General features: G+C 38.7%; 1 protein-coding gene across 1 annotated transcript; it reads left to right on the top strand.

The window, feature by feature from the left end:
• Positions 1-26,049: 26,049 nt before the first annotated feature.
• Positions 26,050-69,896, top strand: GLRB (glycine receptor beta; the record flags this gene model as incomplete). The annotated part of the gene is made up of 9 exons (XM_084203820.1): positions 26,050-26,171; positions 37,522-37,628; positions 40,167-40,234; positions 46,733-46,962; positions 50,297-50,379; positions 53,208-53,348; positions 56,619-56,771; positions 58,980-59,272; positions 69,600-69,896. The coding sequence occupies 9 exons, from the start codon at positions 26,050-26,052 to the stop codon at positions 69,894-69,896; spliced, it is 1,494 nt and encodes a 497-aa protein (XP_084059946.1).
• Positions 69,897-72,089: the final 2,193 nt, after the last annotated feature.

The following is a 72,089-nucleotide window of genomic DNA, read 5'->3' as shown; positions in this document are numbered from 1 at the left end:
CCAGATTAGTATGCAGACAGAGAAGTAAATGTATGTTTTAATTCGGATTGCACTTGGGGTTACATCTTCATAGCATATGGTGCCAACTTTCTATGACTGGAAATAACCTCTGAAATTACAGATGGGCATAATATTGTTTTCAAATCTTTTTTTTTATACATTCTTTACACCTTGTTTCATATCCATCCCTAGATTAGAAATATATTTTTTAACCCTGGAAAGACTTAGGAAAGACATACTCTAATTGTGGCAGTGAAATGTGGCATAAATGCTGGACAAATAATGAAAGGTTTTTAGAGGTTTCTAGCCCACATTAGGTTGATGGTCTTTGACTAATTCAAGTAAGCTTCAAACAAACCCCCTTCTTCAAATTAAATGTAAACTTCAAACCTCCTTAGAATTGCCTAGAAAAATTATCATGGAAATTAATACAACATGAACTTCTATGTGATAGCATTGTTTGCATTGACCAATATCTAGGGAAAGGACTTTTAATTTTCTTTGCTCCAAATCAAACATAACTACATTGAAAGAATTGCATTCACAACAACTTGAAGTTAGCATGGAAGGTTAAAAATATCTTAAGACTTCCTTCCTTTTTCCACCCACAGCTATGAACCTGATTATAGTATCCTTAAATCCTGTCTGAATCTCTGCTTATTTTGCCAAAAGTACTTATTATGAGGCAATATTAAACACTCTTTATATCTAAGAAGCTGTTGAACACAATTATGCGCTGACCCCTTGGTGAAAGAATATGGTCATATACAAAATGTAAGTTGTTATCAAAACTTAAAAAACAATGCACTAATACAAAAAGAGGTGGCAGTAATTTTTTTTTTTCTTTCTTGAAAATTACTAGAAAATGCATTTTCTTTTCTCTGGAATGTGTCTGCATGATGTCTGCAAATGAATTGTGCTGGGAAAGAGAAACTTGGCTGGGATATGACAATCTTCAGATAGTTTACCTAACTTAAATTTATAAACTGTCTTGATGATGCTTTTGATTCTCTCTTAATCTAGTTTCATTTTTAATCTCTTTCCTATTTTACAGCTCCATCAGGTGAAGAGTCACTTTGCATCATAGAATAATTTAGACCACCCAGAATGAATGCTTCTGGGGACAGTTGCAGGCAGGTCCACCAACAGAAACAAACTCTCTGCTGACCACAACGGGTTTGGTATCAGATCTTAGCTCCAGTGGCCTGCTTTTAGTTGCTGAAAAAGAAGATTCTTTTCCAAAAAGAAATTAATGAAAAAGAAGGATGTTTGTGACTCAGCAGATATTACCATCCCTTGCAGAAATTCCTGGCTAAGGAAACCAAACTGTTCAGTCTTTGTCATGTCCTTGAACTGAAAGAAAAAAGGAGAGGGACATGTATCAGTATGAAGCCTTGCATTTCTAATACCAGGCCTGAGCTGAAAGTCTCTAAGCAGGAACAGGGTTTTTATATGAGAGAATGATTATGACTCCTCAACTTCCATACTGGCATTTCTTCTTCTCTATTTAAAACAATTTTATTCTTACTGCAGTGTTTTATTGTACGGTATTTCTAATTCAAATCCTCAAAGGGTCTTGAGTCTGCAACCAAGGACTGTAAAACTACAGAAAATGAATTCCCATACTAATTAAAACTTCTGCAGAGAATATTTTACCTTGTTATAGAATAAGGCTTGCTATTCAGTCTATCACTGTTAAAAGAAAGGTCTTTCCCTGATTCATTGCTTGCTATTCAAAAACAGGAACCTGTTCCTTTTGGAATTAACTGAATGTTTTGTCCTCCTTTGCTTCTTGTCTGTTCAGAGATCTCCCTTGAACAAATCTCCCCAAGGAAGAGGCCTGTGTGACAGCAACCTGAAACTGACCCCTGGAATGAAATGACATTTAAAATTAAATTATGTATTTGTTCACAGAAATGTTGACTGACTAAATGCCTTAGGACTGCCAAGGTTCTCCTGCGTTGCTAAAATGATTTTAGAAAAATTGTTGTTTGGTGACATTTGCTTGCTCCTGTTCATTCATGTCCAGTCTTGTCTACCTGGAAATCCCTCTGTGACCTCCTGCAGCCAGTGCTGCCCTTCTGACTTTGTCAGTTCCTTTATCTGTCAAGGGTGCCCTGGTTCAGAACAAACACACAAGGCAGTTATCATACCACAGGAAGGAGCACGGCTGCTGGTGACATGGCACCAGAGGAATCTTTGTGCTCCTTGGCAACAGTCACTGCCAGGCAGGAAAAGAATTTTTTCTTCCTTCATCTCACAAATCCCAGCTTTCAGGGCAGGAATTTCATTATACTTTTGATGGGTGGAAAAGCTATAGACAAATGCCTGTGGCAGGTAGACAGGAAGGTTGCTATAGGCTGTCAAAGCAGAAGAAACAAAAAAAACACCTTAAGGTTTCAAGAAAAACAAAAAAATTTCAAAGAGTGTTTTACAAAGCGGCACCTATTCTAGCTCACTCAGCACTGTCAGGGTTGATGACTCTGCAGCCATCCCTGCTGTCAGGAGAGAAATGAGAAGTCAGAAAGAGCCACTAGCTATGTCTGTTGTGAAACACCAGGAATAAATTGCTTTGTATTTTGACACCACAATGTCAAATATTGTTTAAATGAAAATTTAGAAAAAGTGAATGGAAGACTTGCACCTCTCAGGTAATCTAGCAATCTAATTAAAGTCTTCTAAGCATACCTATCAGTTTGTAACTGTTAAACCCAGTGGGAATCAGAACAGGACATGTACTTTAATAGAAATGCACACATCAGACTTCAGTTTGGTTTGAAAGCTGCTCGTAGGACTGCCTTACATTTATTTTAATTAATCTTTTGTGCCCTTACAAACATACTAACTTTTTTCTCATCAAAATAAGAGGCAGCAAACTTGAGTAGTGAAACAAAAAGGGAAAAAAAAACCCAAACACAAGAGCAATTGGGAACATTTGGCTGAAGTGAGTATTTCTGCACTTGCTCATATATGGCTTTGAGCAGGGAGCCAAGAGCAGGACTGATGCTTTTTCACATCAGCATTCTCACAGATAAGCCTCTGGAGCAGAAGGAAGTTCTGCATCATGCTCTCTCAGCTTTCCATGAAGCCCACTAGAGGCTCTTGTGCAATCCCTCCAAAAACCTCCTAAAATAGAAAAAGACAAAACAAAAGATACTTGTTCTTCATTAGACTTTCAGCACAGTATGATGGTGCATTTTCTATCCCATTCCTATACAGCATGGTGGAGAACTCTTCCATGACTGAAAGTCTGTAAGCCTCTGCTGAAAGAAAATGCTCCTGTAGATATTTTGGGTAACAAGCACTCCTAATGGCAAGTTTTATTTTATATACTTTTTCTTTTTTAAATTCAGATTTTAGTTGGTTGAGTTTATAGTCTTGAAATCTTGAAATCAGAACATGTGAGTTGCCAGTTTTCATTAAAAAATGGAAAAATTTCTAAAAGTAACTTGCATATTTTAACCTAAAAGTAATTTCTCTGTCTTGTTCCATATAGACACTGTACTCATAAGACCTAGGTCTGAAATTATAGATATAATTTTTATCACGTGCCTTAAAGCACATGAGATAGACTGTAGCCAGACCAGCTGTCCAAGTTTCTATGTAAACAAAAATATAACAGCAACCTTTTTAAGATGGGAGCCCAACTTTCTCATTTAATCCTTAACAGTCATCTGGACAATTCTTTGCCAATTTCTGTCTCCCCTTGAAATCTGAATCACTAACTATAACTAGGAGTGAGATGGGGATGTGTTTCCCACAGACTCACAGGACAGCCTGGTACTGACCTGTATGTGAAATGGTTCATGTAAGCAGTGCCACCAAAGTCACTACTGAGGACAGGAATATGCTAACAGCAGTAAATGCAGAGCAAAGGTGTTTTCACAAAATACCTTCCCTTTCTGATTTGAATACACTTACTAAAAATGCACTTCATGCTTTTACATAGAGAATCCCTGATACAAGTTTAAATACAACTGTAAATATATTACTCAGTTAGAGAAGGAATAACCATGACCCAAACTTTCATGAAGAAATAGCATTTTCAGTCTGAAGTTTTACTCCTACTTTATACCTTTGAGTTTCTCTGAAACCTCTACTTAAAGTTAAAAAAAAAGGAAATGCATTGCAACACCTTTTCTTCCAATACAGAAAAACAAATATTCAAAGAATATCTGAATATTCTTTCAAGTTGATAGTCTAAAGAGGTAGTTTCTAACAAGCTTTCTTGTCTGCTTATTTCCCTTTATTGCTCTAAGGTGGTAAACTTAGAGCAACATTTAGTAACATTTACAATTGTTTAGTCTGACTTCTAATTAAGTGATTCAGTCTTCAGGAAATTAATTAAAAACCAATGGGGTTTTTTGTTTTGTTTTGTTTGCTTTTTCCATAAAGCTTCTGAACAATCTTGTTGACCAGGAAATTTCTGAAGGGTTGGGTAAGGTTATGAAGTCAATAGCCTAAAGAGGAAACTGCAGCTGGCAGTTTTGGGTATATTGAGCAATTGCATTTTCAAGAAATCTTTGTTTGTTTTTAGCTTTTATGGTAACTATTCATGAGGCTTCATGTGGCTGGTGTTTCTTGTGTAAGGGAAAAACCTGCCTGAGAGATTTATTTTTGATGCTTTCTTCTTTTGTGACTGGAAAGTAAATAATAATTAGTTTTGTAAACACAACAATGCAGGAGTTCAATACTAAAAGGAGAGAAGTGCAGAGTACTCAGGTGCATGGATAATATATGCAATTTAAGAAAGTAGTTATGGGAATTTGGCAAGTACTTTTCATTTTTCTCACATCCTTCTCTTTTCATGATATTCCTTTGGGATTTGCTCATAAAGAACTCCAGGCAAAATTTCCTTAAAGCCCCTCAGGGACTTTCTCTGAATTTTGGTTGTTAAAACTGGAGAACAAGGGAATGAGAGCCTGGAGAGCAGCTCTGCAGAAAGGGAGCTGGGAGTCCTGGTTGATGGCAAATTGAACACGAGTCATGGTGCCCTGGCAGCCAGGAGGGCCAACCCTGTCCTGGGGGCACAGGCACAGCATGGCCAGCTGGGCAAAGGAGGGCATGGTCCTGCTCTGCACTGCATTGGGACAGCCCCACCTCAAGTTCTGGGGACAGTTCTGGGTGCCACAACATAAAAAAGGCTCCTAGCAAAGTGGCCACAGCACCTGGGAGACCACAGACAGAATTCAAGAAGCATTTGGACAATGCTCTCGGGTTTGTGGTGTGAGTCTTGGGGCCGTGCTGTCCAGAGGCAGGAGTTAACTTCAGTGATCCTTGTGGGTCCTTTTCCAACTCAGCATATTCTATGATACTGTGCTCAAGAGCAGTACTGAATACTAGGATGGACTGCTCTACAGACACTGCTATTCATCAAAGTTACAAGTCTAATGTAACAGAAATCTGAGATCATACTTTTATCTACCAGTTTAAATTAATAAAAATTCATAGATTATGGGAAGGACGATCTCTAAAATTCATGTGTGAGAAGTGACCTTGGTTTTCTTATTTAAAAAATAACTAATTCTAATAGAATTTAAGCATCAAATATTACTTTTTCTTTTTCTTTTTTTTTCTATTTTTTCTTTTTTTATTTTTTTGACTGTGATCTAAACTGGAGATCTAAAGATCATCTGGAAAATAGATATAAAAAGACACTTTGAATACCCATATCAACAGAAGCCATTTTTCAGAGTTCTTAAGCTTTTGAATACAGAAAAGAATCTAGTGATGTTAAATAAAAAAACCATATCATCAGGTATATGTCACAATGCAATCTTTAAAAAAAATCGAAAATATCTAGCCAAAAAGTTACCTCATATCTTAGAAAGCACTGGAATGCATTAGTATTTCCATATGGAAAAGTTCTGTCACTGGTGGGGCCTTGCATCATCCATCACTTTCTTTTTTTTTCCATTGAAAGCAAGAGGTAAGGAGGGTTAATTATGAGGAAAGAATAAGTGTAATGCTCCAAATAAGAAAGAGGTGGAGCATATGTTGATAAAATCTGTATTGTGTATTAAATGTGTGCAGCCAAACTCAGGCCTAGCAGCAAGCGAAATGTTTTAGCTTTGAGCAAAAGAAAGAGGTTAAAAATACAGTTAGTGAGTAAAAAAAAAATCAACCCAACAAAAAACCCACTACTAAAAAGTGTATTAAGTTAAATGCATTAAATTGTCACTGGAAGAATTAAACTAGCTGATTAAACACAACTCCTGTATGTGAGAAAATCCATCAGCCAACATGACAGGACACAAAATACTGCTTTCTGCCTAAGTAGGACTTATCTGTAATTGGGGTCTAGTTTCTCTTGAATTCCATTCAAGATAGAATATTTGGTAACTGGTGCAGGTAAACTCTCATTTTGGGAGTCAACGCCATATCACCATCATGACAACTGCCTGAGAATGTCTCCCTCAGCCTGCAGTCCTGTAGACAGGTATTCTGGAAAGTATTTCTAAACTGTGTTTCTGTCAAAGCTTTTTCTCATTTTCTTCCTGGAAAAGGTATATATTCTGTACTCCTTAAGGTTTATCTAACTAGTGATTAATACCCAAAGGGGAAAAACTAATCCTATAATTGATTGTATATTGATCAGACTGATGTTTGTGTTGCTTATTTATCATAGCCTTTGAAACAGAACTAAAAAAAGAATCCAGGAACTTTGTCAAACTTTGACCCTGTAAGTCTCTACCAAGCATTCCAGCAGAGCATCTTGCACAGTCACATTTTCCAAACTATTGAAATGTGGCTGTGTTTGTATCTTTGAAATGATGCACTTGTGTCCACTGGAGCCTGGAAGTTTGGAACTGAAGCTAAGCAGAAAAGGAGGACTGCACACTGGCCAAGGCAGTGCCAGGTGTCACCAGTGAAAGGCATTGAGAGCAGGCACGGATTTCTTTAACAATATCTGTTCTTCTAAAAGGAGCCTGAGGTTGTAAAAAGTTGTGTACTCTTTCTCGTTGCTCTACTAATAAGACTCCTATGGACATCAACCGGAATTATGTCTTGGCTTAAAAGCAAGGAACAGAGTAGTGGTGGAAGAATTAGAGGTTAATTTTATTTAATTCGTTCCTGCTTGAAAATGGGACCTTATAGTATTTTTTTTTTTGAGAACACTTTAACAGACAAATGAAGGTAAAATCTGTTGGTGGTCGTGTGTCCTTAAGGATGGAAAGAAGTATTTGCTTGTGCTCTTTGCCAAGTGAAAGGATTGCAAGATTGATCAGTGCCTACCAGCCTACCTGCCTTGGAGGTCTACTCTTCTCTGTTCATTTTCCACACAGCTGTGATTTCGACCATACTCTTCTTCTTCCTCTAGATGGTGGTTTCTTTAAACTCTTGACCATTGCTCTTTGTATAAGCTACACATTATGCAAGACAGAGGCAAAAACAATCTCTTTTTCTTCATGTATGGTAGAGACTTAACAAAACAGAGTACATAAGTGCCATTATTTTTCCTGTGAGGCATTAGAGGTTTTTATGGCAATCACACTACTTTTCAAAGAGAAACTCAGAGAATGAAGGAGGAGTTTTGAAATCACATCTTATCTGTCTGCTGCGAATGATTTAATCTCATAAAGTTTATAAAGCAGGGAAAGTTATTATTAAACTTTCCAGATCTAAAACATGAGAGCTAAACATTTCCTAACTATAAGAAGCGATTTTGGCAGAGAATAGAGGAGTAAGGAAATGTTACCAGGTGCTGCACTGTCCTGTCCTATTTTTTGAGGTAGCCATAGTGAGGTCATTGGCAACCATGTTCTCAACCACACAGGGTTTTCTGCCATTTCTTATGCGTGAGGAATTGTTTAGAAAACTTCCATTATTTGAAAACTAAGCAGACTGTCATTCTTGCTTTTAAAGCTCTTTGCTGTTTAAGCCATTGTCATAATCCACCTGTATGTCAAATTCAGGGATTGTGTTATGATATCTTTACATACATAGAGGTGCCAGAGACTGCGCAAAAATCTCTTTACTTTGCCAAAGCAAATAAATGAAGAAAGTCTCCAAGAACAGGAGGTGATTGGAACAGATGTGATAGCTTTACTTTACATTTGCCTGCCTCATACATAGGTGCCACTTAAGAAATACTGTTGGAGGGCTGTTATACTCAGCCAATAGTCAGCAATATTAAAGGCTTTTAGTATGTGGGCAGCCACACTTAAGTCATGTCAACCCTAACACTGCTGCAAATTATTCAAGATGCTGAAATTTGGATAATTTACAAATCCCATTCTGAGCCGAGGCATTCAGATCAAGTGTTACATCACTTGAAAAGGGAATTGAATTTTTATCCTTGTAATCTTGTGCTTCTACCTTCAACCCTAATAAAGTGGGATTTTTTTTTTCCTATTGCAAAACATAGAAGAGAAGAAAAGAAAAAAGAAGTTGCCAACTGGCTGATTTCCAGTTTGCATGGGTATAACTGAATACAAAATCAGTCCAGTATTTGGCTTTATTTAGAAACATGGGCCCTTTTCCAGATCCCATTAAGACTGATGAAAAATGCACTTCATTGATTTTGCTGACAGTGGATTGAGCCCATTAAGAAAAATGAGTTTGGTGTCAAGGATAGTGACAGTTTCTGTGTAAAACGGAAAGAATGTAATCATTTGTAGACCACAGGAACATATTTTCACATCTTTGATATAAATTCCAAACAAAATTTTTGAAATTTAATTCAAAATTAACCTAGTGCCTGTGCACAGCTAGGTTTTTCTTACTGAGAAACACTGCTGGAGGGGTTTAATGTGTCTCCTGATTATTTATCAAGAAGACAAATATTCATAAAAACTATCTTCCCAACATATAATTCAGTGTGGGTGCAGTAACTTTAAAGAGAAAACCATTAGCTGTGATGCACTTCATAGAACCATTTAGACTGGGAAGGATCTCTGAGGTTACTGAATCCAACCATTAACTCAGCACTCCCAAGTTCACCACTGAACATCCATGCATCTTTTCAATACCCTCCAGGGAACCATTCCCTGGGCAGCTTCACAACCTTTCCCGTGAAGAAAATTTCCTAATTTCCAATCTAAACCTCCCCTGGCACAACCTGAGGCTGTTTCTTCTTGTCCTGTTGTTAGTTATTTGAGAGAAGGGACCAACCCTTACCTGGCTACAGCCTCCTTTCAGGTGGCTGTAGAGGGGTGAGAAGGTCACCCCTAAACCTTCTCTCCTCTGGGCTAAACATCCCCAGCTCCCTCAGTTTCTCCTCATAAGACTTGTACTCCAGACACTTCACCAGCTCCATTGCCCTTCTCTAGATGTGCTCCAGCACCTCCAAGCCCTTCCTGTAGTGAGCAGCCCAAAACTGGATACAGGATTTAAAGTGTGGCCTTACCGGTGCCGAGGGGAGCAGTCACTTCCCTGGTCCTGCTGGCCACAGTGCTGCTGATCGAAGCCAGGTTGCCATTGGCCTTCTTGGCCACTCTGGGACCCCGAGTCCTTTTCCACTGGCCAGCTCTCCAGTCACTCTGCTCCCAGTCTGTAGCCCTGCACAGAGTTGTTGTGAAGCCAGAACTTGGCCTTGTTGAATCTCATAAATTGGCCTTGGTCCATGATCCAGCTTGTCCATATCCCTCTACATATCCTTCCCACCTTCCAGCAGGTGAACACTCCCACCCAACTTGGTGGTGTCATCTTTGAACTGACTGAGGGTGCTCCCAATCCCCTTGTCCAGGTCATCAATAAAGACATCACACAGGGCTGGCCCCAGTTCTGAGCCCTGGGGAGCACCACTGGTGACCAGCTTCCAGCTGGATGGAACTCCATTCACCACCACCCTCTGGACCTGGCCACCCAGCCAGTTATTTTACCCAGAGAACAGTGAACCCATCCAAGCTGCAAACAGACAGATTGTCCAGGAGAATGCAGTGGGAAACATCTAAGGCTTTACTGAATTCCAGGTAAACAACATTCAGGGCCTTTCTTTTATCTATCACTTTGCCAGAGAAGGAGATCCGGCTGGTCAAGCAAGACCTGCCTTTCATAAATCCATGCTGGCTGTATGCTAATAGGTTACTCATATTCCACAGTCTTGGGAGAATATCTGTTGATAAAGAGCTGGTATACTGACACTAAATGGCTAATGTGAAGCTAACTCGAAATGACTGTTTTGCTCTGGGGGAAGAATTGCTGCACATTTGTTATTTCGAGTACCAGAGGGGTTGAATATGCCTCACACTTACAACTGGAGTCTTGCAGGATGTGCCAGAGTGTGTGACTGCTGTGCTGGGAAATGGTTTCTCCCCTGGTGGAACCAAGGTTGAAGCCACTTATCAGAGTGCCCTTGGCTCACCTCACCTGCAACATTACCTCTTCATGCATGTGCAGTGCGTGCCTATGGTCAGATGTTTGCACATATATAATTTTTCTTAAAAACACATACCCAGTCCTAGGACCATACAGAAATACAAGACATCTGTACTTAAAATAGGCTTTTCACTTCAGCCACCAGACAGGAACCACATGTCTAAAGAATGTCTCCAATTTGCAGCAGCCTAACAGAGAAGCCCAAATCACAGCCTAGTTGATGCCCATGAATGGAGATCTATACTTTGTCAGAATCAAGGAAATGCCCAAGTTTCTTAAGGAGAGCAAGAATCTACGGACAGGTGTATTATGGGGAAGGTAAGATTTTAACTTTTTTTTCTCCAGCAACACAATGTTTTCATGACACACGGACAATTACAGTTTTGAAGACTTAATGCTCACAAAGGTGGTGAAAACAAGGTGAGTCTCGTGGAAGTCCTGAGGAGATTTTAGCAAAGAAAATGCTAATAGGAACTTCACTGCTAACTCATCTCAGAAAACAAACAAAAATCAGGTTTGGGGAGCCTCTCTTCCCACTCATGTGGATAGCCTCAGTTATTAACTCAAGGGAAAAAAGAAATGTATAGGGCTCCATTTATATTCCAGGGTCTTATCTAGGAACACTGATTTTTTTCCCCTTGCCCCTTTCCCCTTAGTTTCCATTTTTCCTTTTTTCTCCTTTTTTTTTTTTGGTCCTTTTATGTGCTCCCCTCTCCCTCCCCCCGCACCCCATAATTACTTTTTTGTTGGTTTGGTTTTTTTGGTGGTTTTTTTTTTTTTTCCCTTTGCTGTCTAAATCAGATCCCAGGCAGAGTTTGAGTTCATTCAGGAAATGACAAAACCTGACCTCACTTCTGAGCTGAAATCACTGCTGGGATATATGAGGATTGCAACTCTTTCCCATGGCAAAGTCAAACAGCTTAGCTTTGTGTGGCTTTCCCCTTTGACAGAGGAGGAAAGCAGTGCTCTCAGAGCTGGGAATCATCCCTTGCTAAACATCAGTGGCCAGCAGCACTGTCTCCCAGCAGATCAGGATGGGAGATCCCTGGGTGGACAGAGTTGGGTCTGCTTTGGATGTCCTTCCACACAATTGCCATGTGGTCAGAACAGGCCAAGTTGCGGGCCATGTTTGGTGTTTCATCAATCAAATTGCACATGCAACTCTTATTTGGACTGAATCATCAGCAAACATCAGTTCCTAATTTTACAAAAAAGATAAAACTTTTTAAATTAAGATATTTTTATGTGGCCCTTTCTGGCTAAGCTAATACAAGGTTTTGGTTATATTTCCTTACACTTTAATGTTTTCATTTGTTTATTTTCTATCACTTAATAACAAAACTGTTGCTCTGAACTTGTACTGTAAATATCTGACTGGCAACAAGGTTGTTTTGAAAGACAAGAAAAACAATTTAAAAATCCTTTCATCTACACCGACAAAGATATTCCATAACTAGAGCACAAAATCCTAGTTCACATGTACCAAAAGGGATTTTTTTTATTAACTGTGTCTGAGCAAGGGCTGCCCATACTTTTGAACAAGTTGTCAGGTCTCTTTTTTTGTTTGGTTTGTTCAAAAAGTTCACTGGAGCATTTCAGAGATAATGATAATGTGTTGCATAGAGTGATATCAGATATATATGGCTTTTTCCCTCTCAGTAAATCACAGTGAGCATCTCAAGATTTTGATGTTTTGCTGTGATCTGTATCTCTGCAAAGTTCCTAGGTAAGGTACTTATTAAAGGGAACTGTTCAGTAATTTTGAAATATTTAATAAAATAAGCAGCAGAGTTATGCATTGTTAAGTAGCCTTATATCCATTTTATGCAAAGGGTCCAGTAGTTGAAGTAGATTTAATAAAAGGAGGAAAAGGAAAGTCACTTCATTTTTGGAGTGACTAACATAGCTACTGATCTGAAAATCCAGAAAATTGGTACTAATCAGATTTTTAGTATTTTTGAAGTTAGCCACGTATTTAAAGACAGGAAACAAGACATTGCTGGAACTTTGAACCGGGTGCTGGTTCAATTCTATTCAACCATCACGAGAAGAGAGCAAAACAAGAATGTGAAATTCTAGAAAGGAAAAGGGCCTGCCATGTTTGTTTCATCAAATTGTATACACCTAAAAGATGATGTGCTGAGAAGCATGCAATATGGGCTTGTCAAAACACACCGTGGCAACCATTTGCTGGCAGCGCCCTAGCCTGCACTGGAAGTGAATAAAGCAGGAGTGAAAGCATTTGACTTTAGTCAGGTTGGGCTGTGTTGTGTATCTCAGCATAAACAACCAAGGAAATGTGGTGAATTTCGACCTTATCAGTGCTAAACCAGTGTCCTTATCATCACATCCTACCTCAGCAGAACACCACATTTGTTCCCTCTCTCCTAGGCAAGGTTTCTAATGCCCAGTGCTGTTTGGTCACCATTCAACTGGAGAGCTTCCTAGCTTGTGACTGCCAGCCTAAACATCTAATTTAAGCAGTGTAACATCTCCTTTATGCCAGTTGTCTAAAACACTTTTATCTAGAGGTCCTTAATTCCAATCAAGGTTTCCCTGATGAGCCCACCCAGGCAGTTTGGAATTGAGTCCCTGGTGCTGGCAATGGGTGAGAGAGCCCTGATATCTCCCACATGCTCTGTGTTAGTGTTCAGGCCCTCAGGCAAGACTCAGAGAGTGGGATTGGATAGGCTGACAGTAGTCATTAAGATTAGATTAGAGGGGGTGCTGAGAGGCTGGACTGGGAAACTCCATAATAGGAATTGAGAGGGGAATATAGCGACTGAAGCAGAGAGTAAAGCAAGGACAGCTTGTGTGGTAGACTAGGTCCAAGCAATCTGAGGTCAGACAGCTTGGGATGTGTGCCTGAGATCTGTAGATGGAAAGGCTGGAAACTGCTCTGGACAGCAAGCTGCTGTGTTTGCATCACACCATCCTGCCACATGCCACTGCAGCATGGCAAAACATTCAGAAGGAGGCTGAGCGGCAGCAAAATGTCTCTTGTAATCTATTTTTTCCTGAGTTTCATAGCTCAGGAGTGTGGCTACAACATTGATCATATTTATTCCTTGTGTGATTTTGAAACCATCTGCCTTGGATGCATTTTATTTATACTATCACTTTTCCACCAGAAATCATCACCCTCAGCATCTAGGCCATTAAGTAAACAGTAAAAAATGTCAATAATTAAGAGCCTTCAAATTGTCACTGACTGTAAGGAGCTTGATGAGATGAGCCACCACAAAAGAGGCCTCCCTGGATATCAGAGAATGTTGATGGGACTTATAAATGTTGCAAAACCCATCAGAGATACACTTCTGCTATTCTTGCTGCTACCAGCTATATACAGTGACTATAGTGGCTGTCCCTAAAGTCACTGTCCAGTTTGCTGACATCTTTACTGGTTCATTATGTTGGTACATGATACCACCACTCAGTCTCAGCTTTTGGTTCACATGCCAGTCATAAAGAGACTGACCAGGTCCTTTGTTAGTGTGGTCTCAGCAGAATCTGCAGCCTTTTGCTGGTCAGCTGCACTTCCAGCAGCAAGGGACTCTAATAAAATAGAAAACAGCTTCTGGAGGCTCCTCTCTAAGACCTGCTCAGGGCAGATTGAGAGTCACATTCTCCCAGTCACTGGACTGGAAAGTAGAATAGTTACTGTCTGGTCTGTCTTCACTGGAAGTCTGTATGTTTGGAACCAGATGCTGGCATGCTAACCTAAGATCTTTCTTCACAAACTTAATGGTCAGACCACAGGAGAAGCAGGGAAGGATCAGAATGAATATTGAAAACCACTTCTGCTTGTGAATCTGAGTTGGGTCTGGGTTATGAAACAAGAAAAATGGAGAAAAAATAGAAAAACTGGGGCAAATACTTGCGCACATGTACTGCAAATCAGAAGCAAGCAATGTCATAAAGACCCTGGTGTTTCTAGCTCTTATTTACACATTTTTTCCGCCCTATGGGAATTTGTTTCTTGGAGCCGAGACATAATGCTGGACTGGACAGTTGCAGCAGCCAGTCTTGGATTATTTCTCTGCAGTCTCACAGTTTCTCTGTGCACCCAGGCTTTCCCATATTCTTCTTTTCCTAACTTAGAGCAGCAGGGCAGCAGTGCCCCTTGCTCTAATTTACTAAGGTCTATGTACATGCAATATGGTATTAAGAAATCCCCTGAGTAGAAAACGGTTGGAGTTTGGAAAGATATTTGGGTGAAAAGTAACATCTGCTGGTCCTGTTCATATGCTTCCCTAGGCATCTGCCTGTGGTCTCTGGTGCAGACAAAATGTTGTTTTATGGGGTCCAGTGGCCTGAAGTAGCATAGCTGCTTTTATGAAGTCATTTAATAATCTTCATCAAATATTTAATGACTGCATGATCTTCATATGAACACTACTGAATTCTGGGCAGACAAACCCCAATTCTAATCATCTAAGTGTTCAAAATTGAATATTTCCATTGAGTTTGGCATTTAAAATCACTGCAGGATCTATGATTTTAACTATGTTCAAGAAAAGTGCTAACACAAAATACAGACCATTATTCAAAAAAAGCATTTCAACACACACTTAAAGATGTGAATGACTACAAAAAGGTAATGGCTCTGCTGACTGGCCTGATTTGATATTAAAGTGAACTTATATGAAGGCAGAAATATAACAATCAGATGTAATCTGAAAATGAGAATGTATTTTTCCTAGCATAAGAATTGTTCTCTCCACACTGATGTCAGATCCATTGGCATGGATCAGTCTCTCCCAATTCAAGACAGGAAGGATGTCTTAGACAAGAGAAAATTATGCTAAGGATGCATTCAGAGCTCAGTATGTTCTTTAATATTGAATGACCACCCATCCTCTAGCACCTAGTCTTACAGCTAGATATTATAAAAAAAATAGCAGCACAAGAACTTTCACCACAGTTTCTTGAAGTTTCAGTACTAGATTTATTTTTAATGTTACTGTAATGGATGTAATTTACCCTGTACATTTCATGCATAATGTGTAAAATACTTGTTTCCATAACAAGTTGTCATTTTAGGATGAATGGGCTTTCTACAGGGATTTCTGGGTAGCATATTTTTGGAGGTTTGTATTTTGTAAATTATTAGTTGCTGTTATAATTTCTGAGAAGCCATGTGGTGTAATAACTAGGCACCAAGTATATAATTATTATTACTCTGAAGTGTGTTTTTCAAACTAAAAGGACATGGACTTTCTTGCTTGGTTAATTGTATTCAAGCCTCTGAGAAGTATGCTCAGTCAAGAGGGTTCATACAACAGTTATCATTCCAACCCCTAATTTTCTTCAGCATTCCTATTCTTGAAAAATATCTCCTTAAATAGTGGGTCACATTCCTGCATTGGCGCCTCAGGCAGCTGTTCTTTTTGAGTTCATTCATTCTCCAAGACTTCCACTGCTGTATAGGTCATGATTCTGCTGCATTTCAGAGTCCTCATTTCACTCCTTACCCAAACAATCAGCATTCAGGCATTGCTAGTTCTCCTGGTTTTCTGAATTAAAAAAAAAGTAGCAGGGCTTTAATTTCAGGGCAAATTTAACAATGTTTTTTGGTATGTCCTAAGGCAGATCCTTTAACAGGCACAGATACTTCACAGTGGTGTGAAAACCTAGACGTTCTCACAATTATTATGATGGTGTCCCTATTCTGAATTGCTAAATCTGAATGAAGGGACAGATTTTAAAGATCAGACTGATATATACCTGCACAAATATAGAGTATATAAATTTTTTAGACTAAGAACCAAACTAAGACCTTAGAGTAAGATTCTGCTGAAATAGCTCTCTTAAAGGCAGAAAGGATCTGTTTTCTTTAGGTAAAAACTTTTGGGGCTCAAGTCCAGTTTGGAATTGGAGCCTGGGAAAGGTGCAATCCATTATAACACCATGCCAGTGTGCTAAAAGTGTTCCAAAGACTGCAACTGAGCATCTTGTGGGTTGTAAGAAATTTTCCCTGTGGGCCTTGGGCACCATATGTCTAGCAGGTATCTGACAGCTGTTCAGACTGAGTGCAAATCAAGAAGAATTTAAGTAAAGAGCAACTACTACAGTAAAGCACATCAGCAGTGTGATTTAGGTACAATACATGTGCTATGGTGGGCAAAAAGGAAATTTGAATGTGGTGTTGCCTGCTGTCCTCACTTTTGTCCTCAGGAACATCTAGATACCTTTCCAAAATAGTCAGCCAGGAGGAATACTGAATCATGCTTAAAACTCTTATTAGATGGAATTGCCTTGACTTGTCCAACAAGGCATCTGTCTCTTTATTATGTAAGTAGAGGAAATAAAGACAGGTACTTAATTCTGTATTAATTCACTTTGCATGCAATAAGTGCCTTTAGAAAGAGTCTACATGGCAGAAAATATAGGTGTTATTGAATGACATCTCAACAATCACTGCCTTCCTGATTCTTTTCAAGGTTAAGCTATATTCTTTATCAATTTTTATAGATATAGCTGTGGCACAGTTATTCATGAGACATGCACTTCATGCCCGTAGCTTGCTGATAACAACTACTAATCATGCATTAACTCTTCACAAGCCATTTACATCTACCATTTATGCATGAACAAACACTGCCTTTAAGAACTTAGAAACTGACAGGCTAATCCTTTTCACGCCTGACTCGTATCTCAATTCCTCAATGGCAGTACAATCCAGAAAAGAATCTGAAATGGCACTAAACATATTCAGTCAATTAATTACACCACTTTATTGAAACTTAGGGGTTAAATGAGAGCATATGAGTTAAATTTGGATACAGACGAATAGGTATCTTTTGATTTAATTGTAATTTTTTTCTCACAAAACTGGTGTGACAATATTTCTCAACTTTCTAAAATATTGCCTTATAGGAAAAAAATGAGCCTCTGTAATTTTTAAGAGACATTTAGTTGGGTTTTTTAACACTATTATAGGTATATGATTGTGTTCAAAACTTTTTTTAAGGTAACACCACTGTGACTGTTATAATGTCCAACACTCTGAGTGTTGTAATGTGCAACAAGAGTTTAAAGTCATTAAACATTAAATTTTAGGGGACGAGGTCAGGCAGGAAAAGGATAGGAAAGGGCAAGGGTAAAGAAGAATAGAGAAGACCCTATTGTTGAGTCACAAGGTTCAGAGTAGACCCTTGTGCTAAACTGAGCCTGACCTTTACTAACAGTTTATGCCTGAAAGCTCAACAGCCATTAATCTTAACAACGCTTAAATTTAGTAGCACTTAGTCCATAACTTAGGATTGACAACTTAGCAGAGGATTCGTATAGAATTTGCTATAGCACAACAGTAACTCCCTTACAGGCCTAACTTACTTGCAAACCTAAAGTACTTAAGAACCTAGGAGAGTAACATTCCTGCTAATTTGCTATAGCATTTTCACACTTGCTCAGACAGACATAAAGAGTCTGTACAATGTACCTGTGAAAAATTACTCTTGAGTTCAGTGAAGTGCTCACTTCAGATGCCTTTGCATCTGCTCAACAGGCACAGGGTTGAGCTTTGAGGAGTCGGGGTATCAGCCCAGAACCATTGTCACCATTCAGTGATCCTCTGAGCAGAGCAAACTCGAGAGTTCACAGGCTCTGAGAGATGTCCCAGGCAGAGGGAGGTTGCTGGTTGCCATTGCTGTGGTCTGGGAGAGCTCAGAGGGTCTCACTTTGGGCTGCTGTTTTTAGAACCACAAGAGAGGTGGCTGGGGGAGTGGTGTGTGCACCACTGCATGGGGCAAAAAATCATAAAGTCATACAAACATCTTGACAGTGGTTTGCACGTGGAGATATGTCAGTAAAGGCATAGCTACATAATAAATGTCAGCAATAAAAGGCATCCTTATGCAAGGAACATATGTTTTCAGCATCTTGTATGATCTCGACTTTCTGTAAATCCAGGACAGCAATTAGACATGTCTGCTTCCTGTATTCATAATATTCATATGTAGTATTCACAATATGAATATGCTTCCATATTCATATTATGAATATGGTCGTGTCTATTATGATCAATGTACACAATTGCTGTTTTGACAAGCTCTTTATCTATCAGCCTAACATAAAGCCTAACATATATATATATACAAATATATACACAGGTTTTAAGGGGCACAGAGTTCTAATAATCTTCTCATTTAATTTTAATAAATGAGATACTTCATTGTGTGTGCAGCTCTCTCAAAAGACTTAATTTTAGAGACTCCACCAAGGCATAATATTCTGAATTTTCCAGTCAGATTTGCCACATTGACCCTGTAAGGATCATCTGTCATCCTCAGTATCTGTAAAGGAGAGAGAGATGAGGGAACTGGAACATTAGGGAGGACAGACTATAATTTTCTTCATCTGATGGTTCATCTGTTTGCTATTTTTTTTTTGCTGATGGGTTTGCTACTTCAAATTTCTGTATTTCAAAATGAAAGGAAAATCATTAGTCTTCATTTCAAAGAAATAAAATCAGGTTACTTCCACAGTTCTGGTCATTTGTGCCAGATGGGAGAAACCTTGTATACCAAATACCTATTATGTCTGTATTTCCTACAAAGACCTGAGGATGTATACCCCATTACAACAGCAGAGAAGGAAAGAAAAAAAGTTTTCATCATCTTTTGGAAGTCAGTGTTTCTTAGGTGCTCTGTAAATCTCTAAATCTTCTGGATGATCATCATAGACAGCAAGATGTGACAGGTGATTAAAATAAACCATTTATAATTACAAAGTTTGGAGAACATTAAATCCTTTCTAAAACTTTGTTTTTCAATTGTGTGAATTAAATCAACTCAATTTATAAGATAAACAACTTTGGTGAGCATTGAAACTAATGAAATAAGATTTTCATTTGATTCGGATCTTCTGTCTGCCTGGATTTTTAACTGAATAGTCTGAAAACCAAGACATGGGTCCTTGTGTTATTAGAAATTTAAAAATATGTATTTGCTTTCCTGAAAAAGGCTTGACGTTAGAAGTTTGTTTTTCAGTCATAATTCATCTTCTAGTAAAGTAGATTCTTTATGAATTACATAGGTTTGTGGCTAAAGAACCTGTAATCACTTTTTCCTAGGTGTTTTTTCTGATTTCTGGTGACCACTCAAGCTAGTCTGCTTGCTCTCTTACTTTTCTTCCTTCTGCAGGAGCATTAGCTTGATTTGATTTTAATTCAGGTACCTTTACAGATACACAGGACTACTCTCTGAGTCCTCAGCCTTTTTTTGTTTTTTTAAGTTATTGTTATTATTTTAAATGAGTATAAATCACTTCAAAAAATCAGAAGTTTGAAACAGGCTGTTTGAAATATATACACATACAGTGTTATTGCATAAAATTCAATATCTTACTGAGACTAAAAAGAGCAATAAACGCAAAGAAATTCTATCTTCGACAGCAAAGTATCTTTTGTGCGATTAATCAGCAGAGCTGGACCTGCAGATGTCCATGTTCTACTACTGCAAACTTAAGAAACAGCTAATGTCTCTGGGCTGATCACTAGGAAAGGTTTTCTTGTATTTTGCATTTGGTTTACACAAGAATTTTCTAGTGAATATTGTCCAAGATCAGGAATTTATGGGAATTATTCCTGAATTCGACAATTTAACACGGTTAGATATTCCCAACTCTTGACAAGGCAGCAATTGCAAGCAGAGGAAAGATAGTTAAGTCTACCACTGCACTTTGAAATACAATGAATATTGAGACAGACATGTGCCTTCCCCTATACATTCATTTACCAGTAAAACTTGTGTTTTATTCAGTTCTTTCCAATAGGATCTCTGAAATACAAATCTATATGACCAAAACCAATCAGCAGAAGCTGGACCATTACTCATGATCAACTGGCTTGGGTGTATAACGCTTTCTCATGAGGCTGTTTTCTCCATTTCGTCCCGTTTGGGCATTGCAGCTTGGCTGGCACTGCAATAGGACATCTGAAAGATGTGTGGGCTGTCCTCCAGAGCCCTGCATGCATGACAGCTCTGGCTTCCTCTTGCAAGTGTGCAGAGAGGGGATGGAGTGATTATTCTGTCCCTGCTGGCCTGCCAAGGACGTGATGCCAGGCAGGAAAGCAGTTGTTTGTGACCTTGGGCTGCTTTTATAGGGTGAGAGGCAGAAGAAGAGGCCTTTTCTTACAGAATCTTCACTGCATTGCCCTGATCAGGGAGCTCCTGCCAATGCTTGTACCTGATGGATTGAGATGGATCCTGCTGCCCAAAGCAAGCCTTCTTCCTCACTCCCTTCTGACTTAGATTTGCCCCAGTCCTAGTTTTCCTGAGTATGTAGCAAGTGCTCTAAAATGACAGCATTAGGAGGAATGTAACTTAAGAAGAACTGAAATAGTAGTCAAACATCTGGGTCATGAGAAGTGATGTAGTGCCAGTTTGGGTAGAAATCTGCTTAAAAGGCAAATGAATAGAAGCAGCAAGGAGGGAGGGAGCAAGGGAAAAGTGAAATTAAATGTTTCTGGAGATAAATGGAAGCAGCTCTGTGTCCCCAGAACTGGGTAGTAAAAGAAATTATAAGAAAATGCAGGCAGCAATTAGGAAAAAATCCATGTGCCTGGGGGCAGTTGAAACCTGGCAGAGCAAGTTAGAGGGATGAGCACCCTGTGGGCCATGCTCTCCAAGCTTCTGAAAAGCATCCTGTGGGCTGGGAAGGGATGGAAGGGAAGAGATTGCCCTTAGCAGTGGGATGGAGGCTCCAGGACCTGCTCCATGGTGCCACCATGTCTAGCTGGCAATGGATGGGGGCCATGGTGGGGCGAGGGCAGCCAGGCCATGGCAATTGGCAGAGGCAGATCAGGCTCACAGCAAGTCAGGACAAAAAGCTGGTGCCCCTGCTGAGGCAAGTGGTTATCCAGCCAAAACTTTGGTGGTTGCCAAAAGTGGAAAACATTTACACAAAACTCTTTTGCTCAAGGAGACTAGAGAAACTAATTCTCTCCTTTTTCTTTTAAAAATTTATTTTCTCCATGAATTCCCCCACCAGGAAACAACATGCCTGGTTGGGGCTGACCTGCTTTTTATTCCCCTTTCTTCCTGGGAGAACTTATCGCAGGATGAACAGCCTCTGTGGGACTTGGTCAGGTTGGGTTGAAATAGGAACTGTTCTGGTTTGGACTGCAATACATATTTTTTTTTTCAATGTGGTTTCTTGGTACTAGAAAACAACCAACAGTGCAGCCCACCATGTGCTGGAGGAGTGATTCCTTTGCCGAAGTTCACATGGAATGTTGTGAACTGAGGGGTTTTTATGGCTTTGGGGTACTAACCACCACAGAACAGGTCCTGGGATCTTCCCTACCAGCAGGGCTGGGGCTCTGCACCTTCTGGAACATGCCAGCTTCTCCTGTGTGTCCCAGTGCATGGGGCTAAGCCCCAGCCAGGCTTGCTATAGTTGGAGGAAGAAGGTGAAGTTTCCGAACAGAAAATAGTTCTGAATTTAATCATCAGCCTTCTTCACTGCCATCTGCTTCTTGCTGCCATGTTCCCCTCTTCAGGTGTGTGGGTGAGGGATGGATATGGAACTGGGAGCCGGTGTGAGAGCTTGTGCTGTCTCAGTTCCACATGGACAGCTCTGCCCCAGAGCCAGCCCAGGCACATGGCTTAACTGCAGCTTGCCAGGCTGAGGAGATGGAGGTTGTGAAGGGAGAAAGATTGTAAATTGTCATTCCAGGTGAAAGCAGAACCAGGAATGAGCTGCCATTCTCCTTCATGTGCCTAGTGTTGTGGTAGGCACAGGGAAGCTGCCAAAGCAATTGCTCCTGTCCTCTAGGCACTCCCCAGTTGCAGGTGACTTATGACCTGGAAGTGGTGCTGAGCCTAGCACATGTGGAAAAGGACAGCAAAACTGAGATGGAGGGGAGGAGGTTTCCTTGGGGTGTGAGCTGGCAGGTGCCATGGGCTGGCAGAGGCTGGGGAGCTGGCACTGACCCCAGGGGCTGCTGCCCATGGCTGGTCCCTGCCTTGCCCCAGCATCAGGTGTTACAACATGAGCTGCTATAGAAAAATACTTTTGCTAAGCTCTTCCCAGGTAAAAGAAACTGTCTTTAAACAAAGTCATGGAAGAAAGTTTACTGGCAAGTGTGGCCTAGAGCCATATAGAGCCTTATTTGTCCCTTGAGGAAGGTTTTGCTTTGGAGAGGCAACACTTCCAGAGGAAAGGATGAACTGTGGCAACTGCTGAGACTTTCAGATTCCTGCTATTTTATTTGGTGGGTTTGTACCTAGAAAACAAAGACCTTGCCTGTGAGTTGAGCTGTGCTGGGACTTACAGACATTCTAATGTGGACACGGCAGCACATACAGCAACATCATGGGAGTCCAGGACAGAGTCTAACCTTCCCAGACTCAGCAGCTAAAAAAACCCCAAAAGTCAGGTGGAGTGCCCATTCTGATCCTCCTGGTACTGCTGTCTTTGTCTCCAGACAGCTGGAGCCAAACCTTAACATTTGTGGGCAGGGAGCTCATCGGAAACAGCTCAAAACCAGCTGCTTCTTTGCATCTCTCTGTGACAGCTCAGGAACATGAGGAGAGGGAATGAACAAAGAAGAACTGCTCCCTGCAGCAAAGCCAGCTTTCTTCCTCTCCAAGAGCAGCAGGAAGTTGCTGCCATTGGGAGAACCCTTTGTCTTTCCTGGGAACCCTGGATTGTAAATCATGATCAGGACATTGGCTTCCAAGGCTGGTTCCCTGCAGATGCACCTGCCATCTTTCCTCTCATCTGCCTCTTTGGCATGTGCACCTCCTGCCCTTTCTTCCTAGCACTCTGAAAACCATCACACCATGGTCACATCCCAGGGTAAAAGGTGTCTGGGGAAGCCCAAGCAAGCTGGGAGGGAGGGCAGTCTTCTAGGAGGAAAATGCTGGCAGTGATGGAGATGTGCTGCTGCATGCACAAAGTGTGCATACAAATGTCTAAATTCAAATGTCTGAAATTTTAAAAATCTCTCTTAAACAAGGCAGTCCTCCCAACAAGCTGATGGCAGCACATCTTGTCCTTTCCTTGCTAGCTTTCCATGTGTGTGGTGTGAAGGCTCTCACACAGGCTCATACTGTGACATGCCAAATTGGAGCACATGGCAACTCAGCCATATCCTACTGCATCCAGAGGCCAGACAGGAATGATTTCCACTCTTATGGCTATAGCTAAACAGGAGAACATCAGCAATGCTAGAGTCATCTCTCTGACTGCTTGTGGGGCAATAAAAGAGCAAAAGAGGTGGTCCTCATCCCAGGGAGCTGGGCTTATGCCCCAGCCCTACATCAGCCCGGACCTGGTTGTAGAATCTGTGCTGTTGCCAGCATAAGGTTGTGTGGACTGGAAAGTGGGCTGGCAAGTTCTCCCTGCCCACCCTGGTGTCCTGGGCTGCCTCCTGCCCCTTCCCCAAGCCTGGCAAGGGACTGCTGGAAGAAGAACAGATCCTCGCCTTTATACAACCTCTTTTCAGTTGTAGAGAGCAGTAAAGTCCTGTCTGAGCCTTTTTTTCTCTAGGCTAAACATGCCCACCTCTCAGCTGCTCTCCATAGGACTTACTATCCAGACCCTCCACCAGAGTCTGGTCTTTGGTCCAGAGTTCTCTGGACTCTCTACAGCACTTCAATGTTCTTTCTGTAGTGAAGGGCCCAAAACTGAACACAGGATTTGAGGTGCAGCCTCACCAGTGCTGAGTACAGAGGGACAATCACTGCTCTGGTCCTGCTGGCCACACCACTGCTGATCCAGGCCAGGATGCCACTGGCCTTCTTGGCCACCTGGGCACACGCTGGCTCATGTTCAGCTGCTGTTGATCAGCAGCCCCAGAGTCCTTTGGGCAGCTTTGCAGTCCCTGTCCCCCAGCCCGCAGCCCTGCAAGGGCAGGATGCTGCACTTGGCCTTGTTGAACCTCATACAGTTGGCCTCGGCCCATTGATCCACCATTCCACTAACCTGTGCAAGCCTGCACTCCCTCTTCCTCTCATCCTATTCAGCTCCCCTCCGCTAATATTCTCTTATTCCTGCCAACTCTGTTAGGTATCTCTCAACGCCACACACGAACGCATTCTCCTCCCGCCAGAGGCCAGAGGATGCTTCGCTCCGCCACCCCCTTCTCCACCTCCCACCGCCCCGCCGGTTCCCCGTGTCCAGCGGCGGCAGGGCCGGGGTCCCGGGTTGCCGGCCCCGCTGCCCCTCCCGGCGCGCAGTGCCCGAGTGTGGGCGGGCTCCGGGACGTGCTCGCTGGGGAGCGCCGCGGCGCCGCACATGCTCACTGGCCGCGGAGGCACCGCCGGAGGTAGGGGCTCGCTCCGCCGCCGGAGGAGCCGCGCTGTCGCTGCGGCCGGGCCGCGGCATGGCCCGCCCGCTCCCGGGCCGCCACCGCCGCTGAGCGCGGGGGGATCGCAGCGTCCGGCGGTGAGCGCGGGGCGCGGGCGGCGCGGCCGTGGCGGTGGGGCCGCGTGTGCGGGCGGGGCCCCTGTGGGGCGGGCGGGGGATCGAGGGTCCGGCCCGAGGGCCCCGTTCCGCCGGGCGGCACGGCCCAGCCCGTCAGCACCTCGGCCAGCGCCGGCGGGCGGCGGCGGGCGGCGCTGGGGCACGGCCCGGGGGTGCCGCCGGGGCCGCGAGGGGAGCCCCGCTCGTCTCGTCCTCCCGCTGCCCGCGGAGCGCCGGCAGCGCTGGGCAGCGCGGAGGGGAGGCCGCTCCCTTCCCGGGGCCGGGGCCGGTGCCAGGCCTCGGTCCGGGAGGCCAGGCGAGGGGCCGGTGGAGGCAGGGGCAGGTCCGCGACCTTTCCCAGGCGGGCCGGGGGGGTGGCGATGCTGCGGCTCCCGGGGAAAGGGCAGCCCAAGCATCCCGGTAAGTCCCGGAGGTGGGGGAAAAGAGGGAGAGGCACAGCTCTTTGAGAACAGTGCGGGGAAAAACCCAAATAAATAAAAGTGGAAAAAGCAGCAGGTTATGAGGCGTCTGCGAGATTTCTGTTGGGCCAAGGAAATGCATGAGAATTATCTGTATGATGGCAAAGAAATGGAAAATGCCTTGGGTGCCGCAGTGCTGTGGCCAGGGGCAGGTGGGGCTGCCTCTGGCCAGACACAGGCTCATCTCCTGGCCTTAGGGGTACGTGCTTTTGCCCCAGAGAAGTTTAAATATTACGTTGAGCACGATGCAATAAAGCATAGTATTGCGGGTTGTGTTTAGTCATCTTTGCAAGGCCCTGTCAGTGCTGGCTCTGCAGTGGAAATGTATCATGCAAAATTATTGTGTTTAAATTCTGTACATAAAATTGTATTTATAACCTCTTCTCATAACCAACGTTGAAATGATTGCTATTTTATCTGTGCAAGGTCACAGAGAGCTTGCAGTTCCTCGCCTTGCTACATGACTGGTTGACATTGTATTTAATGCAGTTGATACATTTCTGGTGAGGAACCCATTTCCAAGCCTCTGAATGTATTTGGTTAGGCAGTCTTTGAAAGACATCACATTTTTTGAACACACTGAAACAAACCTGCATTTAAATCTGTTCCTCACTGTCAGTTTCAACTTTGGGAAGCTGCTTGACTCTCTGGAAATTGCCTAAGTCAGTTTCATGTCAGGGATACATGTGAACAGACTTTCTTTCCCAGGACAATGAAGGACAACAAAAAACCCAACTCCCAGGTATGTATTTCCTTTTGCCATATCCAGCCCTACTTACATTAACTGCTTTCTTTTACAACAGACTGAAGATTTCTCTGAAGCGTAACCTTCAAGATGAAGTTCTTACTAGCGATTTTATGTTTCATCTCATTCTCCTTGTGGGTTGAAGAAGTCTATTCCAAAGAGAAGTCTTCAAAGAAAGGAAAAGGGAAAAAGAAGCAATATCTATGTCCATCGTATGTTCCTGCTTTCTTTTATGCTTTTGTATGATGGTGATCCTGCCCTGTTTTTAACAGTGGAAGCTATGTGGCAATTGAAGTAGAAGGTGGTGCTTTCTTCTGAAAGGATGGGGTCTGTGGTGGGAATGAGTTTGACCAGCATCGTAGCTAAGTTCTGTCATTGTGTTCCTTCTGCATCAAGTCTTCTGTTTAAGTACAAGGGAAAATCTCAGCCACAGTAATTGTTCCTTTTCTTGTGGGGGATTTCAACCCAGTGCCTTGCTGTTTATGGGTTCTCAATAGCAAGGTCCCATAGAGCTGTGCTGTCTAGCATCATGTTGCAGGTGTATTGGGGAGGGTTCAAAACTGTCATGATGAAATTCAGCTTCTGGTTAGCTAGTTCTGTAAGAGAAGGCTTGTCCTACACATATTCTTGTTGCATGTGGAATAGAACTAAGGTCTTCAGCATTTTTCATCAATCATGTATAATTCTATAACTTTTATGGAGGTGTCTTTATTGATTGTTGCTATAAAGTATGCCCTTATGGAATAGTCTCCCTATAAAAATACAGAAATTATAATCTGTGATTGCCCCGTTGAATGGAGGATGTGTTCTGGACACCTATGATTAATTGATGTTAAAAATGCTCCCTCTTTCTAAGGCCTACCACACTTTACGTTGTGATCCATAGGACAATATTTTATTTGTGAGTGCTATTTTTATAATTTTCTTGGCCAGCCTTACTCATTTTTTAGTGTTACATTGTAAATATCTGAGGAAAAGATTGATTGACTATGATAAGTTGCCAGTAAGCATAGAAAATTACTATGACTGAAATATTAAAATTATTTAGACAAAGTTAAAATGTATTTCTTCTTTGACCATAAAAGAAGAGTTACAGAATGTTAGACTAGTTATTTAACATTAATCAACTTTTTCCAAAGAAAAAGCAAAGTAAAAGTGGAATAATCAGAAAGAAGCATTGTTCAAGTAATACTTTTTAAAGTTTCCATTCTTTTCAAATATTGAGTGTTATGTTTATTTGTAACCTTAAATTTTAGAATGTTTCTACATATGGTGCATGTCTTCCTTCTCTTTTTTTAATATCAAACCTAAAAAATTATATTTGTCCTTAGATTTGAATCATGAAGATATGTCTTAAATGTGATCATGACTCACCTGAAATGACCCCAACCCATTCTTTCCATTTTAAAAGTTAAGTTGAGTTCTGGATGAGGCTTTTGGTCTGAGCTACTGTGACAGTTTTTAGCAGGGAGAAAAATGTCAATGTTCCCAGGACAGGCATCAGAACAGAAGCCCTTGGAAAGTGAGTTAGGCAGCTGGGAACTGAATCCAGGTCTTCCATGATCTTGTTTAAATAGCCAGCATTTCCCCCTGTTCTTGACTTAGTCTTAGCAGAATTCAAAACAGCAATGTAATTTTATCTTTGTGAGTAGATTTTTCTTGTTTGTTTTTATTTTAAGCCCTGTATTTCTTGGTACCATTAAATATGATGTCATTTGTCACCAATACAATTGAAAAAACATTGAATACATGCTGTCATTTCCAAAATTATACTTTTCCGGTTGAATCTGTCTGCAAAAATACTGGTGAATCCAGTACGTGTTGATCCATTGTGCAGTGCTGCTGGCAAGACTTGCCATAGCAATGAGTCCTGTTTGATCTTCTGAATAATGACCAAGTTGTCTATATCTTGCTTAGCTGAAGTTCACAGCTTGAGAGACAACCACTTGTAGTAGTGGGGTTGCAGTTTCTGTGGCTGGCATCTGGAAGACCTGTCATGTGAATGAGCAATGTAAATCAACTCTGTCTGGCAGAGAAATTGCCCAGTGCTCTCTTAACTCAGGCTACTGTTGGCAAACTTCCAATCATCAGTATTTTTAAGATGATCTTTCACAAAACTTCTTGATTTGGTGGCACTCTGTGTTGTAAAAGAGGTTGCCTACTAGTAGTAATTTTTTCTTTGTGAAAAAAGCAAACCATCTTTCTTCAGAATCTTACCAAAACACAATGTCAGTGGAGAGGGAATCAGGTGACACTATAAGGGTTGACAAAAACTACTCAAGGAAGTGTCTAAATGAAAAATTTCCTAGTAATCATGAAAGAAATATTTTAGAAGAATGCATTTTATTTTTTAACAAAAGAAAAAAATTGTATGATTTATAAAATTGAATAGTACAAATTCCTAATGTAAATGTACATTTATAAGTTAAACTCTTAATCCACCTTTAATTTGCATTGGTTACCGGTGCAATAAAATTTAAAGCTTAATTGTAACAAATTATTGCCTTTTATCTCCTTGCAGCATGTGAAAAGCTAAACTTTAATTTTTCAAGAGAACAAAACACTGCAATAGTAATTGTATACAGAGCAGTCTTCTCTTGCAAACTTTATAATCAAATTCAAATATATGCAAGTCATTATTTAGGAAAAACTTATATTGAATCTCATATTACTGCCTGAGTTTCTTAATTTGGTGTTAAGAAATGGATGGCTACAAGACTGGCTTGGGACTTTATCATTAATTTGTTTGGATAAAAATTAAGCATACTTGAACTTTTCCTTTTATGGCTCTCCAGAATACAAGCCTTTTGCCAAATGTGCCCCTCTGGCATGAAATTAACTACTCTTAGGATAAGATGAAAAAAAGCTGATTAGAAACCCCATAAAAAGTTCATTATTGTCTCATAAACAGATATTTGCTTCCTTAAATCAGGAAAATTCTATTTTGTATCTTAGAGCAAACCCTGGTGATTATTCATGATGCTGTACTTCTCCGTGCATTGTGTGATAGTGGCTTGATTTGCCATCTTATTTTCATTTATTCCTGAAACTGTTTTTCCCAGGTTTTTTTTGAAGGGTTTCTTGAAGCTGATGCTTAATCATTCGGTTTTTACTTTGATTTAATGCTTTCTCAGAACAGATGTAAGATTTCACATCCTACGTTTAGATAATTTTCCTTCTTACCTCAGGCTTTCCAAGTGAAACATAGAATAATTATACTTCTGTCTGATTCCTCAATCTTTGTTGATTAACAAAGAAATTGACATATTGGGCCTAAAATGTTGTAATAGAGAGTTTTGCACCATAAATCTGAGAAACTGGCTTTCACAGATGCGAAGTGCAATGAAATACAAAGCTTTAGTAACAAAACTTTTGCCTTTTGTTCCCATGGAAAGTCTTAAAAAAAAAATGGGCCCATCCCTTCAAGAAAAAAAAGTGTATTACTGTTTACAAAGCTTACTTTGAAATTTCACATACTTAATACAGATGATTTTTATACCACTGCAGATGGATTAAGTCAGTTGATCTCTTTCCTGCTGACAGACTGCCCATACTTGCATGACCTTTGTTACTTTGTTCTTATTAACTTCTTCATAATTCCTCATAATACCTTGCTTCTCTTAAACATGTGGGACAGTTAGCTGTGACTTAGAGGACTACTGAAGAATGTTTTTCCTTTTGTTACACCATAATAAATGCTTCAGTTATTTTATGGTGTTTGAGCTGCTGCTGCTATCCCCACAATCCTTAGCAGCCTGGAAGGTCTCTACTCAAAACTGTGCACAAGATCTCTAGACAAATAAAATCATAAGGAAAGGGAGGTTTGGTTATTACAGTGTTAGTGAAGGAATAGATAAATAATAGTGTCACATAGCAGCTAACAAAACCAGTAATGACTGTGGTCATCATCACAGCTATCCCTGTTAATTATAGTTTTAGGATGACTCAGCTGTTCACTTGCACAGCTTTCACTTCTGAAGATCTCTCAGTGTCCCTAATGCCATAGCAATGCTGAGAGCAAAACCTCAGTCGCTCAATCTCATCCTTTTGTCTGGATAGCAGGACTGTGCTTTGAAAACAGCATCCCTCTTCCCCTTTATGCATTTGTCCTCATGGAGATTTATATCCTTGTAGATGATTTACTAAATACTGTATAATATCTACAGAGATTTTTCTTATGCACAATGCAGGAGTACAAATCATATTTGGCTTGTATTGAATAAAGCATATCAGCTACTTCAGAAGCTGTGAAATGGCCCTCTAAGCCCTCCAGAAAACATGGCTTGTGCCATCTGCCAGGGCAGAAGCTTAGAAAGGTCACAGATGCGAAGGTTCAATAAACAGCTTCTTTTAAAAAACAACAACAAAAGACTGTGGAACTAGGGAAAAAAGGCATTGATGTGTTTAAAGCAGAGTTGTTGGAAACTCTGTCCTCAAATTTCTCTTGGTTAACTTTAAGCTTCTGACATGCTCTTCCTATTAAGACTAAAGTAAAAGTTCAAAATATATTTTATACCATGGGTCCTCTCCACTTTTCCATGAACTGTAACTTTTTTATCAAGTGTTTAGGTATATATCACCTCTCTATCTGTAGTAGGTGATCAACTCCAAAATGTAAATGGTGGGAAAGCAGCACCATGTCTCTCTTCATTCTCATCATCTAGAAGACACTGTTGATAGTCTGTGAACATTTTCATTTGTGGGTGTGGTGGAAGGGTTTATACACCTTGTGGGAGGAGGTGGAGTGAAGTTGAAAGGAAAGCCTGAATTTGGTTGTGGAAGAAGATACATCTGACAGTCATTCCAATGATAAGTACTTTGCAGAGCCCAGGTCTTGTTCCTATAAAAATTCTTCTGCCCTGTAGTAACTGCAGTTGGTCAATGCTTTTATTATTCTATGTCATGTAACTCTCATGGAAAGCTGTGATCCCAGACAGATAGGGCCACATTCCAGAAGGTTTGCAAATTTGTTTTGAAAATAGTTAAATGTAGTGGGCAGTAAAAGATAAAGCTGTACAAGCTAAACCTAAGCTGTCTTGTAAAGCAGGAATTAAGCATGATGGACTGGTTCTCGTGCAGTAACTTTCCCTCTCAGTGAGCAACATTTGCTCCTTTCTCAGCACCGGAGTGACAAGACACCAAAATTGTGTGGAAAAGTTACAGACTTTGAATTTCATATTGTAACTTCCAGACCGAGAAAAAACTTGATCTGTGGGTTGAATTGCACCATTTTTACCTAAGCCCAAGCAAAACCATAGGTCTAAATTCTGTTGTCAAGGCAAATTATATAGAATGTATCTCAGCTTACATTTTCTTCTTATATCTCCACTTATACCACCATGCAGGTGGTTAGATTTTACCAAGGTCCTTCTATTGTCTCCATACTTACAGCATTTGGAAAGAAAATATTGGGGTGTGGAACTGATGTAGATAAATTAATTCCAAAATGTTGCTTAAACGTTTAGGTGCTTATCCTGTTTTACATCTGTGTGCTATATCAAGACACCACAAGACACCCGTTATGCACAAGGATCACAGGTGGTGACTTTGGTGGGAAGCAGAGATGCCTAAGCTAGGAGCAAGCAAGCCAACTTCAGCAAAAAACCATTGCTGAGAGCAGTACTAATTCAGGCTAGGTGAAATACCATGCTAACCTGGTTCTGTTGGTTTGGGGGCTGTCAGCTCTGTGGCAGGCAGGTGAACCTGCTTGCTTTTCTCAAGTTTAGTGAATAATAAGGCACTTCAGATTCCCATGTTCCCACACTCCTTAAGGTGTCTAACCCTGGGAATGCTGAATAATGAAACCAAAGCTGGATTTAAGAGGTTTCTGCAAGACAAGGACTGAAGTAGTGACACTAACAGATATTGACACTAACTGCAGGAAGGTTGTCTGCATGTCCACATTAGGAGACTCTTCTTTTTGGTCTGTCTACAGCATGAGATGAAAGATGAGCTGTTTCACCCCCTCAACTCACAGTTCACAATTCAGGGTGCCTAATCTGGGTTTCTGTTTCAAAATTAGCTATGAAGGAAACTTTCTCTTTTTTTTCACTGCACTGCACTACCTCCAAATTTTGGTACTGAAGCTACATATCTCATTTTAGGTGTTTAGCCATCAACTGCATTCATGAAGGCATGTAAATGGTGACTCAGAGTTCCATAGTTTTAATATAATTAGTGATACCACTTTTCATTGGGGTAATTGTAATTAATCTTTTTAGGAATAGACATGTCACCTTGCACAGTTTGAAAATGTAGCTATTAAACATACTAGAGATTGGATCACTCCGAAGAGTTATATAGTATGTCATTGATATGTATTAACTTGTTTTTATGCTTAGAGTTACTGCACTCAAAAAATCAAATGCCTGCAAATCAGAACACTGATAGTTTATATCAGGAAAATTGTACTTAAAATACATGGTGGGATAATAGATATTATGTTTCTCATACTTATTTTTCCCTTTCTCATATGTACACAGCAATGATATATGACTAAAATGTCAGTTTCCATCATCAGTTTCCATCATGTATTTTTATCTGTCAGTAATTTAGAACTATGAAAATGCTTTCCTTCCTGTTTGTGTAAAATGTTGTTTATATTCTTTCCTCCTGTAGCACTGCATGTGGAAAGGACTCCTTGTAACTTCAGTGAGCTCTGAGAGAATAAATGTCATGATGACCTATAGAGATATAATGTCTTCTGACACATTTGCCTAACACAAATGTAAAGCTATATAAATTTCAAACAAAGTATAATGCATGTTTCCTTTTGTCATGTATATCTGCTCATCTAAAATTCTGGATTTTGGTTAGTGAACTATGAAAATAATTAGGCTGTTTCCATCAGCTTAAAATGTTGATCATGATCTTCAAAGGCAGTGATAAAATGTGTAGGGCTGCAGTGGAAGAGGAGATGAACACCTTACTGTATGTCCTGTGAAATATAATATGTAATGCAATTCTTTGATTCAGATGTAACCTCTGAAAGACCAGGCATTTCACGCAGGGATATTATAGCAAAAGACAAACTATACCTTGTTTTCTCTCTGCATTGTGAGGACACTGTTTGAAGAAGTGAAGATACTTCTGTGTATACAAGAATGCTGCTTGTTTTCCATTTTATTTTTTCAGAGACAGAAAAATCACTTTGGGTTTGGGTATTTTGTATGTTTATTATGTAGACTTTTTAAATTGTTACTTAGGTAAAATTTTTTTGGTAAAGTTCTAGCTTTACAATTACTTGCTTTTAAATTTTCTTCATTGCAACCGTGAGGCTTCTGTTGCCTTATCCTTTGTTATTCACTGTATCTTGCTTAGAACTCATGAATTACTGTGAAGAGTACTATATTCCTGTTTCTTAATGCTTTCCATCAGCTCCAGATGCATTCAACACAGGCTGAAACAAATGCATTAAAATTAAAATGCATGCTGGAACTTGTGGAAATCGAAGTAACCAGCTTTTTCCAAGTGGGAAAATTGGAGGCTGAATTAGAAAAAATGGTAAATAACTTCTCAGTTGGCGTGTTGTTATGTAGGACTCAGCCTTTAGCACACTGAAGTAAGATTCTACTAGAAAGGCAGATCTCAGCTCAAATCCTTTTTGTCCTATGCATTATACAAATATGCCTCTCATTAATTCATTCCATAATGCCTAATTAAGCAGGGGTGGTTGTGGCTGTAGGTAAATGTCTCACATTAATAGTTTCAACCTCTTTATCCAAGCACCTAACAGATCCCATTAACAGATCCCATTAACAGATCTCTCATTAGGTCTTTTTGCTCATCTGTGACTCCAAAAGTGTGGTTAACTTCTTAACTCACCCCAAGGAACACATCTGATGTATTGATTTGCAGGTGAAATGTAGGCATTTTGGTCAGCAAGGCCCTCAGAAGGAAATCCAGTTATTGTGGTGAAGTTGCCTTGTGTGCTGTTCAATGATGTTTGTTTAATGACAGCATGCTGTAAAAGAACCACAGTGAAAATATGGCTGATACTCAGCAGAGCTTTTTTTTCCCAGTAGCTATTTCAACGACTTAATTCAAAGTGACCTTTAAAAGTAGCAATTACTGAATCTCAGTGCTGTCCTCCTAACTCAAAACAGCCAATGTCACTGTATTTCACTTGGTTCTTAGATTAGCAAGGACAAATGCACTTATACACTTGTGTAAGTTTAAAACACAACCCAACGACTTGTGGAAGATGTGATTGTGGTGTTCTTTACCAGCAAGCTATGCTGTCATTGTTCTCCCCATCACTGTCTTCGCAGTGCAAGAAGTCTCCTTTGCCCAATTTTTGGATGGCTTTTGAACAAACAACCTGAACAGATATTTGTATTAATATACTTCTGCAGTGCAGCTCAGATCTCACAAAGCTACCACTTTATTTCTCTTACTCATAGAGACAAATAAACCTGTCAGCTGTATTTGGCTTTCTTTTGCTGTTTGTTGCTCATTCCTTTAATTTCCCAAACTTTTTTCTCTTTTCCTCATTGCTTTTTATGAGCATCTATATTTCATTTATATGCCTATGCTATCCTGTGTAGTTCAGATTACTGTTTTTCACTATTTAATGAACTTTTTTGTATAACCCATGACAAAAATAAAAAAAAGTATTTAAGTTTGTTCATTAGTTGTTGCTTGGATTTGTTTTCATATTGCATTATACTGGACATACATAATTTAGAAAGAAATCCTGTTGTCAGTATTAAGGAGATTGTTTTATAGATGTAGTTTTTGTAGACATCTGATGTAGATGTTTTAGATGTTAGTATGTGAGGCTTGCAAAGAAGCAGTGGCATAAACCTTTCTGTATCAGATAAAACGCAGCATAAAGAGTGTTTGCCTGCCTTTTTAATAGCTAAATGAACATTATTTTCTGAATTGCTCTTTTTAGAAAATGGAAAATAATCTTTATCTTTTGTATTCCTTTTGTCCAGCTAGTGGTAACAGCAAAAAATTCATACAAAGCTGGTTTATGATATTTCTGTAGCAACCTCTTCCTTGGTAAAGGTCATCAATGAAAACCAAACACATCTCAAAATTACAGAATTGGAATGGAATGGAATAGAATAGAATAGAATAGAATAGAATAGAATAGAATAGAATAGAATAGAATAGAATAGAATAGAATAGAACAGAACAGAACATTTCAGCTGGAAGGGACCTACAATGATCATCTATTCCAGCTGCCTGACCAAATGAGGAAATAAACTAATTCTTTTGCATAAGGATCCAATTCTAAGTAAAATATAAAAACTTATAAACTCAGCCCTGGGAGGATTGTTTGAAAGAGAATTTGTCAATTATTAGGAAAAGAGAGCACATATTCCTTTTTTAATTGCTCTAATATTAAATTAGCAGAGGCTTATTGTATACAAAACATGCAGATCTGTATGCATAACAGGAAGTTAACATATGTTGCTAAAAGTCAATGCTTCCTTGTTTTATTAGAAGTCTCTGGAGAAATTCTGCTGGAACAATTAGTTCACCTATGTGGTTGTTACAGATCACAGAGGTTATAGTGTATTTCCTGCAAGAGAGGGGCGGGGAATTATATACTGCAGCCACTTAATGCTGCTCCACAATTCTTTTCTCTTCCTGTATGTTATAGTTTAAGCTATCCTCCTGGATACATATTTCTTGGTAGGTACATCTCTGTGCAGTTTTTGGAATGAGTATGTATCCTGCTAATTACTGTTTAGTAGTCAAAATTTCAAGAAGGATTTAGTGCCATTTTATTGCCAATTTTTTTCCTCATTTATAACATCATGCAAATACAAGGAAAGCTAAGCTAAGCTGGCTAGCTAAGCAGATATGCAGCTTTAGGTTTCAGAAATATCCTGAATACAACAAAGAAAACAGAAATCTGATTTTTTTTTTCCTGAACAATAAAATGCTTAATGGGTATCAAGGAGACTATGATGTAATAAAATGCATTTATGTTTTCATAATGGTTGACATGTTTTTAATAATAGGGAACTCCTTCATAGTTTTATTTATAAATTTTTTAGTTGTTAAATGTTAACTGAGAAGATTAAATCTCTTTGGGAAGGCATAGTGAGTGCTACCAAGTCAGCAAATCTGATTCCCTTTGCCCTTATGTTTTGAGCTAAACCAGTTTTGGAAGGTAAGGTTATTAATAAAAGGCTGTTCAAGGGCTAGGCTCTGGTCTCATCTCCAGTTTTCGATCAAATGCCAATGTCATGCTATGCTGACATTTATTAATTAATTAATTTCTTAGTAATCAAAAAAGAAAATGCTGAACAGGAGCTACCATAATTAGACATTTTAAAATCAGGGGGTCTAATACATTAATGTGTTTTTTCATTGATTTTTTTTTTTTAACTGGTCAAAAGCCTTCTGTAGAGTTAATGTTTCCTTCAAAAAATGTTTGAATAAGGCAGAAATCCCAGAGGACATGAAGGAAACTGAAGGATGAGAAGAAAAAAAACTTAACCGAGCTGTTATACAGAATAACCTGTAGGTCTGTCAAACTGACATTGGTATAGGAGACAATAATGAAAAAAAGAAATTACAGGGTGAAGAAGGCAAGAGCAACTGATGCTGAATATGGAAAACATTAAGGAAATAAACTTGGTGCTTTTTTAAAATACATTTGTACATTAGTTTGCAAGAGGTGATAATGTTGATGCATATGAATTATACCTATGTAGGGTGCTTCTCTTATCTTTATATGGCATCCTGGTTACTGAATTATAATGACAGAAAGCAAAGTAATCATAAAAGGGACAGAAAAGTGATTATGAGACAGAATTCAAAACTGGAACAGTCACTGAACAGGTTCTGGAAACATACAAATTCATTTACATACCATTATGAGCCTGCTTGGTGTTTAAAGTACCTGGGGAGGGCACTGACGCACCCATATTGCTTTTTATTACACCCAATTTCATGTACTCTTGTAGCTACATTTACCTGTCACAGGTTCTTTTTGATTGCAGCAATGGTTTTCATTTAACACCCAGCACAATAATGGCAAGGTAATGAAGATGTTTAAATTCGCTCTGCAAAACCAGAGAGTCCAAGGCCTTGTTTTCTGTAGTAAAGCTTTTATTAGCACTTGACAAAGAGATTATGCAATCCTCCAGCTCTGGGTGGAATAGCTGGCATGTGAGAGCAGGAGACTGCCAAAAGCCTCTGCATGGTTTGGCACCTACAAAGTGGCTGTCAATTTACTAAGGTTCCTAATCTGACAGTCACTAAATATAGTTCAGGTGGCTGCTTTCTACTGATGAAGAAATCATGTCCCTCTGCATATTTTGGTTAGGAGGGAAGGGAGCAATTAGTGATTTGCTGTTTATTTGCTTCCAAGTTTACAGTTAAGAATATGTCAGAGAGCATTTGTGTTTATTACACAAGTAATAAATCTTGAAAAATACTGAAACTTCTCAAGCGAAGGAAGACTATACAGTTTGGCATCTGAAAACAATGAACATTTTTTGCTTGTGAAATGACATTTATGGCATTACTTTAAAATCACTTCAGTTTAAGCATGCAATTGTTTCTGTCTTAATTGTAACTCATTAACTTTTTTTGCAGGCAGCAATCAGCAGAAGACCTTGCAAGAGTACCTGCTAATTCTACCAGCAATATCTTGAACAGACTATTGCTCAGCTATGATCCCAGGATAAGGCCTAATTTCAAAGGTTTGTCAGATATTTCAGCCTTTTTTTTAATCTTTGGAGTTTAACTTTTACTCTTTTCACACAGAGAAAAAATCTGTAAATATAATACTCATAAGCTAAATTTCTGTTGTTGTTTTTTTTTTTTTTAATTGAAGTCTCCCTAGATGGTGTAAAACTGCAGAAGATATTTATCCTTTTGAGCTGAAAGATAATATGTTAGGATTTCATTATCATAATAGTATGTGGTGCTTTATTACTGTTGGTCTTATTTTATACAAGACTTTTTAAGTGTAGAAATAGAATTTATAGAATAAATTTTAAAAATATATTTTTAGCCCTACATTTTAGTTAGACTCTACTTTACAGCATTTTAAACCACCAGATTTCTCTATAGACATCCTTTAAGATGACTATAAAAAGTTGGGATCAGCAGTATCACTATTAGAAAACTATACAATTATTAAATCCTTTAGAGATATTTTAGTTATATCTTACACACTTCAGGAATCCATATAGGTAATGCACTGAAACACATTTTCTGCAATTAAAACATCTCCCTGGTAGTCAGATGGTGCAGGATTCTTCTGTGTAGAGTGTGTGAATCCTTACATGAGAAGAAAAAGTTGAAATACATATTCTCTGCAAAACCTCTAAGAATTCACACAAGTTAGGCTGTAAATTAGACTTTTCAGGAATTAGATTATTTACCTTCTGTAAATAATGTACTACTAAAAAGCTGTTGACAATTTTATTGCATATAGGCAATGCAGTTTACATAAAACAGCTCTTTCATTTTAAAACTCCTCATATAATTATATGAGCATTAAGAGATACTTTAACATAAATATCACTAGTATGAAAAATTTGGAAATCTTAAATGTTTATTGTGCTTTTGAAGAGGCTATTTTCAGTTCTATTTAACAGTTTTATAAACATATTAAACTCAGTTCTCAGTAAGTGTACTGCTTGTTTCTTATTCTCTGTAGAACCATATTTATATGTTTTCAGCACCAAGTCTTGTCACAAAGAATAAACGTCCAGCCTCTTCTCTACCTGTTCTTCAGCATAATCAGCTTGTAATCACTAAGCATGGTGCAGATTTCTTTATATTTTTGATAAGCCTTCTGGCATTCTGGTAAGAATCAAGACAGAAGGGAAAGGGAGGATATGTAATGTTAACTCAGAGTGAGGTGGAAGAAAAAAGAACATTTTCTGACAAGTGGTTTGCCCATGTTAAAATGTTCCTTACACATGAGAGATTTTCTTGGATGGCACATCCTATTCAAATCTGGAAGAGAGAGTACACTCTTGGCTACTAGTGGTGTGATCGGTGCTCTGTCACATGCATCATGCATTAAAAGAATATTGTGCTTATTGCATAACCAAAAGCATCACACTTTAATAGTCTGATTTTAAACCCAAACCAAACAAATTGGTTTAACTGAAGAAATGAAATTTTATCTTTATAAATTTCTGGTGACCAAGAGAATGAGTTTGAATTTATATATTAAATGTACATAAAAATATTTTATGCAGACAAATATGCTGTTGAAAGAAACATTTATTACTTAGCACTGTATTTGCTTAGTCTGTCAAAACAGTATTCATATATTCTTATATCTCTTTTGTTGCTGAAAGTAGGAAGAAACCCACTGAATATTTGTAACAGTAAATGATATACCTGCATCTAGTGGACATCCTGACACTCACACCATAGAGGTACTAAATAAAAGTAGTGGTCCATAATTAGTTCTCTCAATTATCAGGCCACTTCTCCTTGTTCTGTGATAACTCGCTGTTAACACCAGATTAAATGACTGCCAATCAATTCCCGCAGGGTGACAGAGGGCAGATGTAGCAGCTGTCATACCATCCCTCTTCAACTACAGGAATCCTGGCTGTGGAAAAGAGAAAAAAATCCAGGCCATCTTAATATCTTCACAGCTGCTGACTTCTAGAAATTTTTCTTGGCTAATTGGTAACCATTTCCAACTCTTTCACACCAAGGCTGTGTAGCTGTGAAAGATGCATGCAATAATTTTACCTGCCTGTATTCATATTTTACAGGCAGGTAAAGACTTATGTACTTTACTTGCACAAAGAGGTGTGCTCTTAAAGCATAAGGAAACATCTCATCATAAATCATAAGCAGGTAATTTTGGATGATAGTTGTCATTATGACCTTGACAGTTAAAAGTGTCTGCTGCTAGAAATATGAATTGCTTCTGTCCTCTACACTATGTGCAAAAGTAATACTGGCCTATTCATTCTGAGATAACAGAAAATCACAGAATTCAAGCACTATTAATTTAGATATATGGTCAGTGTAATTCTGTAAGATTATCTTTCTGGACTAAGGATTTTTATTTTTCCCTTTTTCTTATCACTAGGTTAAAAAGAGGTTTAGTGATTTCTATTGACTTTGATAACTGTATATATACTAACTTAAAATGATAAAGTTACATTGTGACATTGTGGAACCAGTATAAAAGAGCTATAAATGAAGGATAATGTACCTTTACTGGATTGTGTAGCTCACTAGAATTTTTTTTTTTTAAGGAATTCCAGTTGATGTTGCAGTTAACATCTTCATTAACAGCTTTGGGTCAATTCAAGAGACAACTATGGTAAGAGTGAAATTAAATTCATATAGTACAAATGGAGATTTTGTTACTAAATTAAACTTCAGACTGAGGATTATGAACTATAAAATAGAAATATTGTTTGTGGTTGCAGACACTGAGAATTAAGTTAATGAGGTTAGTGATTGTCTGACTGTGCTTTATGCCATAGACCTAAACCTATTAAGGTATTTCACTCTATATGTGTCCACAGATTATTATAGGTTTAGAATCTGATTTACATGAAAGGAAATCCATGGTTTCTAAGATGCAAGAGCTAGACTAATTTCCATAAATTATTAAGCTCATTGGAAGAACCCATTTGACAATATGAGTTGAAGATCTTCCTGAGAGTTATTACTTAGGCTGCTTGGTGTGTTATTCAAAAAACCCCAAACCACTAAGACTGTATAGGAGAGAAAAAGAACAGGCATGCATAAGGATGAAATGTAAGCATTCTTTATTTTATTTGCATCTGAAGATGTAAATAAATCATGATGGAATGCAAGGAGCAGTAGTAAAGGAATAGACTATCAATGACATGACCATAGCCTAACTGCTGTTTATTTACTGCATGGGAAAGATAAACTGGGGAGTGAAGCTTATAAAAACGTGTTTCCAGTTCAGCCAGAAAATTTCAACATGTCAATAACAGGATGAAATAATCCTCATTGCAATTTTGACTTCTTTTTTTTTTTTTGGGAAATAAAATCAATTTCAAAATATGAGTTGCTTCAGCAAAGCAGTTTCTGCTATTTTGGGACTTGCGGGGTTTTTTTTTTTGTCATGATGTCTCAAGTAAATACTATGAAAAATATTGCCAAAAAATACATTTAGTTATTGAAGATTTTCTGACCTGATCAGGTTTTCCTTTTGTGAAAAAAAAGCGGGTAGTACACCACGTTGTGCCAGTACATGGAAGCCTCAGCCAAGACATGCATTGAGTGGGAGTTCTGAGGCATTCCCTGATCTCTTTGGTGACCTGCTGCATCTAAGGCATTGAGACAGTTCCCAAAATCAAGTTGCTTTTTTTTGATGCTGTGACTGAGGTAGCATTCTGACACATAACGGCAGAGAAGCAATAAACCACAATACCACTAATAAGCAATAAAACACATTTTTGTTGTTGCTGGAAGTAAGTGCCCACTTAAAATTCAGAACCAGCTTACATGTCACCCTAATGGAATTTCAATAGGACTGCAGAGCCACTCCAAGTTGAACATAAATGGTGGCTGGAACAGTTTTGAGCAGCTTGGCCAGAAATTTCTGTTTCTTTAGCAAGCAGAGATTTATGTTTGATTGAGAATGATAGTAAGTCAACTAATGGCATTAGTGGGAAGTGACATTAAAGCAAAAAAATGTAAGTTTGCCCAAAGACCACAAGATTTATTTCTGAAAACTCAAATTTAAAGGGGGGCAGGGAGGAAGAGGAGGAAAGTAGGACTGAGATAAGTGTCTTAAGATATCCAGTATGGATGGGCCAGATGGTGCTTTCAAGTTTCTGAAATTAGTTGCATGCTTTAAAAAATTACTTTTAAAGAGGCCTTTTTACAATTCACCCAGATTCAGATAGTAACAAAACATGAATGTGAGAGATTTGCTTCCCCCAGGCCCTCCAAGAAAAAAAAAGAAGTATGCTCTCCACAGCCATGTGTGTATGCCTGTCTGTGCCTTCCTGACATGGTCGCTCACAAATTTACTAGGATGTGCTGTATGATAAGTCATGCTCTCCTCCGTAATTCAGAATATTAGACACCATCCTTACTTTACTTTATGCTTTTATTTAGATTTCTATTTCTAGCTGATCACCATGATAGCTAAGCATGTTTATGTCAAATTTGGGTTACTTCTGGATTGTCTTAATCTAATACAGGAAGCACTGGCAAAATTAACAGTCTGTTCTTCCATGTATTATTTAGAAAACTCTTCCTGCTGCAGTGGGCATTGGATATTCAGGAATCACTGCTCTCTTGAGGATAGGTTTGTACTTGTCTTCAAATGGTCTGGGTAATACACTGGACAGTAGAAATGGATCACTTAGACTAGGAAAAGACTTGTACTTCTGGAATCACAGGAAAAATATTTCCTGGAGGTGAGGCACCAAGTCTGTGAAGGATCAGAGGGGTCTCTTGTGTTCAGAAAGGAGACATTTGCAGGAGTACCAGATCTGCTGAAAAGGTTCCTTGGTGTTGGAGAAGAGAGTGTCTGGCTGCATCTCTACTATCTCTGGCGTTGGTGAGAATCATGAGGAGTATTGATTTATTGACTGTCTCTAAAATTACCAGAAGCTACTAAACTGGTTGGAGTGATATCAAAATTTCTGAAATAATATATTTCTAAGTTTTTCAGTCAATGAATTGTTATGATGATGCTTTGCTCTCTAGCCACTGCTGGCTGTAATAGTTGAACTCATAAATTTTTGCAAAATCTATGTCGGGGTAAAGCCATGCTAAAGCAATGATTCCTTCTTTTGTGTGATGGAAGTGTGGGGAAAAATAACAATGGGTACCAGATGACTGGAAGACAGGTTATGGTAGAAGGCCCAACAAACAAATGTGTAGAGTGACAGTGAGAGAAGGCCTTGCTTGCTGTCCTTCTGGTCCTGTGATAATTAGATTCTTAGCTGTGCGCTTGGCTCATCCTCAACAAAGAGTTGTGATTAGCTCCTTCTGAGGTAGAGTCCACTAAGATTTAAGAAAGGAGGGAATTTATTTGTAGAAAATCATTGAAGTTACTTTGTTTCAAAGCCAGAGAGTACCCATTTTGTGGGTCCTATGCCCAGAATCCTGTATCACTTTAATCAAGCCTTTGTGAAGAATCTGAAGAGCAAATGCTCGCTCTGTGTTTAGAAAGGATAGGTGTTCATGCTGTGTTTCCAATATTGAAGAGAACTGCAGTGCTTCCACATGCTTATCAAGCAAGTCTCCTGGAAAAAACGAAGCAAAAGCGCTAGTGAACTGCAGAGAGAATCAGAATTTGTACAGATAAAAAGAAGAGCTTACACCAAAGCTGCTACCTTCCAGTAAGCTCCCTTTATCTTGAATCCTGTAACTTGTTTCCTTCTCTATCATTAGACCACTTGTCAAGGATCCCATGTTAACTCTACTTCTGAGTTTGCATGCATTTTTTGAGACTGCAAAATTGTGGTATTATAGGGTGATTATGTCACATTTAGAAACTGTTTTAAACTGGATGACCAGTCAAGGATTCCTAGGGATAGAGAGTTTCTGGTATAAATACCCATAGGGCTATAATTTTTTTTTCTGTGATGATGATCTGACTTTCTGTCTACAGAATCTATGTTCAAGGTTTTTGCTTGAAGTGTGACCTTTCTTCCCTGACTCAAGCAACAAAACACCAGTTCTTCTTTCTCCTTTACTTAAAAATCTTACAGAAATGTCTTTTTAATATTCATGACTATAAAAAACATTCAGTTTCCTTATTTTAATCTTAAAAATTACATTTTTTACTTCATTAAAAGCAAACACTATTATGTTGCCTTTCTTTGTATGAGTGCATTTTGAGTAGTTAGTCTTTCATATCTTCTCTGTGCTCTGTTTTGCAGAGAGATGCATAGGCTATGCTTGCTTTCTGGCCTGAGGTGGTTTTCTGGCCACATGCACACTATTAAGTAGACTTCTGAAATATTTCCTAGAATGCCTCTCAACCTCCCTGAAAATGACTTGCCTGCTGTTGGAGTTACACACGAAAACAAAGCCCTGTAGAATACTTCTGTGTTTCCTTCTACCTGACAGGTCCTCCTAGCTCTGATGCTGATGAATGTCTCTTCCATCCTCTTCCCCTAGTTTCAGCCTTTTTAGTTGCTATTTGACTCTCCTTTACTATACAATGCCAATCACTCTGCAAATTCAAAAAAACATTTGTAAAATGTACACCAGGAAGACCATTTGCTCCATGCAGATTGCTTCTTCAGTCCCTATTCAACCTAATTCTAATACACTTATTGAATTTTAAAATTCATTGTGCAAATTTGTGAGGACTGGTTACAGACTTCTTTCAAGATAAATGTATACCAGATCATAGTCTTTACTGCTGCCAGATGCTGTAAGGGTGCATGCTCTTCTAAGAAGCAGCCCTTTTGCACATTGTTGTCTGGCTAGCCACAGTTATGTATTGTGACATCTCTTTGCTTCTTTTTAAATTCTCTGTATTGCCTCAAGTATGTGGTGGCCTTCCTCTCCAAAGTATCCCTGTCAAAGTCTCTACTTTGGGCCTGAGCCTCCCCACTTTAGATTAATGGGAGTTTTCTTTCTCTGTTAAATGGGAACAGATTGAAGTTCTTAAAATGTTAAGTCATCTGATTGTTTGGTGTTGTAAGTTCATTTGTAATAGACCGAGAAAGGAAATAAAATAGCATCCACCTGATCTTACTTCCAATTCTTATTTTGCCAGTGCATTCTGCTTTTCAGTGATGTAAGCATCTCCTTCTACTGAATGGGTAAGCTGAAGGCAAGTGTTGCACAGTGCTTATCATTTGCCTATGGCTTTGAGAAGGCATCTTATTTTGTTTGAAATTAGGGTAATGCACTTGTTTATGGGGAAACTGAATTCAGTGTAAGCAACAGTGTAATGCTTGTGAGCATGAATGTTATGCAGTATTTATCTCATATGGTTCAGAGTAATTTTTTTCACTGAGAGAAGAAGTGCATATGGAATGGGAACTTCAGCAAGAAGCAAGTAAAGGACATTTTCAATTATATACATATAATTGAAAAGATGCTTTCTGAGATATGACCTGAATTCCCTTCAATTATGAAGCTTCTCTATGAGAGCCTTCCAGTACAAATTCACTTCATATTAACCATTTTTTGCTTCATCTTTGGCAGGACGACATAGGGCTTTGTATAAATACGACTCAGACTATGTATATTTTTTCCAAAACCAACTACCAGCAAATAGCAAGTACTTAGTTTTGATGCTTTGCTTTTCCTTACAATGCACTAAGGAAAAATATATCACACAGTATAGTGTAATAAAGAAATACTTGGGCTAATGTGACTGGTGGACTGAACATGGGAAAGTGGGCACTACATTTAACTATACAGAGCAAATTAACAGAATAAATTATTCTGCATGAGGTCTTAGCCAAGTGGATTCCTTCTGGTTGAAGTTAGGATGACTGTCTCAACATGGCATCTGCTTTGGACTGTAAATGTAGTAAGTACAGCAGAAGATAATTCAGTTGTATCAACAAAAAAAAAGTTTAAGAGTCATTGACATGGAGAATAAAAAACTTTATAAAATTTGTTTGCATGCAGAATCCATTGACAAACCAAAAATATGTTGAGAATCTTCACTCCCATATTTCTAGCATTTTAGTATAATTGTAGAGCAGTAGCAGTGTTTTCACTGCTCTAAAAGACACAGCCCTTATCTCAGGAGGCTTTGTACCTAATAGACAATTAGGTACAATTTCCCACTATAGAAGCCAACTGTGAAGACTGGAGATAGAAATAATTTTACATACAGAATTTTCATTCATTTGTTTGGGTTTGTTTAACTTTTTTTCAATAATAACTTTATTCTTTCTCTGTATGTCATCTGCCTAGTTTACATATACATCAAAAAGAGGGTCTGGCTTAAATGTAAATGTAAAAAAAAAAGACTTAAGACATAAGGCTGAAAAATCCTAGCTGACATTCTAGGTCAGATTCTTCCGTTGGATGCACACAGCTTTCACTAAGCACAGAACACGTGCAGGGTATCATTTTGCCCTGAGACACATGCTACTCCAGTTCCCAAAAGGAAAATCAGGTTCTCATTGAGCATGGCTCTACTACTGTCCTTCCTTCTGCCAGATTCCTACTGATTTCAGAAGGAGATTTCCTCTGTAAAGCCTCGAGTTTTTCTCTTTGAGACTGATTCTGTTTCTCCTTTCATACCTGCTACTTCAGCACTTATGTTGCAAGCTGGCATCAGTTTTCCTGTTACCAGGATAGTCCCAGATCACTGATAGAAGGTCTGAGGCTGTATTCTGGGTGTGTAGTATAAAATCTATTACCTACCTGGTCTGTTTTCTGCTTTTATAGTGTGATATTTTGCCATCAGTGTGCTACAGCCAAGTGGAGAGTAAACTGGAATTGGCACTCACAGGATATCCTGGAAGATGTGATATCATGCCTGCTGCCTGCAGCCATTTAGTGTAGTCAAGCCATGGCCTCTCTCTGCCCTGCTGCATGCTATGCCTGGGTAACAGGAGCTTTTACTGAGGGAATGCAAAAATGACTCTGGAGTGGCAATTTGATCCTTTGTTTAAGGAAAGTTGCTGTATTCAAAACCATGAGTGAGATGTAATCCGTTTATAGTAAAGTCTGTTAAACATAATGCTTCGTAATGTAATTTGAATAGTGATTACTGTCTTTGTGATAGAAAAATCAGGGTATAATTTTTTTCTCTTCCAAGTCTGATGGAATTGTTTTATTTCTCTGTGTGGTTTTTGCTAGACTTTTGGCTAGTCTAATATTGGTTTATCCTTCTGATCAGGATTATAGAGTCAACATCTTTCTAAGACAGAAGTGGAATGACCCCAGACTCAAACTGCCCAATGACTGGAGAGGTTCAGATACACTGACAGTGGACCCAACTATGTTTAAGTGTCTTTGGAAGCCAGACTTATTCTTTGCAAATGAAAAAAATGCTAACTTCCATGATGTCACACAAGAAAATATCCTCCTTTTTATATTTCGGGATGGAGACGTCTTAGTCAGCATGAGGTATTTTATTTCTATGCTTCAACTGGTTTTTTTAAGTGATTTTATGTGAAATATATATTCTGTATTGGCCTTAGTAATGTAATACAATTTATTACTAACATTTAAATTTATATGAGACAGTTTCTAAACAATGCTGCAATAACTTCTGTGTAAAGAAATCAGATGATAGCACTGCAAGTGTGAGAAATTTGAAGTGTATATACTTGTTAAGCTAACACACTGAACTAACTAAATTTAAATCTTTTTGATAGTTTCTTAGGTTCCTAGAAGCATAATAGAGTGGATAACATACCTGAAATACCGCCTTCAATAAAACAGTATATGTTGTGCACTACTTGAATTTTTACAGCAACTAAAGTAAATGATGATTACTTGCTAAAGATATAGGGAAAGGCAGAAATTACAAAATTTGTAAATGTTTACAAATGTTTCGTTAAAGTACTGTGAAAAAATCCTCATTAAGTTCTATGCCTTACTGGATATAATTTTTTCAGAAGCCTCCAAATTTCTGTTCAATTGAATTGCAATTAACATATCCTTTTTTGGTGGTTTAACTTGGTTTATCAAAGGTATACATGATGACACAAAAACAGTTATCCACTTAAACCAGAAAATTAGTTGATTAAAAAGGAGGTCATAGTGAATTACAGATTTGGAGATTTTATAGTTTACAATCTGTAGAGATTAGGTGAAATTTTCTAACAGGAAGTGAATTTTCTTCTGTAACATATGTGTGCTGTAACATATTGCCTTGATAGAGACAAAATGATTATCTGAATATACTGCAACATTACCTTCAAGAGGGAACCACTTGAGAAGCTGGGTTCACATGAGCTATTTCTTCCTGGGGTAGAAATGGATAGAAAAAAGGAGAAATGATATGAAAGAGTTTGGGTTCTTTTTTTCCCATTTCAAAACAGGGTGAGAAAAATCAGTCTCAAGACTATTGCTGGCAGTGATCAGAAAAGAAAATACATTGGGCAATCAAAGCATTTCATTTGGATTGCTCTGAAGGTCTTGGTTTTGATTTCAGCTGCTTTTGTAGTTTTGAAGTGTGTAGAAATTAATATTTCAAAGTAGAAAATAACTTCCAGCTATGAAAGAAGTTTCCCTTTTGAAAGAGTAAATGTTAAATGAAACATTGAAATATTTTTCAAATATTTTTTCTGGGTTGCAGATATTTATAAATGAGCTCAATAGGAATGGTCAATGATTAGTGAATATTGAGTGAATACTAATGGAAGTGTTTCTGATGGAAAAACTATTGTCTGAAAATGTGCAAAAAAGAAAGCTAGGTTCAATAACATTAGAAATTATTGCCATCTTTTAAAAATACTCTTTATTTTAATAGCACACTATCTTCTTACATGATGTATGTTCAGGTAAGATGAATTATTTTAGGGACTGTGGTTTGATGACATTTTTAAAATATATAAATTCTATGTCTTGTGTTTCTAGTTTACAGAGGTATTATCATGTATAAATGAAGGACTCTCCAGTTATCAAAATACTTTATGGCAAAATGTGTATGAGACAAAGCTCTTGCAGAAATAGTTAAGAATTAGGACACTGAATACAGGAATAAACAGCTACTGCTCCCATCAGGAGAAGTAAAACAGTTGACTCCCCCCGCAAAAAAACCCCCACAATCTATTCTGTGTTCTGTGCTTTTTAACATAAATCATCTGAAAAACTGAATTTGCAAGTGCATTTGATGATACCAAAATAGGCAGAACAGTAAAGATAAGAGACAACAGTAAGAACCACAAATCAATCTAATGATTAGGCAACAAAGTATGGGATGAAATTCAATGTAAACAACTGGAAATAATGCATGAGGGAAAAAAAAAATTATTTTAACTTCACATAAAGCCTGATTGATCTAGAGTTGGTTATTTCCAGCCAAAAAAATTAGCTTTGAGTAGTAATGGATAGTTCTCTGAAATAGTCAGCTAATAGCTCAGTATTATTTGAGAAAGTGAATTGAATTCTTGGAAGTATTAGGGATTAAAGTTATGCCAGTGCATAAAAGTATGCTATACTTACATCTTGAATGCAATTCTGGTCTGCCCAGCTGTAGGAAGGGAGGCAGGGACAGTCAAAGGTGTGGAACAGCTGAGCAAAGCTGAACTTTTCACACTGGAAAAAGCAAAATAATTGAGGTGGTGCCATAGAGGTCTCTAAATCACAAATGGCACAGAGAGAATGGATGGACATTGATTTTTTGCCTTCTTTTACAGTGAAAGAACTATGAGACAGACTGAGGATAGTTAAAAAGGCATAATTAGAGTGTGTGCAGCTTAGCTATGTCATTCTTTACTGCAAGATGCTGGGCATATTAAACTTTATATGGTGTCAGGGTTTAACCCCAGCTGGAAACTAAGTACCATTCTCTCACTTCTTCCTGGCCTCATTGGGATGGGAAGGAGAAGCAGAAAAATAAAGGTCATAGAAGTTGTGGGTTGAGAACCCCTTAAAAATTGCAGGAAAGTAGAACGATATAGAAGTATTAATGCTAATACTAATTGTAATGAAAGAGACAGAGGGAAGGAGACATAAAACCAAGAGACACTAGTGATGCAAAATAGAATTGCTCACTGCCTGCTGACAGCTGCTCATCTCTTCCCTGCTGCCCCTCATCTTCTTGTGTACCTTCTCACTGGCAGAGTATGGAAAACCAAAATGTCCTTGATTTAGGGTAAGCACTACTCAGCAACCACCAAAAACATCAGTGTGTTATCCATGTTATACTGAATCCAGAGCACAGCGCTGTGCCAGCTACTAGGGAAAAAACATAACTGTCCCAGGTAAAACCAGGACACCTAGATTCCAGAAAGCAGCTGAAAGCAAAATAAGTTCTTGGAGACAAAAAAAATCTGTTGATGTCCCTCAAATGCTGAGGAATCCCTTCTGGTTTGGGAAGCCCTTGAGGTGCAACTTTTGGATGCTGCTGGATATCTGGCAAAATAACACTTCCAGATTGCTGTAGGGTCATATTCTTCTTTAGAAGTCTGTCACTGGCCAGTGCTGGAGACAGAACTCTGTTCTGTATGGACATTTGGTTTGGTTATTCTACGACCTATATGTATTTTGTCTTGTATTAGTAGTTCTTTAATTTGTGAGCTTCTATATGTTTAAACCCTCTATAAAATTTTATTGTCTTATTTTATACTAGAAAGATCTCCATTGCAAACTGCTAATTATAATTTCTAAACTTTGTTTCTGCTCTTTTAGAAGACGAAACTCAAAAACCTGTGATTTTTTCTTTCTCATATCCATCTGCTGCTTACCTGACACCTCACACAGTTTTTAAATACCATTTCTGTATTTTCAGATTGTCCATTACACTGTCATGCCCTTTGGACTTGACCTTGTTTCCTATGGATACGCAGCGCTGCAAGATGCAATTGGAAAGCTGTATGTAAATCCCTCTGTCCATAAAAACAGTTCTCTTCTAGGCATGCATGAGAATCAAACAAAAATTATTAATTCTGTTTACTTCATCTCAGCATTTTTAACAAATCATGAAATTGATACTCACTGGTTCCTACCAACGTACATTTCCCTATTTAAGATGTTTCTTACTGTTATGGCTCTGTGCACTCTTAGTTTTAGCTTTTGCTATCAACCAGAATGATATCTGAGGCCTTTTATAAGAGCATTTACAATAAACTGAGATACATGGAAACATATCATTTGGAAAAAAGAATGGTTTTGCCAGGTGGTTTTAACTTCCGCAACCTGTGCTGCTTTGTAGGTTTTGGGGGCCCAATTTATCCCCTTGCATTGATGATATATTGTATCATCATTGTACCTACATTGGTAATTGTTTGGAACTCCTTTGATACAGTACCAAAGGAAAAGTATTTGACGCCAAAGGAGTGAGATCATTTAGTATCAAACCTTTTGAAAGTGGTTTCAGGATGTGTTATGGATGCAGTCAGGCATCTATTCCTGGTCCCCAGGTGATTTAATCTTACCACAGGGCAGACAGGTCACATCTCTGAAGGGCTTCGTGCCATGCTGGAAGTTACAGACAAAATGTTTCTGAAATCCATCTTCCTTTCCGTGCCCCAAATACGTAGCTGTCTACTCAACTACAGCTTTTTCCAACAGTTTAATCCTTGGTCATCCCACTTTCATGCTAATTCTGTTTTCCTAAATGAGGATGAGCATGAAGCAGAGAGAAGGAAGGTGACCTGTTCCAGTCTGCTGCTGCTGGAACATATAAACTCATTCAGCTCTTACTCCAGCAGGTCTAGTGGGAAAGGTGAGGCTAGGGAAAAGAGTCACAAGTGGAGAAAAAATAAGGTTAACCAAAGCTGGGCAGGGTATCACAATATGGACAAGGCTAATACTAATAATACTAATACTAATACTAATAAATAGTAATAAATACTTCTTCTTCTTCTTCTTCTTCTTCTTCTTATTATTATTATTATTATTATTATTATTATTATTATTATTATTATTATTTAAAATTTTGGTTTTGATTGTCAACATTTATCTTTAGAGTTTTAGTATGTCCATAGTAATTTTGTTCGTCACTACTATGTATGTACATTAGCTGAAGTTATAGAAAACATTACAGAAAATGTTGGGTTTTCCATAATGTCCAATTATGGACATTATGGAAAACCCAAGTCAGTTTGGGGTTAACCTGGAATTACTAATACTAAGAGAAGTTCACTTAAAATTTCTCAGTCCAGCAAGTCCACTTACATTACAAGTGTTGAAAGGTGTAGTCATGCAAGGAGAAACTACTGGTTAAAAAAAACATGCTAAGATGATATACTCAAATGCAATGAATTTGCCTCTTGGAAAAGACTATGGACTAAGCTTTCTTCTACCTTTTAATTCAGTTATCAAAAGCAAGAAGGGTACCCATGACTTCCTATCTGTCCTTCCAGTTCTTTCCCTGCTAGCCATTGGTAGTTTTATTATTAGATTATTTTCAAATCAACATTTTGTTTTTGCTTGCTAAATTTTGAAATCAAAAAAGGTCATCAGTTGTTACTAAGATGTTCTCATATCCACAGTTATAATCCCCAGTTCTACATATTCTCTATAGACACAATTTTCCCTCTCCAGTAATTGTTATCATAAAGGATCTTGGTAGTTTTGTGACATGCTGTGTGTTGGAACGGGGTGAAAATGATTTTATGAATGAAACATTAAAACAATTTTTTTATAGTGTATTATATTATGAAGCTTTGAAACATTGTGATTTTTATTAAATTATTGTGAATAATAAAGACATCATTTATGAACAGTTTCACTTTCTTAATCACAGCTGGTTTTCAAAAATTAAAAAGAATGATTTAATGCCTCCAGAAAAAGAATGGCTCTTTAAACATTTTTCTCAGGCTTTGAACTGCAAAGTGATGCATTCCAACTCCATCTTTTTTATGTTTCCTCATCTGTGTTCCCATCTAACACACATTATCTCTGTTTGAATTAAGTTAATCTTTAATGAACAGAAGGTTGCAAAAAAATTGGCTTGTAAATCATGATTCTGATTATGCATATTTAATCAATATTGCTTTTTTCTTGAAAATTGTGAGTCTAACTTGCACTGCCTCTCACTTGGTGCTGGTGTATATATTATGATTTGGGCACTCAGAGGTTTGCTGAGGTCTGTCTGTCCTCAGTGGGTCAGGAAGGCACTGAGCTGATTTCTGTAGGACTGCACATCTGCTCTAGTTACTGGGCAAGTATTTCCTGAATAGCAGTGCTGCCATGAATCAGGGATTTTAGTCTGAGAAAATAAGCAGTGTGGTTGTTTTACACAAACACCAAGATTCATCACCGTAATTGAGTTGTTAAATTCTTTTGAAGTTACTCAGACTCATTAAAATTTGTCTTTTTCATATTTTGCTGAAGTAGAATATGAATGAGTATGGAGGCTTGAAAGCTGTGGAAAATACAGCCTTGCTTTCTTTGTTTGAAAGGTACACCCTGTAACAAATACCTCTTAGTCATCCTAATATTGCTGGTAATGTAATGTTTCACCCACTAAGTCCCAACTTCGGCCCACATGAAAATGCAGCTGTGGATTATTTAATTTTCTTTTTTTTTATTTGAACAGAAGATAAAAAGACTGAAAGATACACAATACATGTATGCTAGGTTTTCTTGCAGAGTTTAATGTGATTGAGCTGGATCTTTATTATTATTATTATTATTATTATTATTATTATTATTATTATTATTATTATTATCATTATTATTATTTTGTCTTGCAGTTGGTTACACAACTGATGACTTACGGTTTATCTGGCAGTCTGGAGATCCTGTACAGCTAGAGAAAATTGCTCTGCCTCAGTTTGATATTAAAAAGGAGGACATTGAATATGGTAACTGTACCAAGTATTACAAAGGCACAGGTAGGTAATGTAAGTTATTTCCTTGGTAAAAAACTCTAAGCTTCCTTCAATTACTGTTTATAGTTAATGGTTAATATTCCAGTCCACATCTTACATTTCCTGGGATAAAATAGATTACTTTTAACTAATGAGTGGTTCATATAATGGTAAGTTTAATATGTGATCATTGCAAACTAGTTCAAATACAGAAATATCCAAGTTGAAGAAGAGATTAAATGTTTGTCTGGGCTTTACTTACAGATATCATGATCTTATTAACACCATTTTATTTCTGTGGTTCTAATACCTCTTTAAGCTTGTACATGTTGAACTTTTCTGAAAGATTGCTTGTGCAGAATCATGCCAGTTGCAGCAAAGTAGGTAAATTTTGATTTTCTGGTTAGAATTTTGTTCCATAAGTGGATAGTACTAGAATGTAATTCCAAATGCTTCACTCTACAGATTCTTCCTTTCTCTAAATGCTCTGGAAATTCTGCCATTTTTGAAAGCTGCTTACAATCTTCAGCCCTCTATTTATTTATTTATTCCTATGATTATTTTTTTAATGTTGGCACAAATTTTTCCAATGGTTTCTGTACTCTGGCTTTTAATGATTTACCTTTTTCACCTTGATTGATTCCTGCCTACAATTATATGCAAACTACTCATGCTGTGACAACCACAAGACTTTCTACAAGAGCAGCTGTATTTTAGTCAGTGCTTTTACATTATGGGAATAAATCTTCCATTGAAACTCAATTGGGAAGTCTGTGGTGCTACAGCTTCTGAGGACCCTCTGCAAGTTTCTTGTTGGCTATTCAGCTGGAGTGGAGGCTCTGTTACTTGCAGTTGCTCCTGTGATAGATTCCAAGCCTAGGGAGGTCTCAAGGTACCTTAGCAGACCTCAGAGTTAAGAATTTAATTTGGAAAGATAATGAAAATAAATGTGTGCTTTGGTTTTTAACTGCAAAGTGAGTGAGATCTCATCCTAAGAACATAATTCATCCACTCTTCACAGGTCATTTATAATTCGTAAATAATAAGAAATTCTCTCTCTTCAGAAAAATTCTGATTTTTTGAAAGCATATCCAGCATCTAGCAGTGATGGCATTCAGGATATGTCAAAACCTTACTTAGCATTGAGAAAAATATTTTGTTCCTATTTAAAAAACAAAATTGCTGAAAAAAATAGTCCATAAAGTAGTGAAAAAGTAAAGGAATAGATTCTTTCATTTCCCAAATGAAATTCATAAAAATGGGAAAATTGTAAAATGTATATTCTATTGTGATTATTTTGAGGTATGCCCTAAATCTGAAGTCAAACATCTAAAAAACTTTAGAGAGTAACCCTATTTTAGGAACCCTAAGGTTTTAGGAACCCTAAAGAAAAATATATAAGAATTATGCACAAAGAAAATCACTGGTGTTCTCTCAAGTTTCAGCAACTTGTGACCACAAATGACATGGTGCAAAATATTCAGTAAAATATTCACATTCTGTGTGTGTGCTTTGAACACTAAAGAAAGAACATGAAAGAGCCATTTTGAAAAGTTTTCACAATTCTTTTACTGCAAATCCATTCTGTAAAGAACCTCCGTTTAATCTCATAACCAAAACCAGAATTAATATTTTAGTAATGTGAGTCGAATATTTAGTACGCTGAACTATTTTTAAAGGCTGTTTTTAATGCTCCATTTTTTTATTTACTTGAAAATTCTTAATCTGAAGGTATTTTTTAATAGTGGATTTCACACACAGAGCTAAATAATTTTGTCAGATAATCAAGAGAAGTTTTGTGTCAAGGAGCAGATTTTCAAAATTACGGCTTATGTAGGAGTTTCCTGAAAATTGCAAAACCCCTCAATCTTTACTGCCTATTTCTGTCAATGGATGTTTTATCACACCTACCTAAGTTGAAAGAGGGTCAGCAAATCTGGGCTGCTTTTGTAGCAATACTTTGAATATTTATATTTGCAAATTTCCTGTTATTCATCAATTTTATGACACATCAAATAGGTCCTTTTGAGCTGAATGGTGAGGGCAATAGATACCATACTCTGTCTGATGAAATATTATTCAAATGAAGGCATGCAGAATGCATTTTCTACATAACACAAACAAATAATGATTTTGAACGTCATCTCTCATTTGAAAACAAAACCTAAAAGTGTCTGGAATCCACTCATAAATTACAGAGGGAAAATTTTTCAGCCAAGTGATCACTGAAGATGATAGAATGAGCTATAAAATACAGTATAGTGTCTTCTACAAAAGGATGTTTGTCCTTAATGTTTTCTACTTTTGTTGTTGTGTTGTTTTTATACCTAAACAGCACTTTTACAATGTATCATTGTACAGCACTTAATTGATACAATATGGGAGGTAAATGGAGAACTTTTTGACATATTCTATCTTCTAAATAAGTATCTCACCACCTGGATCAATAAATACAGTCTGATTTGAATTTTGAAGATGTTGTAATATAACATAGGAATGTCTTTTTCTTGTGGTAGAATAGTTTTTGAAGTTTTCAGGTTTTTTTCCAACACTGTTGTGTTATTATTAACATAATAATTCCAGTTCTTCTAATTGAGTGAAAATATGGACAGAAATTATTTTCTGGTTATCAGACTTCTTGATACATTTGTTATCTCCAGCAAAACACCTAGTAACTGCAACTTTGTTTTGTGTTGAATTAATCTTAAACATCATCTGAAGTTTGTATGCTTTAGATGTTAATTTCAAAAGATTTGATGCATTGTTCCTTGTTTACAAAATCTGCAGCTTTTCTACAGTCTTTTTAAAAATGTCTTTACCAATTTTAGAACTCATTTGTACTAACTTTCAGTACTGAGGAGATCTCTGGTTAGTCACATTCATTCACCTCATTCCATTCTAAACCTGCTGGACTAATATTTCTTAATTCATCTTTTGCAGAAATTAATGCTAAGTAGGATTTTCAGCTGAGCTTAAGCTAGTAGGACTGCTAGACTCCATTGGTTTTGTCTGAACTGCATCTTGAAGCCAGCATCAAGCTGGGAGTCACTTCAGCCTCCTTCTGCTTTGAAAAGTGGAAGGGTTCCTTACAGAGCACAATGTACCATACCCTAACCAAACTTAGTGCTTAAGTAAATCTGTGTTTTGATTTTTTTTTCAAATTAAAGTCTTTACCTTTATAAGGAAAATCAAAGCATTGAACTTTTGCTTTTAAGCAGAAAAAGACCTGGAAGATGTGGATCAGAAGTTCACCTGCAAAGCACATTGAACATTAATGCATTTATTTCTTTAAAGGTTATTACACTTGTGTAGAAGTAATCTTCACTTTAAGAAGACAAGTTGGATTTTACATGATGGGTGTTTATGCTCCTACACTGCTAATTGTTGTTCTATCCTGGCTGTCATTTTGGATCAATCCTGATGCAAGTGCTGCAAGAGTCCCACTGGGTAACCTGCATTTTCACGTACTGTCACGATCCTCTGTAACACCATTGAGCCATTCTCAGTTGCTTTGGCTACATGACACTGGACCCTGAAAGCAACTTCACTTCCATTATCCACTCATCATTTTCACTGAACTCTGCTCATTCCAAGTCCTGTAAACTTCACCTTAGCATTAAGACTTCACTTGATTGTAGTTCCAGCATTTGGATGACAAGCACACTGTCTCCACTCCTCTCAGCCTGGACAAGTCTGATCCGTCTGTGCACGGGTGATGCTGCAAACACAGACAATATGCACTTACAGGAATTTCAACATTTGGATGAGTAAGAAAGCAGGATAATAAGTAAGGCTCTCAATAGCTACCTATTGGAGAAGTCTTTCCGAAGATTAATAGAAACGATATTTGGAAAAGAGCTAGCATTCCTGTTACCTGACTGGCTTTATTTCATTAGAGACTTGCTTCATGAGGGTACTTTAAATTCATTCAGTCATGCTGCTCAGCCCAGCATAGTAGGCAGTCCCTTCATTTATTATGAAATAGCAGGACACACTTAATAGTACCAATATTATCTTGACTAATAGGGTTGTACACAGGACTGCAGCTCTGGCATGGCCTGCCGAGTGGTGTGCAGAGCTGTTTGACGTGCATACACTGTTTGTATGTCAATGCTTCAGATACAGTAGATGGAAAGTAAGCCAGAGTGTACACTGAAGATTCAGTTCAGTATTTGCTGGATCATTCTGTTCTAACACATCTGGTCATTCTTTATTACACCATGGACAAAAAAAATTTCCAGCTTTGCAGTGGTACATTGATGCTACACATTTCTAAATAAAGCATTATAAAATTTTGTGGTTTAAAATCGCATGACTTTAAACATTTCTTTATGCTTCAGTGTTCTAAGAGCTAGTGAATTGTCCATTTGAGATTAATGCTAAATAAAGTACCATATCAATCTTAGTGAAATCCAAATGGGAACAGTAGCTAAAGAATGTGTTGTTCATGATCAAGTAGAAATGAATATTTTCATAGGCCAATACAGATAGTTTAATTTTAATTTACATTTTCACATCCTCAGTTACTTAAAATGGATCTGAAGGAAATAATCGCTCTGTGAATGCACTATAAAAAACACAGTTGAGACTCCTTTTGGCCAACATTTTTTATAGACAACAATTCTATTTCATTAGCCTCCCACTCATCAATAATCAAATAAATCAAATAAAGATTTTTATCATTACCATTCACAAAGCCTAAATGAGACATTCTGAACTTGGAAACTGAACGAAGTTTTCCCTACATGACAGCCATTTCTAAAGTTAGCTTTTTCCAAATGTAGCTGTTCATGCTACTATTTTCACAGGAGGTTGTCAGAAATCTTTCTTTGGCATCAGGCTTGTATTTGTCTCTTGTGATATGAATCCTGTGTTGATGGTGACATTTGGAAACCTTTTTAGAGGAAATGCTTGGTGAAATCCATGATGAGTGTGACCTAAGAGCCTTTGCACATGTGGGCTTTCTTCATGATAAGGGCTTCATGAAATGCCCTTTATCTAGAAAGCTTCTTCTTGATCCTGGAAGCTCAAATAGGGAATGACTGTGACCCTCAGTCACCTCCATGTTCTCATCTTCTCAGTGAATTGGGAACAAAGGCTTTTTGATTTGCTCATAAAGCTTTGCTCGACAGTAAAAACTTCCCTTTTACCTAAGGTCTGAATATCACACTTGTGAACAGCTCATTCAGAGAATTGCTCCTGCTATAGCACAATTTAGATTTCTGGGACAGTGCTATTCTAATTTAAAGGACTCAGTTTTTTGGTTTAAGTGTCATATATTTCTCTTCCACCTTCCCAGAATTAGATGCACATTGTAAGATAAGTCTTTGGAAAGCCCATTTCCCAACTGTGTGATGTGTGATGGGACGTGTAAACCATAACAATCAGTTTAGCCTCACTCTTTTGTTTCTCTGTTTATAAAATTAAGGTAATCATTATTAGTAATTCATCATTAACTGCACTATCCTACCTAAGTGTTTAACTTGTTCATTAGCTAAAGGCATGTGCACTTTGTACACCTGCTGCACCGACCACATTGTGAAGTCCCATTCACTGTTGCAAAACATCATTCACTATTGTCTGTTTCAGAAGAGCAAAGCCAGTGTCATTAAAGGGAAGTTTTCTGATTCAATACATTGTTTTCTCTTTTTGTAGGTATTTTCTCAGTGCTCAGCTTGGCATCTGAATGTACCACTCTTGCTGCTGAACTTCCCAAAGTGTCTTATGTGAAGGCCTTAGATGTCTGGCTGATTGTTTGCCTTCTCTTTGGGTTTGCATCCCTGGTGGAATATGCTGTGGTTCAGGTAATGCTAAACAATCCAAAGAGAATTGAAGCTGAAAAAGCAAAGATTGCCAAGGCAGAGCAAGCAGAAGGAAAGGGTGGAAATGCTGCCAAGAAGAACACTGTGAATGGCACAGGGACTCCCGTTCACATCAGCACTTTACAGGTAGGAGCTACAAAGCTTTGTATGCAAATTCAGCATTCTTCTCTATTAACCCAATTCCAGGAATATAAGGTTTGTAACAATTTTGAACACTGCTTAATCTTGGAAGGGGTCAAGACAGTAAAAACATGCTGGTAACTAATGGCCAGCAACCTGACCAATTGGTCCCTAGTGATTTGGGGTCAGAAGTTCCAAGTGAAAAATTTATCCTTTAATATCGCAGCAGCATAGTTGCTGCTTAGCTTCAGGTAAATAAACTGGCAAGCAGCTTTACAGTTGCTGTTTTTCTCATAATAAATAGCAGCTGTCAAACTGTAACTATTCAGAGGTCAGAACTCTCAGACAGTATTTGCTGAGAGCATACTCAAATAACACCCCGCTCATTGCTTTCCCTGGGATGGCCACAGCTGCACTGCATTGCATGCCTATGAAGCCAGGAATCCAGAAGTCAAGGCACTTGTAGACAAAAGACCTGTCTGTTTGTGTCAAACAGCTCCTGCATTTCTTTTGTTGCCAGATGGAGTTTATGTGTAAATCAGTCAGATTTCACTATATGGTTAAAGGTGACATGTACATCTTCACTCAGGCCAAAGTTTTCCATCATGATGCTAAATTCCTGATATTTTAGAAGTCCCTGTTTGTGCTCCAAGAGTTTTCAGACATCCCAGTCCAACTGCCTTCAGTCCTAAGTGATATTTACTTGACATTTATTCTGCAGAAGAAAACATGTTATTCTACAACATGTCTAATATGAATTTGGCTGGTCCTTTCCAATGACTCGGCAATTCTGTTGTATAAAATAAAGCTACTGGGCTAAATCCAGATGGTAATATTGGTACAGAGTGACTTCAATGTTTCTTTAAGGAAGTAGTAGTTTATGCAAGAATGGCTGATATCCTGTCTTAGTATCAAACTGGGATTGTCCCAGCTTGATTAACTAATTGCCCCCAGTCCAAAAGAGATGTAGGTAGCTGCACTGTTCTGCAATACCTGCATCTCAGTACACTTAACTACTATAATTCTCATCTGGTAGAAGAATCTTTGGGAAATGTTTTGGTAGGCAACTAGTCTCAGCTTAGAGTAACCCCATGACTGCTTTGACTTGTGTCATGAGTAATTCCCCAAGCCTAGGTAACATGAGAAAGAAAATAGTTCTGCTGTGGTTTTGCTTTCTCTGAACTGAATGGGAAAATTTTGTGTTCAGCAATCTGCAGGTCCCAAATTCTGCTGTTTCCTCTGACAGGATAGTTGCAAAAATCCAGCAAAGCAGCATATAGTATATTTTTCCTGTTTCCAGTACTTAAAAAGTGTCAAGTGTTCAGCTTGATAAATTACAAGTTTAACAAAAATTTACAGTTTTTCAGTAGTGTGAACAAAACCAATTGCTAAATTACTGATTCTCCTTGGTATGCATATCCTCTAAGGTACATGCCATTGTCATATCCAAGTGGAAAACAAAGTTAGCCATTATTACCTATGTTGTGCTTTCATATTTAATTTTTTTTCAAGAAGGCACTGGTATACAGTGTGTTTTAAGACTTAGAAGGGGAATTATTATCCACAGAAGTTCAGCAATGTTCCCCATGAGTGGTATCTAGCAGTAGGCTGAAGGTTTTTAGAATTCAGAATTCAGTCTGCCCTTCTCTTGTAGCATCTCCCCTCCATGATCTTGAAATGCCAGCCTCAGCTTCTCATGTTTGACCTGCACTTTTCAGGGTCTTCCCAGTCTTCCCAATTTGTTATGAGAGACCTTTAACATTCCACTAGCTACTGATGATCTTTATACAGAGATTTACAGAAAAAATTATTTTACAAGCCGTAGTGGAAACAGGTATTCCTTGCTGTAAAAGTTGGTCATGTGGCTGAGTAGCTCATGGCTAACGATCCAACTTGAACTAATCCACCTGCTTTGAAACACAACCTACCAGAGGAAATGTATCCTGGGCTGGTAATTTCTGGGAAGATGACCAGGCTGAGATAGAAAAAGGTCCCAGACCAATGAATCATCAGGACGTGGTAGGACAGTGATGCTAGATTTTATATATTTGAAAGCTATAAATCTGCCTAGCTGAAAACTCCCTCTCTGAACCTGCTACTGCGTAGGAGTACTTTGAAAGTTCTTGGCCCTGGAAAAGCGTGTACTAAAGTCCTAAATCAGAACAGGTGTAAATCTTTTGGTAGCTCTGACTTCTAATCCAAAAGTAGGCCTGCCTCACAAAATTTGGATTGCTCCCATACAGACCTAGTAATGATCAAGTAGAGAATGCATTTGTCATATGGAAAATATGCAAGGGAGAGAAACATTAAAGAAGCAGGTAATGGAAAAAAACTGTATGTTGAAAGGCATAAAGAATACAAAACAAAAAGAGGCCAGAGTGCTGTCCCAGAACTTCAGGAGCTGTTTCTCATCAGGGTCATGTAGGATTGTGTGGGAGGCAAGAGCAATACTTTGCTAAATGTCTGGAAAGACTTAGGTGACTTTAGGAGAAAAGGATGACTTATAACTGCACCCCTGTAATTAGTATATGTCCTACGGAAATGTTTAAGGATGTTCTTTTTCCACATAGGAAGTGATATTCAGGCAAAAGTGACTGAGAGTGTAGCTGGAAATGTCAGCACAGCTAAGCTTAAAACAGTGGATAGACCAGATGGGACTTGAAGGCAAAAGCAACAGAAAAGAAATGGAAGCAGAAAACTCCAAGTGGGGAAAAAACAGAGAGTATGAATAATTCCATTTATAAGTTTTCTCCTGTTTAAATTAAGCTCTTACATATTATGAAACATTAACTGAATAGTGCTGATACATATCTGTAAGTTGTTTAGAGGGGAATCAAATTTAAAAAGTGAAGTTACTTTATTTCACTTTAAAATGGCCCTGATCCTGATGCCAAGGCAGTCTGTGTTCCCTGAGCAGCAAGTTGTGCACTTCCTGCTTTTGCAGTGTTGCAGCAGCGATGTCCCTGCAGGAGATCAGGGGAAAGCGCCTGCATGTGGGGTACAGGCCCTTTGCTGGCTTGAGAAGATTCTTGGTGATAAGGAGGATCAGAAGGAAGCAAGTGGGGCGATCAGGCATCCCTGGTTCCAGTCTTTGTGGAACAACTTGTTTTCATGTACTTGCTCCATTTGTGAAAGTTAAAATGGATCTGGTTTGGAGCCTTGGTATATTTTATTTTAGTAAAAAACAACCGTGACAAAACCTCATGATAATCCCTAAAAATACAAGTAGCTATTGTTCCATTTTTATGGACTAAATGGATAAGCTTTTCAGTGTATCATAAATATTAAAAGCTTAATCTAATTCATAATTGCAGTTTAGGAGAAGAGATCCCCTATAGCAGAACCTGCAAGGGTCCATTGAAAGTTGTCATCAGAAAGCACTTTTGTCACTGTATCAATAGTCAGTGGTCATGATCAATAATGCCCAACAGTGAAGATGGCAGAGTGAAAGGAGTGCTCACAATTTGCCAGTCACCCAAAGATGGAGAAAGGCTTCCATGGATGTATAGCAACTTCAGCAGATCCTGGGAAATGGCTGATATAAAAGCTGCATGCTGCTAGCATACACCAACCCCTCAAGTCCAAGCTTTATGAGTCATGCTCCCTCCAACTAAACTCTTGAAATGTCAGTGCCATTTTAAACCCAGAGGTTTATCAATATGACTGTCTTATTAAAGTCAAGTGGTCTGTCTGTCAAGATCACCCTGAATCTGTAGGGAAAAGAAGAGAAAATAAGCACTTCTGATGTGTTTTTCTAGGAGAAGCAGTGGCTATGCACTTAGAGGCAAAAAGCCATGAGAAAATACAGCTTGGCTCCCTCAGCTCATAGAGGCTGCAAGTAGATGCTGTTCTAAGCAGAGGAGAAAATTATGCAATCTAGTGATAACTGCTTGCACTGGCTTTTTATTGGGAATCCTCAGCAGGAGTTTGCATGTGTTTCCTAGCAATGAAACATCATACAGTGAGAAAAACAAGCAAAAAGGGAAATGTTTTGAAGATGAATCATTTTTTTGTCTTTCTTTGCTGACGTGATTACAGTGAGAGATTGCACTGTTAACTATAACAACACCCCTCAATTTGAAAAGTCACATTTTCATCAAGCACATTTTTAGAAGCTGTCCCCCACAGATAATGTGCTAATGACTGGAGAGAACATTTGCTAAAAGAATGGTTCTGGCAGATGATGAATAGCACTATGCAAGTGGTGGTAATAGCTCTAATGCCAGTTATTTTTAAAAAGTGGTGCTATTGCTTGCTTTATCTTGTCAGAGCCACATCTAGGCTCTGAAACCAGAGATATGTTCATCTCTACTGAGTTGCAATGTACTTGACCACTGGTGGTGACCTGTGGTATCCTAGTCTTCCCAGGTTTTTTCCCCTCACATGGAACTCCAGACTCAATTTTTTTATTGTAGAACCACCAAAAACCCAGCTCACATTTTACCTTGTACACAAAACCACAGGCTGCAGCCTATTTTAATAGTTCCTGACAGCATTTCAGGTACAGAGTAGGTACTTTCTGCTCCAGTGACTCCTGTATTCATCCTTGGACATAATTCAAACACGAATGTAAAAAGGCCCCAGGCAGTCTGCTTTGAGCAGGGGGTTGGACTAGATGATCTCCAGAGGTCCCTGCCAACCTCAGCTGTGCTGTAATACTGTGATATTTTATGCATTAATATTTTTTGTCCTTTACTTTGCAAGGAATATTTGGAATGTGGTAGCATATTCCTGCTGAGCTGTGCCGGAAAATATACCTAGTATGAATACAGACAAATGCTGAACAATTATTGATGACCTGCATCTATCATTATGGCAAGAGCAAGAGAAGAGCACAAAACAAGTGCAAGAGAGATGAATAACAGATCTTGTTTAAAAACTCCTCCTTCATCTTGTGTGGAAGCCCCTTCCAGAGCTGGCAGCACTGGGGACAGATGTGCTTGCCAACAGGAGGCTGGGAGCACAGCAGCAGAGGTGGTTTTCTGGCAAGGAGGGTGTGCTGTGTTGGACTGGGAACACAGCATTCCAGAGGGGAAGCTCTTCAGCCTGAGGGACACGTGCTGGGCTTGAGAAGCTGCCAGTGCTATAGCATGTTTGAAGCCTTGCTAGGAGTTATGGACAATATGTTTCTGCTGTCAAAAATGATGGCTTTTGTATTGCACTTCATCCTGATGGATAAAGAGGACTTGATCACCGGATGAACAGTCAATTGAAAAGGATCTTTATTCTATTTGCGCAAAACAAATTGAATCAAGTCTGTTAAAGGTCAGATTTCACAAATTTGACTACTGTCCAATCTGGATGGAAGAATTTAAGCAAAAAGTGTAAATGGGGCTGGTGAGCTAATAATGTTCAAACCAGAAGTAAAGCTACACTAATTTAAGAAAAACCCCAAACTCTAAGTAACAGCACAATTGAAAACAAACTCCCCAAAGATTTAAAACTAACTCAGCTTCAAGCATTTCTCTTTTCTCCTCACTGGCAAATGGGAGGCAATAGCAATTAATATAAGCTGAACTCATTAAAACCATTCTGTAAGTGAGAAAAACAATATATGCTTAGCATAACTGAGGGCAATAGGAAGTTACTTTGCATATACAATACCTTGTAAGATGAGTAATGATGCTATACTATGTAGAGGTAGAGATGCTGTATCAAGAATTAACTGAAAAGAGAAAAGGATTGAACAAATACTCTGCTCTATGTCTGAGGAAAAGCCAAATATATTCAATGTGTGGATGAAATAGCTCTCATTCACATAGCTGCTGAGAATGTTAAACAGTAACTATTAAAGTTAGACATTTTACAATCAAGATTTCAGCTTTAGTTGCATCTAGAATTTTTTTACAGAGCTGGTCTGTGAGTGCTGTGGAACATTAATGCTGATTTTTTAATAAATCCTTTAAATCTCAGAGGGTTTCAAAGTACAGCAAGAAGCTAACTTTGTGCCAGTACTTTAAAAAGCTAAGTGGTATAACATGAATAATCATAAGCCTGACATCAATCAGTGGAGAATATTGCATAGCTTACAGGGCTCTGACTAATAATTATTGTTTGTAAGTATTAATTATCTTTAATATTACTCATAATTCAGCCCCATGTTAGCTAATAAATGGGTCAGTGAAATTAAAGTTGATCTCTCTGTTTATTGATTTAATCAAACTGAATATAACTTTTTGAAGCATTATCAATTAGGTTGACAGAGGTAATGATGTGAAGGTAAGAAACTCTTTAAGAACATTTTTCTTGGCTTCCCGTGTCAGGCTGGTTACATCATCTGAATTATGCAAAATCAAGGTTAGATTTGTTACCATCTCTGTGTACCAGCAGTTCATCAGACTAACTAGAGTCATGCCTCGTGTCTGAACATTGAAGCCAAATAAATTCAGATTAGAAATAAGGTACATATGTTTCTGAGGAACAAAGTCATGGAAAAAATTCTCCATCCTGGATGTTTTTAAAGGAAAATCTAGTGTAACTAGTTAGGGCAGTAAATGTGGAAAGTGAGGAGAAGCAGCAGAGGCAGAGTTGGGGAGCTGCTCCTCCCTGCAGTCTGCATGCAGAGGCAGCACTTATTCTTTCATCTCTTTTCCCAAAGTCTTTGTGAGATTTTCTTCTCACATTATTCCCCTAATTCTGCAACCAAAGCCATTCTGCAGAAGCACACGTGCTGCAGCTCTGGAGCAGCAGCAGGTGCTGAGCTTGGCAGCAAGCCCAGTCAGCCTGAATTATTTAAAAGGTGAGAAAGGATGTCACAAGGGGTCTTATGGATTCTAGGAGGCATTTTTAGGTAATTCTGAGCTGTTCACCAACAGACAGGTGTTCTGTGCATCCTACCAAACCTAGGCAAGATGGTCCAGTCCTGGAAGAAACAGGGAACTAGGTCTGTGTTTTGGGCAAAGCCCCAGGAGCTGTCACCTTCCCGTGGTCTCCTTGCCCGCCCCCTCCCCCCTTCCCCCCCAAATCGATGCCAGAGAGACAGGGAGTCACTGTCCAGCTCCCTGGGAATGCAGGGTGTCCCTACATTATCCCAGAAACCTTCTCTTCCCAAAGAGCTGCTCCCCATCCCCTGCTGGGGAAAAGCCATAAATCTGGTGGAAGCTTCCTGTGGGTTGGGTCTGGCCCACAGGTCATGATGCTGGGGCAGGATAAGGCAAGTGACATCAAATATTTTCTGTGTCAGGATGAAATCAAAAGGATATAACATTTAACCTTTTACTTTTCTTTACACATCTTCAGTGTAGTACTCTAAAATCAAGCCCTAGAATATTTTTTGTACAGAAAGGTTCCTGTAGCCTTTGGTAAGTTTTTTGTGCAGTAAATCTGGAAAGTGAGGAGGAGCAGAGGTATTATTAGGATTATTGTTATGCTTCCAGCACAAACCAGGGCAAAATGAATAAAAAGCAGATAATCATATGTACTTTATATTATCTAACATTGTTTAGGGAAAGCTGTAAGTCAACTGGAGTGAATTTAGATTAAAACAACAGAAACATTGGAAAGTTTAAGAGATATATGAGAAAAAAATTAAAAATATGTTTATGCAGCAGCTGAGTGCAGTAATTAGAAGAATGTCAGATTTGTAAAGCCAAGGAAAGAGATTAAATTATTTTCAAAAGTAACATATACTTATTAAAGAAAAATTTGGGCCAGGTTGCTCATACAAGGAAAATTGTGTCACCCTGATAAATCAGTGCTCCAGCTGACACTGAACTAACCAGAGCTCTGTGTGAACATACTGTGAACAGTTCTCTGCTTATAAGGCAGAGGTGACCTAGAATCCACTCTCAGTCCTGAATGGGAATGAGAACCGACTTGTAACAGCCTTTAGGGGAGCACTCTAGATACTGCAGTTGGAACAGGAGTATTCTGTGCTATAAATGAGAGAATTTAGGCTACAATTAGTGTCACTGAATGTTTACAATGTATTGCTGGTAGTATGAGGAATGGACTACAGGGTTTCAAATCCAAAAGGAGGCCTATAATTCCATACACAATTCTATTTCTTGTAGTGGCCTCACTAAATCTTGCTGGGTTTGACCATGGAAAAAATCTAATATTCCTATGACTCTTCAGTTAACATGCACCCCAGTCCTGCTAGCTCATTTTTCATTGCACAAGGGCCTGCTTTATATCTTCATTACCTATGTCATTGGATATGATCTGATTGGAAGGAATGTCTCAGATTGATGAATAATAGCATCCTATCACCCAGGGTCATATAATCATGTTTATCTCAGTCACCACCTTACTAGACAGTTTGCCCCTGCTACTCCAGTAATGAAAACTGTCGTAGGCTGTCAGGTCTTTGAGGGCTGGGAGACAGTAGCAAGAGATTTCTGTGTATAGTTTTGTCCTGCCGTAGGAAACACCTATCTTGTTTTTCTTTTTTATAACCTGGAGTCTTGATTTTGTGTTGGTTTAGGAATGGTATTCTTCATTTTAGTATTCCCACTAAAACCATGCACTGCTCCACCTCCTTGCTCCAAGTGGAGGCGCGAAAGGTAAAGATCATGGTTTGAGATAAGAAAAAGTTACTGAAAATGGTAATGAGATAAGAAAACAAGCAGTTAACAGCAATAATATTAGCAAAAAAAGATGTAAGAAAAGAAATTATTCACACAGAAAAATTCTCTAGAAATAGACAATACTGGATGGCTCCCTCTGCAGGTTTTGTTGGCCAGAAGTCTTTGTGCCAGAAGAGAATCCCTTTTCCCAACCCTGGCAATGACATGAGGTGATATAGAATAACCTCTGTGCCCTGGCCATGCCTCCTCCTGGCTACTGCAAAAATTAACCCTCTCCTGGATGGAACCAGGACAAACCTGCACCTCTGTTCAATGCATCAATTTCAAAATGTACTACTTTCATGAGAAATGGAACTCTGGAAAATTTGGGAAGGTGTATCCACTTTTTTTCAGAAGGAATAGTGCCGTGCTTCTTTTCCACCTTGCATAGAATCAGCTTTGTCAATAATGGGAGTAAAAGCCCCAGTCAAAGTTTAAGTCACTTCCTGACTGCCTCAGTTCTTTCCACGCAGGATAAGTTGTCACTGTCATAGAAGAAGCTAATAATAGTCTTCAAAAATTTTTTTATTCATCCATAAACCTGGTATTGTATTTTATGACACTATTATTATTATTTTAGTAGTTACAAAATATTACCATGCAAATATCCCAGACTATCAGCCAAAAACTGCAGAAAACCAGAGGTGGAGAGAGCTGAGGGTAAAATACCTGAGGGCATTGTGGAGGAGAGACAAGCTAAAGGGTAAAAGGGACAGGCAGCTTTTGGAATAACAGTTTTAATGGACCAGTGGCTCCAGGAAGCCTTATTGAAACTTACATTTGTGTCAGTTGTCCCTGGGTATAGTCTGAAAACTAGCAGTTTTTCAACCAATGCTAAGGTTATATATGTGAATAAATTTATAGTCTGTACTCTTCCTTCTTTTTTTTTTCTCTCTGCTTTCCTGAGTAGTCCAACTGAAGTGAAAGTCTGGGAGAGGTTTACCCAAGTCACAAAGCACAGTGCCTTGCAAGTAGTCTCGAAATCACTTCAAGTTCCCTGAACAGTGTGGGGTTGGTTCTCCTAGAGATGTATTGAATCTGAAATAAAAACTTTATAAAATCCAAGGAAGGGAATATAGGAACCTTTTTTCCGTACTGAAGAAAAGTATTGCTTGATCCCCAAAAGCACTGGAAGAGCTATAGGAAACACAGGAATTCTGTAGTTGGATTTAGATTTCCCAGTTAACACTTCTTCAGTGCTGAGAACAGTGTTACATCTGTCTTTAGAGAGGCACTAAACTCCACAGGTACAATGCAAGATGGTCACCCTAGGATGAGGTATAGGATCCTGACCTGATAACTCTTTAGAACCAGAACAAACTGAAATTAATTGCATCAAATACTGAATTTTAGGGCTAATTCTGACTATGGATTTCAGAGCATAGAAAAATGCAAGTAAAGAATAATATCAGGTCTGCAGGTTCATCAGCACAGAATCAATATCCAAAAATACTCCCACAAAAATATTCTCTCCCCTTCTATCATCTTAAAATGAAGGAGTCTAACTATAGCAGATTGCAGAGCATGATGCACCTTGTGCATGAAAAATTAGACAATTATGAATGTTTGGATTAGTTGATATGATTGACTGATCATCCTTAAGTACTTTATAACATAACCATCCCACAAATTAGTCTGATGTAATGTATCCCTATCAACAAGTAATTTTCTGTATGTTTGTTTGCAGTGTTCTTTAGCAGCTGCATGAAGTTTGCTAATGAGTTGCGGCGAGTCGATCATGATTCCCCTCACTCTTTATTTCATAGGTTGGTGAGACCAGATGCAAAAAAGTTTGCACTTCGAAATCTGATCTGAGATCCAATGATTTCAGCATCGTTGGAAGCTTGCCAAGGGATTTTGAATTATCAAATTATGACTGTTATGGGAAGCCCATTGAAGTCAACAATGGGCTCGGGAAATCTCAAGCCAAGAACAACAAGAAGCCTCCTCCTCCCAAGCCAGTCATTCCATCAGCAGCAAAGAGAATCGATCTTTATGCAAGAGCACTGTTTCCCTTTTGCTTCTTGTTCTTCAACGTCATATACTGGTCCATATATTTATGATAAATCTTTTATTTATTTTTTCATATGTGTAAAATATAGCCCATTTCATTACCCCTTCCCAGTCATGAAGGCCACTGTGTGAAATTATTTGCATTTGCAAAGCAATATGTTGCATCTTGATGCCGTGCGATTGTACTGAACATATGGCATCTGAAATTTGAATGAAAGCATGACACTGCAATGTCTGTGCTCTGACCAACTTTGTATATAAATGTACAGCATACATCCTGCTTTAGGAATATATATGAAGGACAATGCCTACTACATTATAAAGCTGAATAACGCTCTTCGGTTATTAGTAACATACAGAAATTTAAAGTGATTCTGACAATGAAACTGATGTGCACGTTGAGTATTATTAAAATCAATATTCTAGTATATGTAGTATTTAACAGCTTTTCTCCTGGTTTCCAGAGGAAAAAAAAACACCCACCAAACATCTTGTTTGTGTATAATTTCAGCTGGCACTGTTGAAGAAAAAGCTAAGGTGTAATTATTATTATTATTTAGGCTTTGTGAGTGAAGGCAGCATCAATTAAGCAGATCTTGTCTATGTGGAGAAATAAAGATCAGAGAACTACTAATTTTGTAAAATCAGCTCATTTAGGAAAAAAACCCCAACAACTGTGTCCATGAAGCAGGCACAGTTAAGTGTGTTAGAATATGCTGGCCATAAAACATTGGGGCAAATTTTAACTGCTGTTTCTTTAGGCACAAACTAGATACCGTATATAAAAAACAAACGGGCCACTTTCTAGACTAAAGGTACCAGAAGTTTTGGAGAGACATCACAAGATGCAGTTCAGTATCAGGTTTGTTATACATTTTTACATTAGTTTGTCCTCTGGCTCAGCTTCTGTAGCATCTGGCAAGCCTGCAGTATGTAAGTCACAATTTTTTTTGTTGTTGTATTGGACACGTCTTACTGGATTTGTTTTGGTTATCCCCTTGAAAGCCTTCATTTTAAACAAACCAGTTGTCAAGACAAAATCTCATTTTCACCAATGATGTTACCTTTTCTTGTTTGTGTGCTAGCTAGCACGTAGCCCCCAGTAGGAGTGAAAATGTGTCCTGAGGTCTAAGGGGCTGAGACTCTCACGAGCCCTCGTGTGCCTTTGTGTTAATTAATGGCTGCCCTCACCAACTCATTGATCTGGCGGCTACATTTTGGAGAATAAGGTCCTATGCATGAAATAGTTCTGATAGGAAACAGCTTTCTGTTTTCCAGAGGAAATTCTATGGCATGGAGACTACCTTAACGTGAGCTCCTTGGTGTGCATAGGGCAGGGGCTGAGCTCTCCTGTGGATGCCAGGGTACATCCCTTCATGAGGGCGAGTCATGAGAAGAAATGTGGCCAAAAGCAAGCTGCATGCAGGTAGGCATGTGAGTAGAGTGTGTTTGCTGAGAACAGGGACTTGGCCTCAGCCCATGAGAGTGTGCCATACATGTCTCTGCTGGGGAGATGGGGCACCACAGCTAGTTACAGTATGAAAATAAGACGATTCATAAAAGGAAATCTGGACTGTTGGCCCCTCATAGGCTAGGAAGAGACAGGTTTAAATACATGAAACCTTCCATAGTGTGGAAACAAACAATCCCACTTGTTGTGCTACATTTCTGTCATGTCCAGGATGTGCCCAGCTAATGCAGGCCACAAGGGGATCACTTAGGTGTTGGATCACTTAGGTGTTGCCCACAAGATGAATGTTGTCCACATACAGCGATCCTGCACAACCAAAAGTTCAAAAGTGGGAATGTAAGAAGAGGAATGGCATGCCACACTGGCTCCACTGGACATCTGGTGAACCTGCACTCCCAGAGCTTTTTGAAGCCACTGCCACATTGTGATCGGCAGGCTGGCTGCAGCGACTCGTGTTGGGGTTGAAGAGATCTGCTCTTCACAGTATGGTCACACACACTCCACCTGCTTCCTGGCCCCTGTCTCATGGGGGTCTCAGGTTTTGGGGTTTTTTCTGAGCCTTCCAAAGAAATGGAAGGCTAATCCCAGATGTTATGGAGTTGTGTGGAATGGGGGATGAGGGAAATGATATCTTCAAGGTCTAGTTCAAAGTTTTAATATTTCTGTCAGTTGAAGGTAATTGCAGAATTCTCAGAGACTCTAAAAAGCAATAAGGATAAATGAAAGAGAGGAAGGATGGGAGGGGGAACTTTTATACAGACAGAATGGTATA

This window comes from Fringilla coelebs, assembly GCF_963513975.1.
Source record: "Fringilla coelebs genome assembly, chromosome: 4".
Classification (NCBI taxonomy): domain Eukaryota; kingdom Metazoa; phylum Chordata; class Aves; order Passeriformes; family Fringillidae; genus Fringilla; species Fringilla coelebs.
The sequence above is the reverse complement of the archived record's forward strand: the minus strand, read 5'-3'. Positions and strand labels throughout refer to the sequence as shown.